Source organism: Azolla caroliniana, unplaced genomic scaffold, assembly GCF_043228905.1.
Source record: "Azolla caroliniana isolate FFs.n. ecotype wild unplaced genomic scaffold, voAzoCaro1.0.p SCAF_6, whole genome shotgun sequence".
NCBI classification, from domain to species: Eukaryota; Viridiplantae; Streptophyta; class Polypodiopsida; order Salviniales; family Salviniaceae; genus Azolla; species Azolla caroliniana.
In genome coordinates this window covers 12641691-12713779 of record NW_028230441.1, presented here as the reverse complement: position 1 = coordinate 12713779, position 72089 = coordinate 12641691, and the positions used below count along the sequence as shown (strand labels likewise).

General features: G+C 41.8%; 1 protein-coding gene across 2 annotated transcripts; it reads right to left on the bottom strand.

Moving 5' to 3' along the window:
* Window positions 1–38242: 38242 nt before the first annotated feature.
* On the bottom strand, window positions 38243–43642 carry TRE1 (trehalase 1). Of its 2 annotated transcripts, XM_087321443.1 has the most exons (13): window positions 43114–43630; window positions 42389–42686; window positions 41686–41805; window positions 41015–41130; window positions 40834–40934; window positions 40632–40738; window positions 40478–40550; window positions 39821–40000; window positions 39620–39707; window positions 39323–39422; window positions 38896–39109; window positions 38687–38789; window positions 38243–38583 (listed from the first exon to the last, which is right to left on the bottom strand). In XM_087321443.1, exons 1-13 carry the CDS (start codon window positions 43613–43615, stop codon window positions 38555–38557), a joined length of 2031 nt encoding a protein of 676 aa, XP_087177569.1. In that variant the 5' UTR covers window positions 43616–43630; the 3' UTR covers window positions 38243–38554. The 2 variants fall into 2 exon arrangements, with proteins under 2 accessions (XP_087177569.1, XP_087177570.1); XM_087321444.1 differs by lacking the exons at window positions 38243–38583; window positions 38687–38789; window positions 38896–39109 and having other exon boundaries at window positions 39336–39474; window positions 43114–43642.
* Window positions 43643–72089: the final 28447 nt, after the last annotated feature.

The window sequence follows — 72089 nt, the reverse complement described above, 5'->3', positions numbered from 1 at the left end:
AGAGGATATTGAAGGATCTGGGCATTCCCATCAAGGATCCGGTTCCGCTTTACTACGACAACGTGAGTAGAATTCATCTGGCTCGGAACCCGGTGTTCTATGCACGCACGAAACATATTGAAGTGTACTATCACTTCATTCGAGAGCACGATGTCGACCTTCTACACATCAACACGAATTTTCAGATAGCCGACATCTTCACCAAAGCCCTAGGAGTTGACAACCTTCGGCAATTCATGTCAGACCTTGGACTAACAATCCCTAACTTGCCTAGCTTGAGGGGGCGTACAAACTAGACATAGCGGGTACCAGCCGACGAACATCAACCGAAAGGAACTGACCTGAGTTGAGGTTGAGGGTGCATGTTGAGAATCACACTCAACCTAGTCTAGTGTGTGAACACACCCTTGAGAGTGTATGAACACTCAAAGGTCAAATGTCACACCACTACTCTCGACACATTAACTATGTGTCATTGAATCATATTCTATGACACATAACTAATGAGTTTCCACATTCACCATGACTGATGAGCTTCGGTAGTTAATGAAGAGAGAGGGTGTGACTATATAAAGCACCCTCCTCCTACTTTGTAATGAGCCGGTTAATCTCCATTGTAATACACATCTTCTTGAGTATTTTCTATTGTCTATTCTATCTATCTTGTCTCTCTCTCCTCTCCTTTCTCAAAAACACACACACAACACATCTCTAACATATTCCACTGCACAGAATCATACAACAATTCTTTACAAAGATGAACAACAAACAACGCAAATATGTATCGAGAAATAAAATAGAAGGTAGGCACACTTTTAGAGCTTCAACGGAAGTTCTTATTCTCTCTTCTCTGTAACTCTTACACTCCGAGATCTATTTGCAATGTTAGGGTTGAGCTTATATACTCAAGCCCTAGCTCAAGTCCGTGTTCACACTATGGATACAAGGTGGAAGGAGTCGGCCTTTTATGCCAACATAGTGAACGTAGCCGAATCGCAGGATTCGAACCTATGGCATAGCTAACTTGGTCATATTTCACAAGATGGACTTGATCGGCTAATGGCGATCGGCTACATCCTGAAACTCCAAACAAAAACTTCTATGAGCATTGTGGGCCCCATTACAAGATAGTACCACAACCCCTAGATATGGTCCACACAGATATATGTGGGCTAATGCTCGAAAGGTCACGAGGAGGCTCCCAGTACTTCATCACATTCGTAAATGACTGTACACGGAAGGGGTGAGCCTACTCGATTAGCTCGAAAGACGAAGCACTTGATGTCTTCACTCGGTGGACAACTGAAGTAGAGAACCGATCAAGATATAGAGTGAAGACACTCCGGTCCGACAACGGAGGTGAATACACCTCCAGAGCCTTTAAATAGTACCTGTCCGAAAAAGGGATTCAGCACCAAAAGACCGTGCCCTACACCCCCATGCAAAATGGCATGGCAGAATGGATCAATAGAACGATCAAAGAGAGAGAGAGAGTGACAACAACGCTCGAACAATCCGGATTAAAGTTGGAATTCTCAGCTGAAGCATTGCAAACGGTAGAATACTTGATAAATCTTTGACCGTCGAGAGTGTTAGAAGGCACTCCGACTCTTCTTTGTGCATAGCGGATCATGATGTGCTGGATCATTTAGTGCTCAAGACAGAAAAGGAAGGGAAAGGAGACTTACCTCTGTGTAGCAAACCAAAAAGCTTCTTCTATTTCATTACACGCAGAGCTCAATTCGCTCTCGTTAGTTTTCTGTTATTTTGTTTTTCTTCTCTTCTCTACTCTCACTCTTACTCACTTTTCTACTTACTTTTTACCTAAGTTATAAGTGACTTATATATGCAGCTAAATAGTTTTCAATAGCTAAATAGTTGTTTCACCTTTATGTCCACTAGTAGCTAATTGGCTAATACCTACTATAGCTTATTTCTCAATAAGCATCACATAACTTTGTTCAACTTGCTTCTCAACACTCCCCCTCAAGCTCAACTTATCCTTTCTTGGGATCATCTTCATGACAGGAACTACACGCTCAGTGCGTAACGCTCTTCCTCAACCGAGCTTAGAATCAAAACACAGAAAAATGGGAAATGAACACACGACACAAAGGAGAGAAGAGTACACATGATGTTTAACGTGGAAAACCTTGAGAGGGAAAAACCACGGGAGTCCACAGACTCCAAACTATCACTATATCACAATGATTATAACAGTGAGCTCACAGAGGCAACGACCTCGTGCTCACGATCTTCGCCACAGGCGGCGGTTACAACAGACGCAACGACCTCTTCCTCTCTCTCTCTCTCTCTCTCTCTCTCTCTCTTTGTACACAGTTACGCGCTCTCTAGTCTTGCACCAACAAGAATGACAACAACCATTACATTCTCTGTTTGCCCTAAGTCATATTTATACTAATATGACTTTTTGGCTATTTACAAATATAGCCCCGATGGACTCTCAGAAACATATTTACAAATATGTCCCTTCATCTGGTGATCACTCTTCACCGAGCCTGCATCATCCGGTGCTTGCCGGGCACTCATCGTCTGGTTCTCACCGGGTCATCCGTAGCCGGGTACTCCTCATCCGGAGGGACCAGTTTCCTAACACTTCAATCTTCTTTTCTTCATGCTTTTCAACTACCATGACTGTTATGGGCATGGCCATATAATATCCCGTGGTGAGAATTTACCGTAGTATTCTATACAAGTGGATAAGTATGAGGGTTAAACGAGAGTGTAAAGAAGGGGAGGATTACTTTTAATCCTCGGGATTGAGACAACCCATTAGGTCAAGTGTGAACTTGCCTGGGGGCCTTGGTTATCACTATAAATAAGAGGCCTAGCTACCCTCATTTGATCATCTTTTGACTACATCGAGACTCTGCTCTTGTGGTGGGTCAACCCTTGTAGCGAGTGCGCCAGCATCAGGTACGACTCGACGCCATGGCGGTGGTATGGGACGCCGATCGAGGCTCGAGTCTGTCTCGATCCCTTCGCTTGGGGGTGGTCGGGTGGATTGACACCCTTCTTTCTCTTTCTCCTTTCTATCTATCATTAGTTTATCCTTATCTTAAGCTTACTTTAGTACCTAGATCTCTAATAATGACGATGGTTATAACTCCCATCATGTCTCTAAACTATGTATGTTTTTCCATGCGCAATCCCTTCGTAAGAATATCAGCAACTTGCTGATTTGTACTTACATACAACAGATCCACTTCTCCAACAAAGTGATATATATCCTTCCAACTTTATGTCCAGATCAGCCCTGTAAAACAATCCATAATTTTGAGTAGCTTTTACATACCTTGAAATTCTTCTAATGCAGTTCAAATGTGGCTTTGTTGGCTGTTGCATAAATTGGCTGACTAATCCAACAACATAACTCAAGTCAAGTCTTGTTATAGTCAAATATATGAGTTTGCCCACCATAGACCTGTACATGTTTACATCTTCTATTTTGGCTCCCAAATTAGCCCTCAATTTGCAGTTCTTATCTAGTGGTATACCAATAGGTTTGCATCCAAGCATACCATACTTCTTCAACATAGTTGTTGCATACTGTTTTTGCAACATATATATACCACTTTCAGATTTGATCATCTCAATGCGAAGAAAGTATCTCAGCTCTCCCAAATCCTTCATATGAAATTGCATTTCAAAAAAAAAATTCAGCTTGCTTATTTCATCCATAGAATCACCTCCAATGATTAAATCATCAACATAAATCAAGATAACAACAATGCAATCATTCATCTTCTTTACATACAATGATGGATCAACTTTTGACATTTTGAAGGCAAATTTTTTCAGAGATTCTGAAAGTTCTTTATGCCATGCTTTCGGTGCTTGTTTTAGTCCATAGAGAGCCTTTTTCAGCCTACATACATATTCTTGATGCTTCTTATCTTGGCCAAGAAAAACACGAGTACTTTTAGTACTGTTAGTACTAAGTAATTATAGAAAAGCTTTTAAAAAAATCAAAAAAATTTATAATCTTTTTAGGGAGTGGGGTGGGGGTAGTACACGTTGCATTTAATGGGGGGAGACAGTTGTTGCGTATTCAGGAGTCAGGACTGATTTGGGGGCTATTTCCATCACTTTTTATTTAGCATGCCACATTAATTGAATTTGGCGCTTCTCACCATTTTGGCGCATCCTCTTCCTCCGTCCAACCGAGCCCATCTCAGATTCACTGTTTGTCGTTCTCTGCATCTCAGGTATTCACAACATGCGAATATCCCCAAGATTTGGGATCTTTCTATTCCTTATCTACGAATCAAACCTACGTGAAAATGATCAAGCGTTCTTTGTGTCACACATCTGACCATCTTCGCCTTTCGTCGGTATGTCTCTCCTTCCCTCGATATGTCGTCTCCTTCCCTCGGTATATCTTCTCCTTCCCCCGGTATGTCTTCAGAACTATTTTTTCAGAACTTGTTTTTTAAGCTTTAATATTTATTGTTTATCCTTTCAAATGGAAACTTTAAGATTTATTTATGCTGAAAAGATTATGTCTTCATCATCATCATGATTATTATTGTCATTATCATCTCCATCTACTTGTTCATTGTTACCATATTACGTTGAGCATATTGTTATTTGTACTATTTCCTGATCTTAATAGAATGCTAATCTTCTGCCAATGATGTTAGGCACATGTGGATAACACCTAAAACTTGACTTTTATATTAGCCTATTGGTATGGTTGTCTTTCTTAGTACTGTATTGTTTTGTTAAAGGAATATATGTGTGTGGTATTATCGTACATGTTTATTCAAAAACTGGTTGATGTCGTTTGCATTGACGTATTAAGTACGTTTATTCTATGATGTATTAAGCATTTATTTTGATTAATTAGGTACTGAAATAACAAGAAATTAGGTGTTGGAATACATTAGAAGGGCAATGGTAGATGTCAAGGAGAGTGAGTTGTGATGTAGCAATTCTATGTCTGAGAGGAGCTAGAGATGGGTGGTTCTTCACATAGTTCGTTATTTACTAGAAGTAATTGAGAGATTTACCAAGGAAGATCGTAGGGATATTATCGCTAGAGTGTTACACCATCAGCTTTTTAATGAGTGCATGGAGAATATTAAGTTTAGGGACCAATGTGTTTCAGAGGAGATTGTAGAGTCTATGAAGTCATCACTACACTTTGTGAAAGGGGTAGAGAGCACAGATAAGCTTGGTGCAAAGAGAGCAGTCCTTCACATGGTTGTAAATGGTACAAGAAAAAATATATATATAGTGATACTAAAGTTGCCTTAGCCCTTGGTATTCAAAGAAGAAACTTGAGGAAGCATCGGACAAATATACAATCAAATCAATTTAAGTGGTTGGGGTTAGGCCGTAGATGACGATGTGATGCCTTGTCTCATGAGATTATTCAAAAAGTGGATTCCTTTTGGACAAAAAACACTCGTGTCTCACTGAATAAAAAAGATGTATGTAGACAACGTATAAGTCGGGGTAGGTACCAGATTCACCCAAGACACTTCTTGGAGATGACTGAGGTAATTCTTTTGTTTTTATCTATTTGTTTCTAAATATATTTTTTTACTAAAGGATTCTATTAACGTTTGTTATTTATTAAGTGATGTAGGCGGAATTGTTCATGAACTTCAAAGACCAACATCCTAACATCAATCTTGGATTTCACAAGTTCCAAGGTTTGAAACCGTTTCTGGTTAGAAAGTTTAAAGAGAGGAACACATGTTGTTGTGTGTACCACATTAAAATGGACATGTTAAGGCTTGACCTGAACACTATGCGTACTGATTCTAAGGGTATACACGGGGATGGGTGTTTTGCACTTGTGAGGTATGTAGACCAAATGGGAGTGATAATATATGTAATGCACAAAACATGACTTATGCATTAGTTTCTGAGTTATGGAGGTCTTTTGTTTGTGAAAAACAACCATCATCTGAGTGGCATAATCGTACATGTCTTCTAAGAACATGTAAAGTTTGCCCACAACCACCATTTTGTAGACAAGAGCTTGATGTAGATAACTGTCATATTGTGAAATGGAAATATTTAGAGTATGTGACAGAAGGTTCTTGTTAGTAAGCGTATTAAGGAAGTATATAAGGAGACATGTGCTGCTACCCTTGTCTCAGAGTTTAAGAACCAACTCGAGGAGTTCATTCCACATAACTTTAGAAGTTATTGGAAAAATTCACAGTTCAAGGAATGTATAAATAACTTACCACCAAGTGTTATAGTATCTGTTATTGACTTTGCAGAGAACTATACGTTTAAAGTTCAAAATGAGGTTCAATCAATGCATTGGTACAATGACCAATCTACAATACTAGTACATATTTGCTATTGGAGAAAAGACGATGAGTTACATAAGAAATCAATATTCTACATTTCAGATGATAAAAAGCATGATACGCTATTTGCTCAACATTGTTTTAAGCTTCACCATGTAGATTTATTGTCCTTGGGTGTTAACTTTAATCGGCATTGGGTTTGGTCTGATGGTGCTGCCTTGCAATTTAAGGCAGCCCGGTCCTTCTACTTCATTGCAAGGGGAGGAAATAATCCATATGTTTGGTACTTATAAATGGAAGTCTATTTTGGTAATACTCCATAGTACTTATAAATGTTTGTATAAAATACTGAATTAGTAATTCTCCAGCTACCTGCACCAGTACTGTCTTGGAATGTGAATCTAAATTGATTGGTCATTTAGTTCTCTCCTCCTAGATTCACTAGTACTGATTATGGTAATAACCATGTTAAGTAAACTTAACTTATAGGTTAGTATTGTCGTCCTACGTGTACAAGTACTAATTAAGGTTGAGGCCTTGTAATGTATCCGTAATTTACAACATAGTATTGTCCCCAAAGGTTCACATGCACAAGTATTGACAATGGTTTACAACTAAGTACTCAGATCCCACATGCACAAGTACTAATTTATAACTTAGGATTGTATTCCTTCATTGGCACGAGTATTAATTTATATCTCAGCACTGCCCTCTCTTGTGCATTAGTACTAATGAATAACTTAGTACTATCCTCTTTCGTTCATTAGTACTAATTTATAACTTTGGATTGCCATCTAGCAAGCACGAGCACTAATTAATACTTACATTGCCCCCTCTCAATAATGTTTGTACTAATTCATAACTTAGCTGTATTCAACTTTGTTCGTTAGTACTAATTTATAACTTAGAATTGTTCTCTCTCATTAATACTAATTATTAACTTAGTACTATCCAACCATGTTCATTAGTGCTAATTATTAACTTAGTATTGTCCAACTTTGTTCATTAAGACCAACTTATAACTTAGAACTGTCCTCTGTCATGCATTAGTACTAACTAATAACTTAGTATTGTCGAACTTTGTTCATTAAGACCAACTTATAACTTAGGATTGTCCTCTGTCATGCCTTAGTACTAATTAATAACTTAGTACTCTCCAACTTTGTTCATTACGACCAACTTATAACTTATGGATGTTCTCTCTCATGCATTAGTACTGATTAGTAATTTACCACTCCCCTCTCTCGTCTGTTAGTACTAATTTCCAACTTAGTACTATCCTTTCTCGTGCATTAGTACTAATTAATAACTTACCACTTCCCTCTCTCGTCTATTAATACTAATCTCCAACTTAGTACTATCCTCTTTCGTGCATTAGTATTAATCAATAACTTAGTACTATCCTCTCTTGTTCATTTGTACTGATTCAAATATTAGTATTGTTCACTCATGCATAAGTAATAATTATTGTTTAAGTCATGCAATTAATTATGTTTGTTGGCTAACCGTCATGCAAAACACCCAGATATTTCTCATTGACAAACATTAGGATGCAATGGAACTACTTCGGGTCTAGACATGGAAAGGGAGAGCACGATGGCGTGGGGATTGTGATCAAGCGTGCTCTTACATCGGAGCAGTTGGATAATAAAGGTGCTAAGCTACAAAATGCACATGATGTTGTGGAGTGGTTCACATGGAAGATGTCAAATGATGGTAAGAATAGATTGTTTATTGAGGTTCGTGGTAATGAGGTGGATAGGAGTAAATCATACAGTTGTAAAACCGTGAAAGGGGCGCGCAAGACCCATTGTATTTTAGGGTTTAGTTGCAAGGACACAACACAATTGTTATTCCGCAGTTTATCGTGCTTTTGTTCCATGTGTTTAGATGAAGCTTGGGATAAATGCACCAATCTAACAATTGTGGAGCCATGGAAGCTACAGAAGCTAGAGATAGAACACAGTCTGAATATCCAAGAAAACGAACATTCAGACAATATTGTATACTACAACCAGTGTGAGAACTTGGCAATATTATTGGAAGTTGGAGATCATTTTGCAGTGCTCAAATCTCCTTAGAATGAAGAGTTTGAAGACTACTACATTGTGGTGTACAAGCAAGGAAATACAATATTGGAAGAAGTCATGAGGGATGGTTGGGGCAACATGTTCAATGTTGGTGAGTTTGTCGTGTATGGCAACTACTATGCAAAGTTGCCACAATGCAAGAAACATATGCATTGTTAAAAGATGCACCCACCGCAATTATCTATGTTGATGCCATTATCGCAATCAAGTTCAAAATGACTCAAGCAAAGCACAAGGTTAAGGGATACAACACTGTCTACAAAGTTCCCAAAGGGGTACACGAACACATATTGGGGGAGGTCTCCCTCTTTAATGCTTAGAATGGCAAGTGCTGCGTCTAATGTAACTTCATTCAAACTCTGACATACAAGTGAAAGGAAATATATCATCTTGGGTTTTCATATTTATCTTGGGTTTTCTAACAATATCCCTCTTTGGTTTAGATATGTATGTTTCTTTTACATGAAGTGTCTAGTGCTTGGTAAAAAATCTCATTGGCTAGTATTTGAGCCTACGTTAGTATCAAAGTTAGGAGTTCATATGTGTGCCTATAACTCTTTAGTAGTTCATATGTATCAAAGTTAGTAGAATGCATATCAAGTTAGTACTAAATTTGTGTTAAGAGTTTGCTAATGTAGGCATATGTAAGATAAGAGTGTTCATTCCACTCATTGCTCATCTTCTAAGTGTCACATGTGTACATACCAAATAAACCAGAACAATGTCACGATGAGGGTAATCAATAACTTAACATTCCTATGAATTATAGACACCCACCCAGATACAATAAACTTATCTAGGTACTGAGTGGCACTTCATCATCGGAGGTAGTAGACTACTGAGTGGCACGAGGTAGTAGTAAATTAGCTACAATGCATATCAAGTTAGTACTTAAACTATGTTAAGTGTTTACTAACCTAGACATATCTAAGATAGGAGTGTACATTCCACTCATGACTTTACATTCTCACCTTCACATGTGTGCATAACAAGTAAATTAAAATTGTGTCAAGATGAGGGTAATCAATGACTTAGCATTCCTATCAATAACTTTGCATCCAATTCACATCTTGGATATGTAAACCCCATTAGTGTCAAGAAGCAGATAATCAATAACTTTACATTCGGTAATCAATTACATACAACGATCAAAATACAATAAACTTTGGTTTTAGTTTTTTCTGGATCTTGTAATGTGCCTATTTTTGGTTTCATTCTTCTCAGATTTCACACCCTTCTTCATCTTAAAACCATGAGGTAGTAAACTACTTAGTGGCAATTCATCATCAAAGGGTGAAGCCAAGCTTGAGGGAACAAAGTGCTCTATTGCAACTGCCTGAGATGCACACACTTCCAAGAAGACGCAGTCGATAGTCTTACCAGAAATCTCCTGGAGGTCATTGGACGTGTCCTTCAATTTTCCCAACTTCACTACCACATTATTAGGAGTACAAACATGTTCCTCATCTTGGGTGTTTTTCTTCATTGCAAACTCCCCGTTGATCAAGTTCGACACTTGCTCCAAGTGCAAGCTACTTGTAGTATTTTGGACAGACACCTCACTTGTAGTACCACACTCTCCTTCTTCTTGGGTAGTTGCGAGGGTCTCCTTAATGATACAACCTTGCCCTAGTTTAAGGCTGCTTGTGGTGTTTTGGACACACACCTCATTCTTTGTACAACCATGATCCTCTCCTTGGGTCAATTTCACATTCTCTGCAGACTCCATTGCAAAGTTGCTTGTCACCTCATGCTTTGTCCACTCCAGCTCCTCTTTTTGGGTGATATCACATTCCTCATGTGTGGTAGTCTCTGAGCCTGAATAATCAAGATTGCTCCATAAATTGCCTGAATCATCTGATGGTATTTGTGAATCTACATGCTCTTCTACTCCAAAATAACAATAAAGTGATGGAAAAACAATATCAATTCACATATTGAAAAAGTGAAGGCACCTAGCCAAATGTTTAAGGTTAAGGGACAAATGTTTACCTATTGTTACATCATCATTGTTGCTTGGGATGGTCCCAGTTTTAAGTTGGGGCTCTTTATCATGCCAATATTTCACAACACTCTCTATGTATTAATACACTTGTACATTATTGTCACGTGAAGTAATATGGTCAAAATAACAATTATATGAGCGGCTCCCAACATGTACCTGGAAGTGAGATAAATTCTTCTTCATATTGTGGCTCTGAATCTATATCTCCATTTTCATTACTCGTTTCTTCCTGGTCTAAAAACAAAAGTATGTAGTATTAGTCTAACTCATCAAGATGACAACAGCCACAAGTTTGTGAGAATTTGTATTATCCACCACAACAATCAACTTTGCATTTCTTCCCCTTTCCATACAATTTCCTTGCAGCATTACGCTTCTTTGTAGGCTCTTTGATAGAAACATAATAAATTATTAGTATACCAACATTTCAGAAATTAGAAAGGCAAACACAATTAGCATTACCATTCACATAGTCAGGGTGTGCCAAGCTAGGAGATTTTGTTTCAAGCATCACATCTTCAACTGTTCCAATGGCCTTTCTCATACATTCATCTTCATCATAAACTTCATCAGGTACCACTAAGGAAGGACCGTGGACTTTGGAATTTGCAGCAGACTCTGTACGTAGTATCGTGGGGCCTGGTTTGTCAATTACCTTCCCTAGTGTGGTGTTGCTAGAAACTACAACATTCATATAATAAGCACACATATTATAAAATGAGTCCAAAATCACAAATATAGTACTGATCCACCTAGACATGCAATAAACAATGTTAGTACTAATACAAGTTATACAACTAAACATTTAAGACCTTTAGTACTAAATAACCTGCACTAAATCGACTGATCATCCTGGATCCAACTATAAGAACAGAACCAAAAGTAAAATTATAAAATTATAGTATAAAAATTGCATAATGCTTAATAACATACCATAGGAGTGTACTTTCAAACCCCAAGCTAGGTACCATTCGGCTCCAACTGTACTTTTACAATCCAAACATATATTTTCTTTCTCGAAATGGTACTTAGCACATAACAAATGATATGTGTGCAAGAATGGTGTAATGATAGCATCCATAGACTCAGCTTGAATCCAAGGCCACAAAATAAACACCTTCAATAAAGAGACACAACATACACTATATTAGCACCAATGATATTTTATACCATAGAAGGTCAAAAAGGAGAAATATAAACCATTACCGTGATCTAGTAATGTTTCTAATTGTACTTTCCATGCAAGTGGGGTGCTCAACTACGTCTGGACATAGAGTATCTAAAACTTTTTCATTTAGACCCTTCATCAAACATGTTAGATTCTATGAATGCAGCTTTAAGGCTGATAATTGCTCATCAATTTCATTATGAGAAGACTACCATGTCTCTAGATCTTTCTTCTATGCTTCCAAATGAGTACCCATAGTTGTGAGCTCCTTCTTCAACTCCTCTTTTAACACATCACTTTCTGAATTTTGGATTGTTGATGCAATCCATTCGTATGTACTCGTATGTTTCCATCTCACCAAATGAAACTTCTTCCAAATCGGCCAGCAGTGCTTGCATTTTTGTTTGCATGGACGCTATACAGTGCAACAATCGCTCTTCATGTTTTTCTGTTAGTGTGGCTTTCTGTTTTGCAATTTGTTAAGTCAACACAGATGTCCGAGTTGGGATTTCAATATGAGAGGTATCCGTAGACTTCATGGTAGTGTTGGTACTTGAGGACCCTCTATAATGTGATGATCGATGATGAGCAAAATCTTCCCAATCAACTTCAATGCCACCATGGAGATCACATGCAAATGCATGTGCAAAGACAAATCCTACCTCATTGTTTAGGATATGTTTCGTATCATAAACTTGTTCATATCGTGACTTTAGTTCAGTGATATAATCCGTCTTCAATTGATTGAGGTGGAAACCTCTCCATGTCTCGGGTTGTGATGAGCCCCAAGTTTTCATCATCCACATGTCTAGGTCTTCATAAGTGTTAGGTCGTGCACGAAGGAAATAACCCCATCCCAATTTTGTACCTCGGAGGATGTTTGTGTGAACCTTTTTGCCCTGAGTTGTTGAAAACTTCGACCTCCCTCTGGTGAGGGTCATCTTACTTTCTTTGATGGGGGTCCTTTTTCTTTCCTTGCATGGTGTGATGACATTTTCGGTGACCATTTTCTTCTTTGTGGGTGTCTTCCTTGTCATGTGAATCATGTGTCTCTTCTTCGCCTCACATGCACAACAATAGTAAATAATAGTAAACAATATTAAATAATATACAATTCAAGGAGATGTCGGATATGAAACATAATGTTAACTCCTGATACTTAACATATACACATGTTGACCGACTCTCAAATTCAAGCATATGCATATACAAAGCTCTCAAATGATCAAGGGAGAACAACAACAACAACAAAACCCTAAACGATAATAATAGATAGAATCAAACATACAAATAAACATGTCCCAAACATCGTTATGGTTGCAGATGTAAAAAAACAGATAGAAAATGACAAAAACAGATAGAATCAAACATACAAAACATATAGTAAAACAAGTACCAAATGTCATTGTTGAAGTCTTTGAAGAGGGGATGCATTTGAAACACACCGGGTAGAGGGAACCAGGTAGAAAGAACACTTGGAGGTAGAGGGAACACGACCAACAGAGCAAAGACCGATGCGAAGAGGACACGGTGTGCAGACCACACTTTGTCAGGGTTGTAGCCAAAGACAAGTTTAACATGAAGAAAAGAATGAGAAATAGAAAATACGATATTGAAAATGTATTAGCAATGAGAACAAGGGTTACAAGAGTACGCCGAAGACTGGCGTTGAACCGGAATGGTTCATCAATAGTCCGCTATATGTTTATATAGCATGCTTTGGATACATGCATGCTCGCCACCTCATAGGCACGCATGCTCGCCATTTGTCATTCATGCAAGCATGCCACTTGGCATTCATGCAAGCATGAAACTTGGTAATCATGCGTTAGCCTATGCGGTGGGAACATTAGATATATTTCTTCATGATCTAATATAAGAATTTACAATTTAATAAATGTAATATGATGTATCCTAGTGATTGAAGCTACACATTATCTTTGACAAGGTCATGGGTTCGAATCCTTATCACCAGTCTTGGAGTTTTGGTATATGTTCATGACATTATCCCCTTCCTTTGACGACGAGTTCCACGAATCGCAATGCATGAACTAGGAGTTGGCTTATTTGGATATCGTTGATGAAATTCAGCTACCAGTTCTTTGGTATTATTGAGATTTTCAACTGGCTCCCACGTTCGATCCGCAAGTGTATAACCCAGCCAATCAACAAAGTAATACAATTTTTTCTTCACAACTTTGGAGTCCAAAATGGATTTTACTTCATATTCAGGGCCTTCATCAAGCTCAATAGAAGGTGAAGAGGGAACATTGCGATCTGGAATAGAGTTTGAAGTATAAGGTTCCAAGAGTGAGACATGGAACAGTGGGTGAAGACGCATATGAGGAGGGAGATCGAGTTGAAAAGAAACTCCATTGATCTGTTTAGTGATTAAATATGGACCAAGGCGTTGATAATCCAGCTTGTTACAAGGCCTAGTGGTCTTCACATTACGTCGTAAGAGCCATACACGATCTCCAACTTGAAATTTGGGTTTTTCTGATGATGAGTTGAGTCGATGGCGATCTGCAAATTTCTTATGGGTGGCTTAAGCGTGATGTAAATGATGAGAAAGAGGAATATGAATTTCTCGGATATGACGTAGGCGATCCTCCACAGCGGGGTTTTTCGAGATTCTTGGGTGGTCAAGAATTGTCCAACGGGGATGAACACCCATATTGGCAAAGAAGGGAGTAATTTTGGTAGAAGAATGAACTGAATTGTTGTAAGAAAACTCCGCAAAATGTAAATAATCTACCCAATCATCTTGTTGATAATTGATGAAGCAACGAAGGTAGTGCTCCACAGTTTGATTGGTACGCTTGGTTTGACCATCAGTCTCTAGGTGATAGCTTGACGAGAGTTTACAATCAATTTGGAGGAGCCTAAACAAGTGTTTCCAAAATGTTGAGATAAATTGTGGTCCTCGATCACTAATGATGTCATTAGGAAGACCACGATGCCGAAACACTTCACGCATAACCAAATTTGTTATCTCTTGACTATTAATAGTCTTTGTGCATGGTAGAAAATGTGCCATCTTCGTGAACCGATCTACAACAGTTAGGATGGAATCAAAACCTTTGGAAGATGGAAGATCGGTAATGAAATCCATAGATATAGACTTCCAAGGACCATCAAGAACTAGTAAGGGTTGGAGTAAACCATATGGTCGATGTCGAGGACACTTGGACCGACAACATGCATCACAACTACGAATGTAGTTTTCAACATAATTACGAAGATGCGACCACCAATCATTTCTAGAAACTAATTCCAATGTTTTGTGAACTCCAAAATGTCCAGCCATTGGCATGTCGTGGAAATGTTGTAAAATAAGGAGTCGAGAGTGGCCATCAGGGACATAAAGCAAATTATTTCGAAAAAGTAAATTATCATCCCAACTGAACTGATTATAATCTTTACGAGAATTCATCGACCTTGAACAAGAAGCACAATCTAGAATAATATGATTCAAGACATCTTGGGCAAATTCATCTGCTTCAGGATCAGTACGAATCATACTTATAAGCATCGAGTCCGTAGGTGTCTTAAAAGCATTAGTGACCATCACTTGTAAACGATCAGGACCAAGGAGGATCTGCTTTTGATGATCAAAAGTAGGTTCCCCTAAACAGGGTGCCATTTACGAACGCCAAGATAGCGCATCTACCTTTTTTCTGGTGTATTGCGGGGTGATACACAATCAAGAAATCAAAGCGTGTAAGAAATTGTGCCCAACGTGCCTGTCGACGATTTAAGACTCGAGCATTTTGGAAATACGTTAGGTTCTTGTGATCATTATAGACAATGATTTGTGGGGAGAACCTTCCAAGAAGTGGCGCCAATGCTCAAAAGAGTCGACAATAGCCAAAAGCTCCTTGTCATGAATCTCATAATTAATTTCCGCAGCTTCAAATTTTCGCGAATGAAATGCAACTGGATATAATAGCCCATTTTCTTTGGGTTGTGAGAGGACACTCCCGAGTGCAAATCTGATGCATCAACTTTCAAAATAAAAGGCTTGTCTTGGTCAACATGGATCAAAATAGGAGCTGATGTGAACGCATGTTTTAGGCTTTCGAATGCCTCAGCAGCACCAGAATTCCATATGAATGGTTGGTTTTTATGTGTTAATTGTGTAAGAGGCAACACCTTCTTTGAGTAGTTCCTGATGAATTTGCGATAAAAATTCGCAAATCCCAAGAAACACTAGGCATCACGCACAGATTGTGGTGTTTCCCATTCTAGAATTTTTTGCACCTTTGTTGGATCCATAGATATTACTTCTGGTGATACTATGTATCCTAGGAATTCCACTTGGTTGCAATCAAAACTACATTTCTCGAGTTTAGCATAGAGACCATATTCTTGTAATCGTTGAAGAACTTGGCGTACATGCTCATCATGCTCTTCTTGAGTCTTGGAAAATATCAAGATATCATCCAAATAAATGATGGTGAATATATCCAAGAAGTCTCGGAAAATATCATTGGCCAAATGCTGAAAAACCGCAAGAGCATTTGTAAGACCGAATGGCATAACTGTATACTCAAAATGCCCATATCGAGTGTGAAATGCAGTTTTCCATTCATCACCTGGACGAATTTGAACTAGATTATAAGCACCTCTAAGATCGATCTTTGTAAAGTATTTGGCTCCACTCAACCGCTCCAAAAGTTTTGGTATTAAAGGCAAGGCATACCTATTTCGAATAGTGATTTTGTTTAATCCTCGATAATCTACGACCAAACGAAGCGATCCATCTTTCTTCTTGACAAAAAATATTGGTGCGCCAGCAGGAGATTTGGAATGACGAATAAATCCAGTAGCTAAATTTTCATCGATATAGTCGCGAAGAACCTTGAGCTCTGCAGGTGATAAACTATAAATGGGTCCCCACGGTAGATCTTTTCTTGGCTAAAGATCAATAGGACAATCATAAGGTCGATGTTTTGGGAGTCTATCAGCTTTGTCCTTATTGAAGACATCTTGGAATTCTTGATACTTGGTTGGAAGAAAGGTACTCGACTTTTGTTGAGTTGGTGTTGGCATTGTTATTATCGCAAATATAAACATTTCTTCTTTGTCTCCCTCTTTGCGTAAGTTTTCCAAAGATATTGTTGAGATCTGATGGCATTCTAAATTTGGGTTATAAGTAATACGGAAATCTGATATATGGTTTTTCTTGGATTCTAGGATAACTCGTTTTCTCCAGTCAATGTGGGGGTTGTGAAGCTCAAACCAAGGTAGACCAAGGACAATCGGATGCTCCGGACTATGTATGATGTTGAATGAGATGACACAAGCTAAATCACCAAGAACTACACGAATTGATTCAGACTCTTCAGCTATATTTCCAGAGGCAATGGGTCGACCATCTATTATTGTGACTGATACTGGACAATGCAATGGTTTTAATAAGATATTATGTGTCAAGGCAAAATTCCGGTCCATGAAACAAGAGTTGGCTCCGGAATCTAAGAGAGCATATGCGAAGACCTGATGACATATAGAGGTACTAAGCTCGACATGTGCGACAAAAACCCTATTAACTTGGTTTGATGAAATGGAACCATTACTATGGACTGACTCTACAAATTCTGGGTTATCCAACCAAATGGCTCCTATTTTGGCTGGATTTACTCGTTTAACACCTCATCTAGTTTGCTAAGTATTTCAAAACAATTTGAAGGTGTAGGGCTATTAGGATTGCCATATGTATTTGGAGAATCGAGATCCAATTTAGTACTAGCACTTACTTGGTAAACTTGACGCCTAGTTCGATGGGGACAACTTATCGCTATATGTCCAGGACCACCACAATATAAACATAGGCAGTTCGCCCAACATCTCTACTTTTCAGCTTCTGTTAAAGGTCCTCGACGACGTGTAGTGTTAGGAAACAGGTCCCTCCGGATGGGAAGTGAGAAGAACAATATTGATAAGCAAACTCGTCCGAGGCCGATAGGCCGAGGCCGAATCCGGATGTGGAGTACCCGGCAACAGAAGACCCGGTGAGAACCGGATGATAAGTTCCCGGCAAGCGCCGAATGATGCAGGCCCGGTGATGAGTGCTCACCGGATGAAGGGACATATTCGTAAATATGTTTCTGAGAGTCCATCGGGGCTATATTTGTAAATAGCCGAAAAGTCATTCTAGTATAAATATGACTTAGGGCAAACTTAGTCAAATAAGGTTGTTATTGTCATTGTCGCGATTGTGAGAGAGCAACCGTGTACAGAGAGAGAGAGAGAGTGAGAGGGAGCTCGAAATATAGAGAGGTCATTGCCTTTGTTGTAACCGCCGCCTGTAGCGAAGATCGTGAGCAGGAGGTCGTTGCCTCCATGAGCTCATTGTTGTAATCATTCTTATATAGTGATAGTTGGGAGTCTGTGGAATCCCGTGATTTTTCCCTCTCAGGGTTTTCCACATTAATAACCTGTGTATTCTCTTTTCTTTCTGTTTGTGCACTTACCTCCATTCTTCATTTCTTCTGTGTTTGATTATACAAAGTGATTCACTCTTCGGTAGGTGCCGGAGACTATTCCGCGTATTCCTCGACAAAGTGGTATCAAAGCGAAATGATACAGCGACACAGAAAATGGACGAATCGTTGGGAGGCATGTTCAAGCTCACCGGCTCCAACTATTCCGTGTGGAAGTCGAAGATGAGGGACATGCTCGTGGTTAAAGATCTTTGGTTGCCGGTTCAGTTCGGGGACGAGAGACCGGACAAAATCGACGCCACGATATGGGAGGTGATGCACATGAAGACAACGGCGTACATACGGTGTTTCATCGACATGAACCTTTACAAGAACTTCAATGAAGAGAGCAAGGCTCATGAGCTCTGGGAGAAGATCGGCATTATGTTTCAGAACAAAAATGTTGTTAACCAGGTTTCAGTATTCCGGAAGCTAGTAAGACTCCGGTACCAAGATGGCTCCAGCATGGCGGAGCACATGAATGCCTTCTAGGGGCTGATACACCAAGCAACATCATTGAAAGTACCTCTCGCCGATGAGGTACTAGCGCTACTCCTGCTCGGTTCCCTCCCGGATAGCTGGGAGACGTTGGTTGTCACTTTGGGCAACGCCGGGCCAGAAGGGAAACGGTTATCCCTAGCAAGAGTGAAGTCGAGCTTGCTAGATGAGGAGGCGCGTCGGAAAGATAAGGATACGAGCTTCGACTCCAAAACGCTCCTTACCGAATCGGAACGCGAAAGAAAAAGGAACCGTAGTCCCCAAAACCAGGAGAAGTCGGGGACACGGTCAAAGTCAAGGGGGAGGCCTACCTACTTCTATTGCGGCAAGCCGGGACACTTCCAGAAGAACTGTCAGCACTTCCAAAAAAACAAGGAAACCGATGGTACCGATTCGAAGTGGACACCGGACCGAAATGGTAAAGACCGGAAGGGAACGACGGCAATCGCGGCAAGTGAAGAAGAGTTGATGCTCATCACTGAGCAGAGTGAGCTAAACCTTGCCGGCGACGAGATGACCTGGGTGGTCGACTTCGGAGCGTCGTTCCACCTTACCACAAACCGGAAATACTTCTCATCCTACACAACCGGTGATCACGGTTGTGTCCGGATGGGGAATGAAGGTACATGCTGAATTGTCGGCATAGGAGACGTGTGGTTGACAACACCAACCGGATGCAAGCTGTTGCTGAAGGATGTCTGACACGTTCCGGAGGTTCGTCTGAACCTGATATCAGCCGGTCGGCTAGATGATGAAGGCTACATGGGTAGCATCCAGAACGGTGTTATGAAGTTCAGCAAAGGGAGCCTGATTGTGGCTCGGGCCCAGAAGGTAAACACGTTGTACCTAATGAATGCCCGGTTATGCCCGAAAGAAGTGAACGTAGCATCCGACACTGCCGGTGAGCTGTGGCACAAGAGACAGTGTCACATGAGCGAGAAGGGGATGAAGAGGCTTGCAGACGGCAACCTTATTCCAGTGAAGAACATGCACTTGGAGAAGTGCACTGATTGTCTGGCCGGTAAACAAAACCGGAACTCCTTCCGATCGATGCCACCGATGAGACGTAATGCACCACTGGAGTTGGTACATACTGATGTATGTCAAGTGGACACGAAGTCACATGCCGGATCTCAGTACTTCGTGACGTTCATAGATGATCACAACCGGAAGCTGTGGGCCACACCGTTGAAGACGAAGGATCAGGTGTTATCCGTCTTCAAAGAGCTCCACACGAGAGTGGAAAGAGAAACCGGCCGGAAGCTGAAGGCGGTTCGAGCAGATAACGGAGGCCAATACCGGGGGTAGTTCGAGGAGTATTGTCGCTCAAAGGGAATCCGGTTCGACTTTACCGTGCCGAAGATGCCGGAACTAAACGGGTTAGACGAGAGGATGAACCGGACCATAATGGAAAGGGTCCGGAGTATGCTGGTGCATGCAAAACTATCCAAGAAGTTTTGGGGTGAGGCACTGTCGACGGCGACATATGTGATAAACAGATCACCCTCAGTACCCTTGGACGGAGACACGCCACAGAGAGTCTAGACCGGTAAGGAAGTGTCCTACCGACATCTAAAGTTATTCGGGTGTCTTGCGTATGTGCATGTAGCTAAGGACCGAAGAGGAAAACTAGATCCGAAGACCCGGCCATGCATATTCCTCGGTTACGGCGACGATGAGTCTAGCTACCGAGTGTGGGACCTGGTCGACAAGAAGGTATTCCGGAGTCGAGATATTATCTTCATGGAGGACAAGACGCTCGACGACTCGGAGTCGGAGAAGAAGATAATGAACTCCGAGTCGACCAGTAAGGATCGATTCTACGATGAGCAAACCCAACCGACAAGAGACCGGTTAGCACTCGAGGAACCAGCCGGTTACGGTGAGGATACCGAACCGGTAGAAGAAGAAGTAGAGGAAGTTGAAACCGGAACCGGCCAAGACCCCGAATCGGCTTTGGATGAAGAGCAAATGGAGGAGCCGGTTACCGAAGCCCAAAGACGGAGATATCCTCTCAGAGAGAGAAGGGCCCCCCGGAGATTTCCGGATGCAGAGCATGTGCTGCTAACTGATGAGGGGGAGCCAGAAAGCTTCGAAGAAGCGAAGGATGACACCCACAGTCGAAAATAAGTTAAGTGCCATGCAGGATGAGATGGATTCCCTGCATGAGAACCATACATATAAATTGGTGGAGTTGCCGAAAGGAAAGCAGGCACTCCAAAACAAGTGGGTGTACAAGTTGAAAGGAGATGTCGGCAACCCCTCGAGATACAAAGCCAGGATCGTGGTGAAGGGGTTCCAGCAGAAGAAGGGCGTGGACTTCGACGAGATATTTGCCCCGGTAGTAAAGATGACCTCCATCCGGACGGTGCTGAGTATAGCGGCAAGCATGGACCTCGAGGTAGAGCAGCTGGATGTGAAGACGGCATTCCTTCACGATGACCTCGAAGAGGAGATCTACATGCAACAACCGGAAGGATTCGTGGCGAAAGGGAAGGAGCAACTGGTTTCGCGGTTGAAGAAGAGCTTGTACGGACTAAAGCAAGCTTCCAGACAATGGTATCGGAAGTTCAACTCCTTCATAATCGATCAAGGGTACCACAAGACGCAGGCCTATCACTGTGTGTTTGTGAAGAAGTTCGAAGGAGGCGACTTCCTGATACTCCTTCTATACGTGGACGACATGTTGATCGTCAAACAGGACCAAGCCAAAATACGAATGCTAAAGAAGGCTCTCAACCGGACCTTCTCAATGAAAGACTTGGGTTCGGCAAGACAGATGCTGGGGATGCATATTATCCGGAACCGGTCAATGAAGCAATTGTGGCTGTCACATGAGAAGTACGTGACAAAGGTTCTTCAACGGTTCAACATGTCAAATGCGAAACCGGTCGGATCGACACTTCCGGCAAACTGCAGGTTATCCGGTAAGCAAAGCCTGAAGAAGAAAGCAGAGAAGGCGGATATGATGAAGGTTCCATATGCCTCTGATGTCAGGAGCTTAATGTACGCAATGGTGTGTACCCGACCGGATATAGGATATGCAGTTAGAGTGGTGAGCCGGTTTATGAGCAATCCCGGCAAGGAGCACTGGAACGCAGTCAAATGGATACTCCGGTACTTCAAGGGCATTTCGAACATGTGTCTCCGATTCGGCCCAGGTAAACCTCAACTTGACGGTTTTACCGATTCGGACATGTCGACTAATGTGGATACCAGCCAGTCTACATCCGGGTATGTAATGACATATGTAGGGGGAGTTGTTTCGTGGCAGTCGAGGCTGCAGAAGACGGTTGCGTTGTCAACCACGGAGGCGGAGTACATGGCGGCTGTGGAAGCCGGCAAGGAAATATTATGGATGAAGGACTTCATCGGAGAGCTCGGTATCCAGCAAGATGAATACCGGCTCTATTGTGACAGTCAAAGTGCCATCCACCTTGCTAAGAATGCAGCCTACCATTCCCGGACGAAGCATATCCAGCGTAGGTATCACTGGATTCAGGAAAGAGTAGATGACCAGGAGTTCGCGCTAACAAAGATCCACACGGCCGAGAACAGGTCAGATATACTCATCAAAGTACTGACACCTGACAAGCTGGATGCATGTCGAAAGCGAGTCGGACTAGTAAGACATCCCATGCTGGAGTGAAGGGGGAGTTTGTTAGGAAACAGGTCCCTCCGGATGGGAAGTGAGAAGAACAGTATTGATGAGCAAACTCGTCCGAGGCCGATAGGCCGAGGCCGAATCCGGATGTGGAGTACCCGGCAACGGAAGACCCGGTGAGAATCGGATGAGGAGTACCCGGAAACGGAAGACCCGGTGAGAACCGGATGAGGAGTACCCGGAAACGGAAGACCCGGTGAGAACCGGGTGATAAGTTCCCGGCAAGCGCCGGATGATGCAAGCCCGGTGAGGAGTGCTCACCGGATGAAGGGACATATTCGTAAATATGTTTCTGAGAGTCCATCGGGGCTATATTTGTAAATAGCCGAAAAGTCATTCTAGTATAAATATGACTTAGGGCAAACTTAGTCAAATAAGGTTGTTATTGTCGTTGTCGCGATTGTGAGAGAGCAACCGTGTACAGAGAGAGAGAGAGTGAGAGGGAGCTCGAGATATAGAGAGGTCGTTGCCTCTGTTGTAACCGCCGCCTGTGGTGAAGATCGTGAGCAGGAGGTCGTTGCTTCCATGAGCTCACTGTTGTAATCATTCTGATATAGTGATATTTTGGAGTCTGTGGACTCCCGTGGTTTTTCCCTCTCAGGGTTTTCCACGTTAATATCCTGTGTATTCTCTTTTCTTTCTGTTTGTGCACTTACCTCCATTCTTCATTTCTTCTGTGTTCGACTGTACAAAGTGATTCACTCTTCGGTAGGTGCCGGAGACTATTCCGTGTATTCCTCGACATGTAGAATCAATTTCCATTAGAGTAGGACCACTTATTGGGCTAGATATAGGAACATGCATAGTTCCAGATGTAGGTAGTGATGTTACCGATGCATATGTCTGCTCTAATCGAGGTCGAGACCATTGTTGACGCTCAGAGCGTCACTCGAATAATCGATTGTCACATCATACATCTCGACTAATCGCCTAAGTAAGAGATTTTTTATCTTCATGAAAAGTGAGAAGCAAGTCTTTCACATCATTACGAAGTCCGTGACGAAATTGGTCCATCAATGCCCCTTCGTCCCAAGGAATGTCACATGCAAGAAGGCGAAAATCAGCCGCATAGGCTGAGACTAGGCGATCCCCTTGTCGCAACCTTCGAATCTTATTAATAGTTGTTCTCATGCTATCAGTATCTCCAAAACAAGCTTGGAACTCTTTAATAAACTCATCAAAATTATCCAAAATAGGGAACTTTTTCTCAAGTAACGGCACAAACCAAGCCAATGTTGTACCAGTTAATAGAGTTCCGACCAACCCTACGCGTGCCGAATCTGTTGGATATCTAGTGGGATGCATTTGAAATACTAGACGTACTTGATTTAGAAATCCTCGAAATTGTGATCGAGTACCATCAAACTTCGACGGGAGACTTATCTTGGGTTCTTTTATCGAATTCGGTGCTTGTAATGCTTGTTGTCACTTGGTAATCATGTGTTTGCCTATGCGGTGACAACGTTATTCGATATATTTCTTCATGATCTAATATAAGAATTTACAATTTAATAAATGTAATATGATGTATCTTAGTGGTTGAAGCTACACATTATCTTTGAGGAGGTCATGGGTTCGAATCCTTATCACCAGTCTTGGAGTTTTGGTATATGTTCATGACACACTTCAGAGAACGCTTGAGAGAGAGAACGCGGCCAGCAGAGGAAAGCTTGATGTAACGAGGACACAGTACAATGGTTGAGAGAGAGAATACCTAAGAAAGAGGACACGATGAGGACACAGTTGAAGACCTGATGTCGACGCAGTGAGGACACAGTACAACACCTGAGCGTATTGTTGTTGCAAAGAGGACACGACAAGCAGGGAATGGGTTTAGGGTTTGCAGGGTGAGCAGAGAACGTGGAGAAACATGTGCAGAAGTTGAAAGAGAGAGGGAGGGAGGGGGTACGAACGTAGTGAATAAACGAGTAAAACGGGGAAGGAAAGAGTGCGAGAGAGAGGAGGTAGGAACCCTTGGGAATTACCAAGTGTAAAGAGAGAGAGAGAGACTAACAATTCGAGATAAACATGTTATTTGCCAAGAGAGACAGAGTGGAAGAGAGACAGGCAGACTATCTTCATGATTGATGATTGACTGATAACTCAAGTTCTTATATAGTTAATTTGACCTCCTTACAACATTACCTAGGATTTTAACACAAGTGATGTTTATTCATATTTGAAATCTATTTTCATTGAATGTGACTTTTAGTTTTAAGACAAGTGATCAACTTTTTAAACCCAAATATTGGATTTATTTTTACATTTTTAAGTTTTTCCTCCACATGGAATTAGTACTAAAGTTTTGGCCAAAAGTTGGTACACCGTAGTGTGCTTTCACCCTACTTCTAACCTTCTTGGTCCCTTTCAAGGGATTCAACACCAGTCATTGACACATCAATCTAGTATTATCATTTCGACCCATCTTCTCTCCTTGATTTACATCTTTGTCTTTATGCTCTTGTATTGTTCCTAGCATCTTAAGTTCCTCATCTCGTTGCTCTCAACATCCCAAGTTTCTATCCCCATTACGTCAAGTTCCATGTTCATAACCTTATCATCCATAGCCTCGTCATCTGTGCTTTGTCATAGTCTAGGGTTGGTGTGTCCATGACAGAGCGGATCATCCAGATGGACTCCTAAAGATGGTTCAAGTAAATACTGATTGGACACCATAACCAATTGAAAAATCTGAACCAACAAATCGGCACCCAAGAGATCCAGACGAGTCCAAAGGCTGGCAAAGTTTTACCTACAGGGCCCCAACTACGTCCATTACACGGATGCAAGCAAACCCAGCTCATATGGGGAAGTTGTAGCCGCATTGGATGGCAACAGTGTCGAATACAGGTTTCTAATGGACATATTCACATTGTCCAAATGGGAGAAGTCGACAGTCGAATAGAGAGTTGACTATTAATTTCGACTACATTGGATGGATGCCCCAGGTAGAAGACAAGGCCGAAAAGTCAAGCGGGCTGATTAATTATTATTATTATTATTATTATTATAACATACCTCTCCTATAAATAGGAATAGCTAGGGAAAACTTATTAGTAATGATGCATATAGAGGTTTTGTAGTAGAGAGCAGAAGTGAGAGTAGTAGAGGGTAGGAAGAGACGCGAGAGTGCACGAGAGAGAGGCATAGTTTAGTGGAACTAGCCAAAACCCTAAGTGGGTATTCTCTGATTTACAGAGATTTGTAAATTTGATTTTCCTTTGTGTATCTTTGTTCATAGTGAAGATCTGTTGACTGTGGCCCCTATTTAGGGTTTTCCACATAAAACCTGTGTACTGTGTATTCTTTGAGCGGCAAGCTCAACCGAAGCCGGATCGGCTGAATAAGCCTGAGCCGGTAAGCGAGATGAATCGGTATGCCGGTGAGCAACCGAGCCGGTAAGCAGTAAGGACCGGTGAGCTGGGGAGCCAGTATGCCGAATCCAATCCGTAACCGGAAGCCTAGTATAGGTTAGACTACTAGGCAGTTATAGTCTCGTAGTTAGTGTCAGATGCTCGTGTGAGCATTGAAGTACACCGTACTTCTAACAGTCCCATGTGGACTTGTATAAATAGCCCTGATGAGCGCGTTGTAGATACAGAGCACAGAGTATTCATATAATTTTGAAAAATAGTGTGTCCTGCTCTCTCTCTCTCTCTCTCTCTCTCTCTCTCTCTCTCTCTCTCTCTCTCTCTCTCTCTCTCTCTCTCTCTCTCTCTCTCTCTCTCTCTCTCTCTCTCTCTCTCTCTCTCTCTCTCCCGTGTACTCTCTCTCTCTCTTTGTGTATTGTTCCTTCTAACGCTTCCGCAAGCAATCTTTCACAGATGGCAACAGTGCGCGTGGGTTGAGAACCTCTACTGCAGACATCTACGCTTGTGAAGGAAAACCTAACAGATCGGAAAACAAACACAAAAGGAGAAATGGATAGAGGTATGGCTACGTCGCTCCCGGTGGAGAAGCTCGACAGAACCAACTACGCATCTTGGTCATACAAGATGCACTAGTACCTGCTTGGGCATGGCTACTAGAGTTATGTTGACGGAGTGAACGACTCAGCACTGGAGACAACACACAAGGACTTCCCAGTGTGAGAACAGGCGGCAAGCAAGGTGATGTAATGCTTCGCGTCCAGTGTCGGTGACCAGCTGCTCAGCCATATCCGTGACGCCAAGACACCGAAGGATGCTTGGGGAAACTTGAAAAAGGTCTTTGCCGCAAGCACCACTGCCCGAAAGCTGCAACTCAGATAGGAGTAGAGCAATGTTCGATAGAAGAACATGTCAGTGGCAGATTACGCAGCTCGGATCAAAGGAATCTGTGACTCGCTTGCCTCTATTAACATCACCGTAGAGGAAGACGAGATGGTGCAGGTCTGTCTTGGAGGCCTGGCGTCCAAGTTCGGAGCTTTCCGGACTGCGGTTTGTACAAGGGAGAATACGCCCTCATTTTTTTCCTTACAGTCGATGCTCCTTGTAGAGGAGAACCACGCCGGTGCATCTACCAGTGCATCCCCAGACAGTCGGATGTTGTACACGGGAGCGGATCGGTCCCACTGTCGTAGTGTAATTTGTACACTACGTGAAAAATTACATTTTTGGTCTCTTCGGATAGGACATGGAGTACCCGGTGAAAACCGGAAGAAGGAACCGGTAAGGACCGAAACCAGTAAGGAGACCCGGCAAGAGCCAGATGAAGAAGGTTGGTGAGAGTCGGTGAGAAACGGATGAAGAGATCGGTAAGGAGGTCCCGGTAAGAATCGGACAAACAAAACTATCAAGCACCGGATAAAGCAGAACCGGAAAGAGCCAGATGAGGAAGGCCGGTGAGAGTCTCTCACCGGATGAAGAGACATATTTGTAAATAGAAGAAAGTATAAATATATATATATTACATGCATAGGGTAAGATTCAAACCTTGCACCTCCATGTTAATAATGTTAAGCCTTATCATTATAGTAGGGTTATTATGAATTTTAAAGTTCTAATAAACTTTATCCCATGTAAAATTTCTAGACATACATGGTACAAAAGTTATTCATGCATAGACACTCGAGTTAAAAGAAAAGATGAGATAGAAAGCTAATCATGGACATGCAGTGTGCATGAAAGCTAAAGATAGGAAAAGCATGATGCTTGCATGTGATAAACTTAGACTCTTCCAACACTATATAAGGGAGAGAGAAAGATGTATAGAGGTTGTTGATTATTTTACAAGGGTTGACTAATATAAGATAATCGTGGGATTCACGAATTTGCTAACTGGATTACTCACTAATACACTATACTCGTGGGATTCACGAGGTTTTCATATCTTTCTTTCTTACAATATATTTCATATTCTTAATTGCCTTAGAATTTTCTTTCCTCCTAGTCCAAAAACCCAGCGGTTCCCACCCAACGATCCGGAGCAGTAAGGCACGACACAAGTCCAAATGATGTCGCGAAGATTCGTGCATGCGTGTGCTACTCGAGCGACCACCGGGGTCTTGGACTGGGGAGGATGTTTGCAGAATTATCGAAGAGATGACGATCAATGTAAGATTAGATGAAATTGCTTTACTTGAGAAGAAGAAAGATTGTACACTTGAGAAGTAGAAAAATATGAAGAAGATAAAGACAAATATAATTATATTGATGATAATAGTGTTGGTGATATCACATATTGAGCCCCCCTTACACAAGCTCAAGTAGAGGCTTTTATAGGTCTTTCCATGCTTGTGACATGCACAAAACCATGGGCTAAAACCATGGTTTTGTGCACACGGTTTTGCTTATGTCATGCACAAACTATGGGTTTAGAACCATGGTTTTGTGCACATGGTTTTCTAATGGTTGTTTCATCTATAATTCATATATGAAAAGTAAATACATAAAATCTACACTATATGATAGTTGTCCTAGTGGTAAGGCAATTACCTTGCACCTTAGAGGTGCAAGGTTCAAACCTTGCTTGCACCCCTCTGTATGAACTAGGCCTTAGGAGGCTTATTTGCTAAGTGTATGTGCAATGTTGCACATCCTTGGTTTATTCATCTCACTCGGTTTCACACCGTAGCCTAAAATCGTCACGACACCGCGGTCGTGGTGGACGAGGCAAGTCGGCACGCAATGGAGGCGGCCGGCAAGAGCAGGAACAAAGGCACAGTGAGCATGCCGACAGCAGTTCCGGGACTTCCACAAGCAGAGGGAGTCAAGGTGGTGCCGGAGGCCGGCAAGACAAATCCGCTATGAAATGCTGGTACTGTGGCAAAAAGGTCCACAGGGAAAGCGAGTGGGTGAGAAAGCGTGCCGATTCGGACTATAATCTGGATCCGGCAAGACCGGTAAGAAAGGCCGGCAAAGCTTGCACTACGCAAACGGATTGGGAGGATCCAAGAACGGTAAGGGGCCAGCCTTGGTGATGAAGCACAAGGCAAACTCAATGAAGAAGATCACTTCCAAATCGGAGGAAGTGTGGTACGTTGACTCCGGCGCATCGAACCACATGACGAGCCACGAGGAGTGGTTCTCCATTTTGGAGAAGCCGGATCAACCGGGAGTTGTCGAAACCGGAGACGACACTCCCCACCCGATCGTGCACGTCGGCGAAGTCCCTTTAGCCACGTCGGACAAAGGGGGAAGCTGATGAATGTATTACATGTTCCGACGATCACGAAGAACCTGGTATCGGTCGGACAGATCGTCGACCAGGGGATGCAGGTGCGGTTTACGCACCTCGGGTGCTTCATTGAGGATGAGGGCGAAGTTATTGCGCAAGGGCGCAGAGATGGGAGGATGTTTATCCTCAACACCAATGACATCGGCACCACACTGTTTGCCAAAGGATAGAAGGTCTAGTCGGATATCGACCTGTGGCACAAGCGGATCAGCCACATCAACTATTGGAGGCTTCAAGAACTGCAAACGGAACAAGTTGTTTTCGGTTTGCCGAAGTTTAGCGGCCGGAGAGCCCAGGTTTGTGAAGCCTACCAACTTGGGAAGCAACACCGGCTTCCATTCCCCACCGAAAGAAATCGAAGCCGTAACAAGCTTGATCTTATCCATTCGGATGTGTGGGGACCGACACAAAATGTTAGCATTGGCGGGACTCGATATTTCGTCTCCTTCATCGACGACTACACGCGGCATACGTGGATCTACCTCATTGAGCGGAAGAGCGAAGTCTTCGAGTGATTCCGGAGCCTCCAGAAGATGGTGGAACAGGAATCGGAGAGGAAGATCAAATGCCTACGGTCGGATGGCGGAAAAGAGTACTTTTCCGGCCAATTCAATAGCTATCTGCAACAAAAAGGAATTTGGTGAGAATTCAGCTGCAGATACACACCGCAACAGAATGGTGTGGCCGAAAGGAAGAATCGGTCGCTGATTGACGCGGCTAGGGCAATGCTGGAGGAAAAGAGCATGCCCAAGTTCTACTGGGCGGAGGCGGTCCAAACGGTCGTTTACATCCAGAACCGGATCATCGGGGACAAGGTGTCAGCTCACGAGCTATATTTCGGGCGCAAGCCGAATTTGAGACACCTCCGGATATTCGGCAGCATAGCCTATGTACATGTGTTGGATGAGAAGCGGAGAAAGTTGGATGCAAAATCGGAAAAATACATCCTAGTCGGCTATGCTCAAGGGCAAAAGGGGTATAAGTGTTATAACCCCCGGACGAAGCAGGTCCGAGTCAGCCGAGATGTCGAGTTTGATGAATCGACATCGTGGTATTCCTTACCAACTCCGACTTCCGATCCCGACCCGATGTCGGAGGATGGGGCTAGTGACCCTGAACCGGCCCAAGTAGAGAAAGATGAAGTCGGGACTCAAGATGAGAGTCCGAAATCATTCTGGTTAAGCGGACTGAATGAGAGACTGGATCAGTCCAGCCAGCTGGATGATGAGACGGCGAGTAGTGGAGACTCTGTCGTGCTCTCCCCGCGCACGAAACCGAGGAGGCGGTTCACACGCAAAGAGAAAGGGAAGAAGAAGATGCCGGAATTCGAGACCGGTAATGATGAGTCGGATCGGTGCATATCTGACTTCGGCAAGGACATAGGCAGATCTTCGAGAACGAAGACCGAACCGGCCAAGAAGGGTCTCATACCGAGTAACGGTGAGTTACGCCGATCCACCCGCCAAAAGGATCCCGTTAAACGGTACGGGTATAACGAGTACATGGCGCATCATTATGCGTACATGACCAAGGTCGCGGAAGTGCGTGAGCCGAAGAGCTACACAGAAGCGGCAAAGGATGCAAATTGGTGTGCCGCTATGGAGGAAGAAATGCGGGCACTGGATGCCAACGGAACTTGGGACCTGGTTGACCCTCCCCGTCACTGTAAACCGATCGGATGCAAGTGGGTGTACAAGGTAAAGTACAATGCCGACGGTACAGTTAACCGGTACAAGGCCCGGTTAGTGGCGAAGGGATATGTGCAGACCCACGGAATCGACTACGACAAGACCTTCGCTCCTGTAGCGAAGATGACGACGGTTCATGTGGTACTGGCGGTTGCTGCGACAAGGGGGTGGCATCTTCATCAGATGGATGTGAAGAATGCCTTCCTTCAAGGAGATCTGGAAGAAGAAGTCTTTATGACTCAGCCCCCCGGATTTCAGTCGGAGGTGAACAAGTCGGCGGTATGATGGCTGAGGAAATCGTTGTACAGCTTGAAGCAATCCCCCCATGCTTGGAATGCTAAGATCACGCACCGGTTGCGAAAGATGGGGTTTGTTGCCTCTAAGTCGGACTCTTCCCTGTTCATTCGTCAAGGCTCAAACGGTCCGGTATGTATCGTACTCTATGTTGATGATTTAGTCATCACCGGCCTAGGTCTTCCGGAAATCAACCGCGTCAAGTCCCAGTTGTCGGATGCATTCGATATGAAGGACTTGGGGGACCTTCATTATTTTTTGGGGATCAAGGTAATCCGCACCCCCGACGGCATATTGCTTTCTCAATGCCATTATGTGTTGAATATACTGTACAAGTTCGGCATGACGGAATGCCGACCTATCTCCACACCCCTAGACCGGAATCAGAAGATCTGTCCCAACTCCGGACCAGCCTGCGATGAGAAAAGGTTTCGACAAATAGTCGGAAGCCTGATCTACTTGACCATCACCCGACCCGACATTAGCTATCCGGTCGGAGTGGTAAGCCAATTACCGTGGAGCACCTTCATTGCGCGCAATGAATACTGAGGTATATAAGCGGCACTAAGGACCGGGGGCTCTTATACCGGCAAGGTATAACCGAAGAGCTTGTCGGCTACACGGATGCCGACTGGGCTGGCGATGCAACGGATCGTCGCTCAACTTCCGGCTTTATGTTTTCTCTTGGGAGCGCGGCTGTTGCGTGGAGCAGCAAAAAGCAGCCAACAGTGGCTCTATCCAACACTGAGGCTGAATACCGGGGCGCGACCGTTGCCACCTGCGAAGCCATTTGGCTTCGGCGACTACTGCAAGACCTGCGGATCGAGGTACCGACCCCGATCCTGATCTACTGCGATAACCTCAGCAGCATGCAGCTCGCCAAAAACCCTGTGTTCCATGCTTGCACAAAGCACATAGAAGTGCATTATCACTTCGTGCGTGAGCGGGTCTTGAGCGGTGAAGTTGAACTACGGTATGTTCACACGGATCGGCAAGTTGTCGACATCTTCACCAAGCCGCTCGGGTCGGACAAGTTGCTAGCACTTTACCGAAATGCTTGGTGTTCAACATCTCGACGTGTCGCACTTGAGGGGGAGACGCAAGGGCAAAGACACTACCGAAACGGGCAAAGGCAAAAAAACTGTTGAACCGGTAGGTAAGAGAAGAACCGGTAGAGGTGGAGATAAGAAGAAAAATGAAGCCGAGTCGACGAAGGAAGTCGGCAGATCCGAATAGGTCGGAGTGAGCGGATGTGAAGAAGAAGTGTACACTCAGGAAGAGAAGTGCATGCTATACGGAGGTCATCACGATCGTAATGGCCATGATGCGGAGTCGAATGAAGAATTCGACTTCGGTGAAACGGCTGAAGAAGCCAAGGGAAGCACGGAGAAGGCCAAGACCCGGACGTGGTCCGATGTGGTGAGAGGCATGAAGCCGAAAATCGAATTCGGAGGATACCGATTTGGACAAGAGCTGGAACAAGTCAGAGACAGCCGACTCGGATCAACAGACAGATCGGGATGAGTCAGATCAACGAGAGGCCAAGGAGACACGGACGCAACGGAAGTCAATGCCATCATGGAGGAACCGACGGATCAGCAAGCGCCGAAGTCATAGCAGCGAAGAAGCTGAGATGGGCCTATTGAGCAGACATGCCAAAGGTCAAGGCGCGCAGAACCAAAGGGGTCACGGCAAACGGGACCGGATCGGACAAGGAGTGCGAGCAATCTTTGTGTATTGTTCCTTCTAACGCTTCCGCAAGCAATCTTTCACAGATGGCAACAATGTCGAATACGGGTTTCTAATGGACATATTCACATTGTCCAAATGGGAGAAGTCGACAGTCGAATAGAGAGTTGACTATTAATTTCGACTACATTGGATGGATGCCCCAGGTCGAAGACAAGGCCGACAAGTCAGGCGGGCTGATTAATTATTATTATTATTATTATAATAAAATACCTCTCCTATAAATAGGAATAGCTAGGGAAAACTTATCAGTAATGATGCATATAGAGGTTTTGTAGTAGAGAGCAGAAGTGAGAGTAGTAGAGGGTAGGAAGAGACGCGAGGGTGCACGAGAGAGAGGCATAGTTTAGTGGAACTGGCCAAAACCCTAAGTGGGTATTCTCTGATTTACAGAGATTTGTAAATTTGTTTTTCCTTTGTGTATCTTTGTTCATAGTGAAGATCTGTTGACCGTGGCCCCTATTTAGGGTTTTCCACATAAAACCTGTGTACTGTGTATTCTCTATCGACTTGTTGTTTTCTATTTTGTACATTTTCAGCCTATCTTTCTTGTCTATCTACGGTCCATTTTGTAACATTATGTAAATAGTGGAAAGGGCAGTTGCCCTAAGTCAGTTGGTATTTAAACTCACTCTTGTAACCTAGTTTTGGTTGTTGTTGTTGTTCATTTTTGTATATTGTGCCTTTGTAACTTTAAGAGCAGAATAATACGGTTACATTGGCTTTTGCCTACTTTGGTGTTTCTCTTCTCCTTGTCTTCTCGTTGATCTTGTCTCTGATTAAGTTTCTTTTACAACTGGAATCTACAATTACTATTTGTTATCTACTTGAGGTCTTCATAAGAAGAATGTTGATTCTTGTTCCGCACTTGACGGTTGGTTCCAACATCTGGTATCAGAGCTTGGTGTTCTTGTATTTTGTTGACAGTCGTCTTCCTGTCTTCATCAACATCTCATCTTTTGGCAACCCTTGAAGATCTTCCTATCAACTTCACCTTCATATAATAGATTCTAAGATTTCAACCCAGCTGAAATCTTCAGTCAAGTAACTCTCACAAGATCATATTCTCCTTATAAGAAACAACCGCAGGTCTGCACTTCATTGTGTTAAATCACCTCTAGAGTAAGCCAACCAGCTACTCTTTGTCTCTGTGATTGTAACCGCTCGAAGTGGAATTCCAAATATGACGTCCATACTTGTGCTTCATCCAGTTAGGCAACAATTGAATAGGTTATTCGATGTTGTTCACTTGCTTGTCGTAACAACTCGAAGCAAAGTCCACCCTAGGAACAACCCCCTTCTATGCTTCATTCGGCTAGACGACATTCGGAAAGACCAATCGGATTTGTTCCTCTCGTTGTTGTAGCCACCCGAAGTAGGATTGACCTAGAAAACAACACAAAGGAACCTAAATCTATAATTGACCATTGAAATCAGTAAACGGATTCAAATTGACAGTTAATTGTGCTCAATTCGATTAGGCAACATTCGGAAAGACTAGTCGGCTTTGTCCCTCCAATCGTTGTAGTCACTCCGAGCAAGTTTAGTACCCAACTGTCATCTGAAATCCAATCGGCTAATCAATCAGCATACTCATGTCCAACTCGGCTAAGTCAATGGACTGTAGCCACTTCGGACAGAACCGCCAATAGCCACTTTCGTGTTTCGGTTCGGTTCGGTTTGAGAGTGTCAAAACCGAACCGTTAAAACATTTTGAAACATAAACCAAACCAAGAAACCATTAAACCGAACTGTTACAATTTTTCCAAACATTAAAACTGCGGTTTCATGGTTCAATTTCGGTTTTCAACTTAGGTCAAAATTCAATTTTAAATTTTCAAAATTTTAAAGATTTTCCTAAAATGTGAGAGTAAGGCTTAGAAACGAAAAGATTGCTCAAATGTAATTTTAAAAATAAATGAAATCTTTAAAGAAATTTTAAAACTAAAGTAAATCTTTTTTTTTGTTAAAGTGTTTAAATCGTAGTTTCGAGTTGTTGAAACTAAACGAAACCGTTTAAAAAAACCTGAACTTAGAACCAAACCAAACGGTTTAAAACCATGAAGCCATGGTTTCGCGGTTCGGCTCGGCTCGGTTCAAACCGAACCATTGCCGAGTGTTACTCTGCTTCTACGTTAGTACAAAAAAAAAAATTGTGGCGAAAAGAATGACAACTTGATGAGGTGAGTGAGCATGAGTAGACAGCAAATGGAAATGGAGAGTGTGGAAGAGAGAACAGGTTGTGTCAGCTGCTCAGCCACAATTTGACACCCTCTTTGCCAACTTGGCCATCATTCAACAGATGGAATCAAGTCCTATATTACCAATTGGATGCAAGGTCAATAGACATCATTGCAGTAGATCCCATATGGTTACACCCACTCCATTGCCATGTTAAGCACTCACAATCAAGTAAGCAGAAAAATGTCAATGATAACAACAAAGACCCTCCTCAATGCTGGGATGCAAAAGCACATGGGTCATACCAACCAACACTAGATGATATCATCATATACTTCATGCATGCAAAATTGTCTAGACGAAAGTATCATTCGACCCCACCCCATGCATCAAGATCATTACCATGTTCTGAATGTAGAGAGTGCCACTCCACAACCAACTTGGGATACCATGTCACCGCACCATTACTAATCCCATATGCATCAGTTATAGACTAAATGTGCTAAGCCTTGTAAAATGTCTCTCTAGCATCATTTGGCAGAATGCATTAAGATCAGTATTAGGAATCTTTAGAAAACCTAGAGCTTTTATTTTTTATTCAGTATGAATAACTTGAGTTCATACAAAATTTGTAATCATGGTTTGTCTCATAGGTCGATTTCAGCCTCTAATAGACATTAATATATCTTTCTTTCTTTGACATCCGGGGCTTATTTCAGCCAGCGCTTGGAATGAGATTGAGAAACACAAAATATGTTTCTATGCTGATATCTTGCCATGGGATAAAGAGCACAATTTCATGCTCAGTTCTTCTCCTACATATTGAATGGAGACCAGGAGAATTTCGTACTCTAAAATCCATATATCTGAAAGTCACTACTATGCGTCAGGCAGCATGGGAGATAGGACAACCACAAAGCAAGTTTCTCTCTTTAATAGGTTGGATTTGTGACCTTTTGAAATGGTTTGCATGATAGATTGTAGAAAAAGTTTTTAAATGCCACATAATTTATCAGGACCAGACCAAAGAATTCTCTCAAAAGCTTGCAGGTGCTGAAGTTTCTTTCTTTAGGTTGGGTTTGTGACATTTAGATACGGTTTGCATGATGATGTGTAGAAAAGTTCTTAAATGCCCACATTGATCAGGAAGAGACCATTTAGAGTTCTTCTAAAAGCTTGAAGCTCCCCAAGTTTCTTTCTTTAGGTTGGGTTTGTGACCTTAAGAAACGTGACATGGCTTTCGAATATGGTGGTGATGTAATTCATATATATATATATATATCGATAGAAGCATGCAGCCTTCTGAGGTATCAGCCTGAAAATTGCATAAGGAGTGCTGTACCATAGATACGTTATTATATCAGCCTGAAAATTATGGGATTTGCCCAATTTATTGCTTCCTTGGAGTTCTCCCTCATCCGAATTTCTGTCATAGATCGGAAATGAAAGATCAACTAAAACACGATTGATGTATGGGGAAATTGGCAAATTGTTCAGAATCTGGAACATAGACAAAGAAATGAGTCAAAATAGAGTAACGAGTAATGAGTAATTGATGTCTATAATTGAATATAGAGTAATGAGTCAAAATTCATAATTGCTTGACATGTATTGAACTTTGTTCGATTGATCTTCATATCGATTTTCTTTCTCTTACATGTGTACACATTTTTTTAATATTAGAATATGCATTTTATAATTACATGACGTTTTAAGGATTTGCTTTTCATTGAAAGAAAAGTGCCAGGGATATTTTACGTAAAATTGAGACCAGAAATAATGAAGTATTGTATTTCAATATTTCAGCTGATTCAGAACTTTTGCTGTGGCAATTCAACGGTAACTTGCAAAACAATTGGTATGGGGTTCATTGCTGTCAGTGAGGATTATTTGATAAAGAAATAAGTTTCTTTGTAGAACTTAAAAGGTGTTCCATTGTGGGATATGTTCTTTGACGGTAGGATTGATTACCTATGTTAAAGGTAAAATTGAGAGAAAAGGGAAGCCTGACAATCATGTGCGTAAGCTTCAATATGAGGATGAAATTTAGGCTCAATGAGGATGAAGATCAGGCTTAATATGCGTAAGCTTCAGGATGCTCAGGCTTAAATCACTTCTATAATTGGTAACAGACCAAAGAGAAAAGGCGGCGTCCTAAGTTCTAACTTTTAATTTAATTTTCGATTGTGGAGTGATTTGTGATGCAAAACTCCTTTCCCTTTGCGTGGAATGTGCTGCCCTGTCCCAAGTTAACTTTAGTTGTTGCAACGTATCAATCACATGATTGCTAGATAGCTGCTCTATTTCAGTATAGTAATCTTCCGTCATCCCTACTTTCCTTCACAACGGCAATGAAAAAATGCTCCTGGTTTGGATGTTGTAGCAACAGATATGCCCCTTCAACATAGGTATTTCTCTTTCTAGCATTTGAGCTTTTCCTAAACTTCTACCCTCTTCTAGTTCCAATATGTTACATTTTAATTTTGGCGAAAGTAACTTTGCTTGATTGCTCAGGTAATGCACAGTTACTAGAAGATAATTGAACCGTTTAATTTGTCATTTGTTGTACCAAGACAGAATATAAATGAACAGAAGCCAATAAATATAGAGCAATTTTAGAAATTCCCACTTTAGTTAGCCTAACAAATTCTTGAAGAACAGACGCCAACATGGCATTTTTAGATATAAAAATGGCAATTAGTTCATGCATAATCATGCAGACCCACTTTTTTATTAGAACTTAATTCGATTAATATATAAACGATATCATGCATTATATCTAACCAAAACTGAAGAAGTGGGGCGAGCAAATCGGGTTATCCTTTGTGCCCCATAGCTTTGCTTAGGGCACAAACTGAAGAAGTGAGGGCTGCAAATTGGGGTCATCTCCATGATCTACGCCTTTTGTTTAGAGCAATAATAATATAAAAAGTACAAATAATTCATACATAACTGTGCAGATCCACCCGATTATTCAAACTTAGCACGATAAATATGCACGTGAGATATGATGCATCAGATCCAAGGTAAACAAAAGAACCTAGGCACGCAAATTGGTGTAGACTCTACGCTCCACAACTCCACTTCGCTTAGGGCACAAAAATAAGACTAACAAAAGTATGATATACGTTATTTTATATGATATATAAAATAACAGATCATTTTAAAGTTATCACTTGTATAATGTACTAACGTAAGAAAAATAAGGAAAATTTTGTCGCCTGGCTATATTGGTAGAGTTGTGCCAGACAAGTAGAGTAGTGCAGTAAGTGTGTCATGAACGGTTACCACTTAGTCCACCATCAAAAGTGTACAACCATTTCTATTTGATCCAGCTTACTGTCTTCTACATTATTCTCTTAATACATGTGATTTCACTCCACAAGAAAACATGCTATAAGTATACAGGTATGGTATGGTATCAAATTATCACATCAGAGAAATCGTGCCATAACAGGTTTTTAAGGAAAGGCAATACAAAAGTTTCTGATCAGATGACAAGGTAATGAACAAAAGGGACCTAAAAAACTGTCATTAAGTACATATTCATCATCAATTAGACCTCTTGACCTGTGTGGGATAGAGACAGGTTTATTTAATAAGCTTTAAAAATGAGCATTTACAGCAAAAATGTAGCTTTCAACACAAAATAAAAAGTACATAACTGCTTGCTCCATGTTATTCTGGATTCTATATTTTTCCTGTCTATAAGTATGTCTATAAGAGAGTAAGGTAATAAATAGTGTTCAATGTAGATATAGGTAAAATAAATCCTTCAGTTAGCCTCTGCACAAATCGCTTGAAGGACCTGCACAGCAACAATGAAACTATTATCCTTAAACAAGAGTTAGCACATTTTAAAGTTGTCATCTATGCACCATGATTCGGAGATAATTGAATAAGGAAAATACCTCGTAAAGAGCCATCTACAGCACAAACCGATGAGACCCTCAAAGAAGGCCCAAAGTCATTAAGTAGGCAGAGAACCACACCATTACTCCATCCAAATCCAGTCTATCCCCTCAAACATAGGAGCACACAGTATAAGCTTTTGATATCAAAGATCTAAAACTGCCATTTTAAAAGCTGAATCAATCATCATAAAAGGAAAAGCATTTACCTGTAGCTGGTATTCTCCCCCTCCACCTGTTCCCCCACATACAGTTGCATCATACTTCTCCAACATATGACTAGTTTCACTGTAAACCACAAAGTTGGTTTCTATCCACCTTTGCGCTATGACCTTAGCCAAGGCTTTACCTTCATTAGAGCCATACAACATTAAGCCTTCTATGATCATGTGCTGCAATGGAGGCCATGCATTCGGAAAGTCCCTGCACAATTATGTAAAATGGATTTCTAAATTTGGAACAGTGGATTTTTCATAGCTCTATCATTAGTCATTTTATATTTTTAGTTCCATGGAACATTCGTTTGGAAACAATCATAGTTATTGCATTTCAATCCCAAAACTTACAGAGAACTCCATCCCTAGATAAGGATTCTGGTTTATTTTTTAGTTGTGTGAAAGAAAAGGTAAACCTCACCATTGTTGTCCAGTCTCCCTAAGTGATGTTGCAATTCCAGCACGACAAAGAAGCCCAGAGTGAGTCAATGCATCTATTATTTTCATCATATTTGAGTCATCTGAACATTGAAAGCAAGGGAAAAGGTTTAAATTGGCATTCATCGGAATGAACTGATGCAGACAAAATATGGATAAGAAGAGGGCACTGCAACTAACAAGATGACTCCAGAATAAATCATGGATGATGATCACATGCAACATTTGTTTTCATAGTAAACATGCATGTTACATATGATCCCATATGTTTTATGTATACCTGCACTCAAAATGCCAGTCCAAAGTGGCAAGAAATTAGAGGCGCTTATAATCTTATGTTGATCCTCTTCATTCCAATTATAAACTTTCTGCAAGCAACACCATGAAAGGGTGTTATCCTTAAGAGTCTTGCATGCAAAGAGACATACGCAACAGCAATCCAAGTGAGGCATAATATAGAAAGAATTTAATTTGATCGTACTTCATTGTCACAGATCTGACACTCCTCAGGATCAAGAATATAGTCAAGCCATTGCCCCATCTTTTCATTCCAAAGAATTGATTGTATTGCCCGTTTCCGTGCTCTGGCTGCATTTGCAAACTTCTTGGCAGTGGCATGAATCCCTAGCGTTTTTGCTATGAATGCAATATTGTTTTCCATCTGCTCTTAAAGTTGAAAAGCACACAATAGTAAAAAGCAGATGATATAAGTATTGATTGGCAATTAGGAATTAATGGCATCTCATATCTAATAGAAACAATTGAAACTATTGACAGATTTGCAGTTCACCAAATGCTCCTCACCTTTCTCCAAAGCTAGCCAAGGAGAATTCCACAATCAAGGTTAACACCCCTTAGTATAGAAAGATCCATTCTAAGGGCTACTCATAAAATTCAGCATCTAAGATATCAAGCTTGAGTGGATTTGTTGTGTATCCTCCTCGGCAATGAATATCTCTGCAGAGATTTTTAATAGAGGCAGCCGTAGTTTAGGCAGTGAGCAAGTGGAGAAAGGTGCAAGCAATCATAACAATATGACAGCCAGGATCAGTAATGTGAGAAAATCATCTAGTGCATGAGTCAACCAGTTTCAAACTAGAATTTTATTAGTTTTCACTGAGAGCAATTGCTTCCCCACCTGGAATAAAAAGGAATTCAAATCTGCTGGTACGATGGAGGAAGTGAACAATGTCCTAAGGTTCTGCTGATCTCTGTTGTTCAAACAACAATACTTCAACAACGACAAATACTAGAATATATACTTTGAGATGCTGACAAAGGACAAAGCAAACCTCATCCAACGTGAACCGAAATCCCAACCACTTTCAGCAGCTGTAGCAATATCATGATAAAGATCTTCTCGTTTACTTTTTGAGACACTTTTTGCCACATCCATGTCCTGGAAGCAAGGAAAAGAAGTTCCTCAATTCTAGGAATTCTGTCAAGTGTTGTAACAAACAAATCTCTGTCTCCATCTTTCACCGAAGCACTTACTATGGTGAAAGATTCTGGGCGTGGTGCTCTCCAACCTGCAAAATACCTGCTAAGAAAATGCTTGTGCCCTTCTCCATCTACAATAGTGACCTGTTTTGGATCTGTGAAACAAGGATACCATGCTCAGATACACGAGTCTTAGAATTTCCATCCTTTGAAAGACAAAACAAAACACTCTAACCTGAAGTCCAATACTTGTGCTCCCGAATGAGTAAAGGCAAGGCTTTCTCTAATAATCGAGAATCATTGGTCGCAGAATAGACTTCCCGAACCATGGCACTAAGAAGAGGCGGCTGACTGCAAATCAAGTTAGCATTTCAGCAAAGATACCTTAGGAAGTTTACCAGAATAAATTAAATCATTAGTAATGATTGAAGCTTGTATGGAGATTTCACGCATGTCAAGCTTGAACATTTTCGTTAATTTTAAAAAAGTTTACTTGAATCACAGGAAAATGTGAAAAAGCTGGTTGTGGTGTCTGTGCTCACTCTTTTTACACACAAGATCTATTACAGAATAGTGAACGTTGAGATTCTATATAATTAATTTAGAATGAGTTCGTGACCACTTTCCAAAAGTTTAGAAGCAGAGAGCATTTTCATATTATCTCACTCTTTGGAGTTTACTTGTGCAATTTCTTAGGATCATTGTGAGAAATTGTGACCAAACTCCAACAATTAAAATACTCACATTGGTCACATTAACCTCAATTTTAAATCATAAGTAATTGTCAAACACAGAAGAACTTTGTACTAGATAATGAGGATTGTGACTCCATCGAAACCTTAGAAATTGATGCACTGCATCAGGATATCAACAAGCAAGAATTGGCAAACAAGAACAAAACATGACCTTCGATTCTCGTAGTAAGCCCTTGCTCCATTTAGTACAAATCCATATACCTTCACAAGGTGCAGGAGATTCTCTACCATGCCTTTCGCGGTATCAAACATTTTACTAACGATGAGACCTCTGCAAATTAAAGAAAATAAAATATGAAGGTTAATCTTCAGTGTCATATACGAGCATTATTTACAGGGATATGATGAATTAGAGCAGGTCCAGATTCTCAGTTTCCAGGCCCTACTACCAAAAGGGTGTTATGAGAAAACACATCAACCAATTAATGTGGATAGTGGATGTGCCTGGAAGGTTATGATCTGGGCATGAGATTCTTAAGGGTGTGCATGTATGTATATATACAGGGAACAGCTCATCTAGCAATCCTTATGCACGGCTTTCGGTAAAAACTAAGTAAATTTAGGAAGTTAGTGGATTTTAAGAGCATATCCATTAGATTCTAATAATTTGCTTATGTGAGGTTTAAAAGGCATGCGGAGTAGGTCCTCATCACTTTCTGATGCATATATGTACTCATAACAGAAATGGGAAACCAGAAAAGAAGAAGACCCAATCAGCATACATAATGCAAAGAAACTTTCTTGAAACCAACCACGTACCCATTTTTACGACAAATAGAACGTGGAGGTGTGTATATATATATATATATTATAGACAGAACCATTGGAGAGATGAAGTGGTAAAGAAAAAAGACCTGATGATCCAGTAGGTGTCCCAGTAGTAGACTTCTCTGAAACGGGATCCAGGGACAATGACTGGGTTGGGCAGCGGCAGGAGAGTGTGCTGTCCGGGTTCCTCCGCCACGCTTTCGGAGACTCTGCGAGAAAGACGGGGCCACACGGCATGCACCTCCAGGGCCCAAACCCGGAGCTGGGCGTCCTGGAGCCCCGGCAGGAAGCCTGCTGGTTCGGCCTTGTAATCTGACGGTGTGTGCTCCACCAGGTCACTGCCTGCCTTGTCAAAGTAGTCCTCGATGAACTGTTGAAATACCTCTGTGAATGTAAATTAGAGACGAAGGAAGGCAGAACCCAAAATAATAACGAAGAAAGAAGGGAAAACAAAGTGTGGGAATTAGGAGAATGTATTGAAAGGAGGAAAAAAAAGAAAGACAGAGGAGTTCGTGGAAGAGGGAGAAGAGACAAATTTCTACTGCAATGGGAATAAGGAGGCGCCGCAAAAGAAAAAAAAAAGGGTATTTGAAATACAGACAAGATCTGTGTTTGGGGAGACAAGAAGAAGAAGATGTGTATAAAGTAGATAAACAGCAGGTGAAAATAATGACAGAAACAATGCAATGATGAAATGTGTTGTGTTGGGCACAAAGGGAAGACAGGTGATTTCGTTTCGATCTTCCTCTTCAGAAACTACTAATAATAATATGTACTAGGAAGAAGAGGAAGAAGAAGAAGAAATAGTTACCAGGGGGAATTCTGCCAGAGGGGGAGCGAGGAAGGGCGTTGAAAGCCATGGAAGTTGGATTTAATGGGTAGCGGAGGGGGAGATCGACATAGGTCTTGGGATCAAAGGAGGAGGAAGGTGAGTGATAGCTGCTATTGCTGCTGCTGCTGCTGGAGGAGGAGGAGGAGGAGGAGGAGGAGGAGGAGGATGCAGCAGACACTTGAATCTGTTGGAGAAAGGAGAGGAGGCGGAGGGGAGGATCAGGAGGAGGAGGAGGGGTTATGAGGGATACAGTTTGTACAGAAGAAGCTAATTGAGGATCCATAGCCAGCAGCACAAAGAAGAAAAAGAAGGAGAAGGAGGAGGAGGAGGAGGAGGAGGAAGAAGAAGAAGAAGAAGGAAGACGGAGGAAGAAGAAGGAGGAGGAGGAGGAGGAGGAGGAGGAGGAGGAGAAGGAAGAGGAAGAGGAAGAAGAAGAAGAAGAAAAGGGTTGTTCAGAGTATGTATTTGTGCTCGTGGCCATGGCCACCAAGGAAGGAGCGAGGAGTGAGTGAGGGAGGGAGGAGGAGCGAGGAGCGAGGAGAAGGAGGAGGAAGAAAGAATAATAAAAAAGAACGTAACTAAAGAGAAAATGTGTGTGTGTGTGTGTGTGTGTGTGAGAGAGAGAGAGAGAGAGAGAGAGTTTGTGTGTGTGGAGAGAGAGTGAGAGAGAGAGTGTGTGCGTGTGTGTGTGTGTGTGTGTGTGTAGGAATGAGAACTTCTTTAGAGGAGCAGCAGGTCCATCCAATCCACCCACCTTCCTTCCTTCCTTGGCCTGACAAAGCAGAGAAGGACCGACCCACAGCCGTCCACGTGAGTTATATATATATATATATACATATGTATGTATGTACTTGAGTCTCCGTTGACTTGTCGATCTACTGATCATCATCGCCTCATGCTTTCGCTTGTTAATGAAAGCTTTTGGCTGTCATATATGTCTCGAGGATTCAGCCTTCTCTATACCAATGTGTTGTTTGTTGGATCGCCTCGATTTCTTCATCCCGTAACCTAACCATTTTGATTGCATTATGCACATGGTTGATGACTCGAGTCATTGTATCTCTCATGTACTTCTCTCCTCCATTCCATGCATTTCCATAGAACTTGATGTATTCTCGTATGGGCAAGTTGCAATTGTCATTGCCTTGTCATCCTCCGCTCCGCGTCTTCTTAAATCCCTTATCCACATCTTCTCACTTCGTTAGTAAAAAGAAAGAAAGAAAAAAGGCAGCTCCCGTACAAATAGGACAGAGGACACTTTACGTAACGTCAACTCTTTAAGTGCATTCATGTGTGTTAGAATTTGTGATCACAAATCACAATGTTCTCATTATTCAACCCAACGAGTAATTTTGCAACATGAATGTGCATGTCAATAATGATGATCTTTATCCATGTTTGTACCATGAATGCACACCGAGTCATCTTGAGATTATAATAATGTTCTCAATACAAGCCAAACTTAGATTCAAATCTTCAATTGTGCATGACTATGTATATTTTCCATGAGAGTCAAAATTCCACCTACTGCTTACCTCTAGCAACCCCCAAAACCCCATAACATTGAACATTAAAGAGAATAATAACAAAATGTAATTTTCCACTCAATTCAATTTCCAGCTAGAGGGTTGCCTTTACAAACCCACAACACATGGATGTGTCATCATTAAGGTGATGATGTTACTGTTTTCAATCCTTCAGTCTTAGTTTTCAAAAGTGATTTGTAAAGGCCGGAGCAAATTGCGTGTGTACGTGATCTCAAACTCAATACAATACCTAACATCATGCTCCATTCTCAAGATTCAAAGCCACGAACGACCTACCATTTCAACATGCCTTCTACATGTTCCAAAACACATTTCAAGGCTATCTTCTCAATGTGTTTGTTTGCATGTGTGTACATTTCATGAATGTAAGTTCAATGAAGCCAATTATGCATGCTTTCTTGCCTTGTCTTTTGATAACCTTACAGATGTATTCCCCATGAGTCTAGAATATGCAACGTAAACTCACCCACACCCTTTCTTTCTAAGCCAACAGCCAAATCAAAAACAACATGAACAATGCAATTATTTCTCAACAATTAACACTAGCAATTTCCAATCAAGAATAGGGTTCTCTTTTTTCCTTCAAGTATCCATGTAACGATTCCAATAGTTGGATTTCTTTCATCTAATTTTGGAGAATTTTCATTTTATTTATTTGAAAACATAGAATATTCCCTTTGATTTTTTTGACATTGTTATTTAGGTAGGATATACAAGTTGCCAAAATCTACCCAGAGGGAATATGTGTATTTGTAGTAAACCAATACCCATTTGTAGTAGTATGCTTAATTTCACGATGTTTTGACTTACTTTATAGGAAACATTTGCAAGTAGAGATAAAATATTCTTGAGCATATGTAGAATGTATGTTAGGTATAATTAATGCATCCACAATAGTCAAGGACATCCTTCGTATATATGTAAATACATAACATCTCTCTTTGTGTGTATTTCTCTATGTGTGTGTGCCTCTTTTCTCTCACATGTAGAGTGTGCACACCAGATTGTGACATTCAAGTTCTTGAACATCTAGAGAGTCGCTACTCACTTTCACATGTATTATGTGAAAATGTTATATTTTTGGTCACATAGGCCATATTTGACCATCGAAAATGATAATAAAAATTTTCTATCTCAAAAATAATGTGTGCATTTAAAACACCATGGTATAAAAAATCCTTGATGTCCCTATTCGAGTAGTAAAAATATTATGGCAAGGTAAACTTGCTAGAGCCTTTTAAAGATATTTCACAAAAGGTAACACCCTTGATGAAAAGGTCAAAGCTTTGTTGTGCGACATGTCAAATTAGATTTCCTTTCAACACGTGGGCTTGTTGTTGTGCTTCGTGAACCCTAGTATGGACAATAATAAAATATAACCATATTTGAAGCTAATATTGTTGGTAAGTTGTTTACATTACTAGCATTATATCTTGGGTTCGAAACCCAATTTTCTCACCTCTCTGTAAATATATCTTATTTCACTAAATGCTACTGTCGAATGTAGAGGAACTCAATAATAATTTGGAAATGAGGCATTGGTTCATTGTTCTTCATATCTACAAAAACACAATAGGCTTATTCCAATTCGAGACATCCACACTAAATTGATACACCTCCAAACCATCGGGCATGAAAGAAATCGATGCCTACTATGTTTCAATTCCACCGAACAAAAGAAGCACGTTCCTCTCTCAATGTTTCTTTTCTTTAATGCATCCCCTAATGGTAAAGCTCCAACCATAACTCTCCAAATGAATACTTTAGCTTGTAGCATCAGTCGAGAACACCGACCTACCTTGATCACATGAAACCACCAGGTAATGGGCTTATTAAAACCCCATATCTTTATAACCCTTTCTTCCATCCACTTATGTGTTGGGCTAAAAGTCTTACTCCACTCGTAGCATCAATCGAAAACACCGAACTGCCTTGATCACATGAAACCACCAGGTAATGAAAACCCCATATCATTATAACCCTTTCTTCCATCCACTTAGGTGTTGCGCTAAAGGTCTTACTCCACCCATTTGTCCCTTACTGTGAACACCCTTTCATAGTTAGGGCTTAGTTACCCTAAGTATAAATAAGAGGGAACTAAGTCTTGTAATATGTTTGGTGGGATTTTGAATAAACTACCTTTATCTTGAAGAACCACGTAATTGTCTTTCACTCTCATTCTCTGTATATCTTTCTTGTGATTGAACAATACTCCATATCTTTACTTGTCTCATGTTTTCTAGTTCCTACAATCAAGATCTATATACATATTTCGCATAAGTTGACCAACCTCACCACACAAGTCGACAAGGCACCATATAGTTGCCATCAACTAGTATTAGAGCAGGTCTTGGAACCTGAGCAACATCAATACAATAAGAAGAAGCTTGAAGGAAAGGACGAAGCCAACAAACACCTCCAAAAGAACTATGGCTTCAACATCCAACACAAGTTGTGAAATCAAAAAATTTGACGGCAAAAGTTTTGTCCTTTGGAAGGAGATAATGCAGGACGTGTTGATCAACAGATGTCAAACTGAGGTGATTCGGCACAACAACAAGTCCGTATCGATAAAAGAAAAGGAATGTCGATCACTTGATGAAATAATGAGGTCGACCATGTGAATACACTTGGCCGCAAACGTCTACTTCAGCATGGCTAAAGAGACTACAACATTCGCCCTATGGGAAAAGTTACAATCTATGTACAAGAAGAAGTTGAGCTCGTCAAAACTCATTTTGATTCGGCAATTGTTTAACATGAAGATGAGGGAGGCTGAGCTGACAACCTCCCATATCAACACCTTCAGTCGGGTGTTGACCAAACTCACCTTGCAAGGTTTGAATTTCAAAGAGGAAATCAAGGCACGTTCATTTCTCTCGAGCCTCCTGTTGACTTGGGAAGATTTTTGCACAACCATCACTAATAGCTCATCGACGCTAACGTTGGACGAAGCGATTGGACCGGTGTTGTCGAAAGAGCTTCGAAGGAAATCGATGGGCCTCACCATCGATGATAGCACCGAAGCTCACTTCTTCGAGGGAATGGTCTAGAGAACCGGCCGAAGAGGAACGACTGACAGCGGTCGAAGTTGAGAAGTGGAATGCCAATCGTCTACTGGGCACATTGTAGAAAGGCCGGCCACAACATATCCGATTGTTGGTTGTTAAACAATAAGGGGAGAAAGGCGAAAATTCGATCAGTATACTGGCTCTTCTGACTTGAATCACCCCTCAACCAAAAACCAGATACATGTTGCCGAATCCCGGTTGGGAGAAGTCCTTTCACTAGAAGGCTTGTCGACTAGAGAGATCTCGTTTAGTACACAAGATGCACAGACTTGGCTGCTCGAGTCGGGCGCCACCTTCCATGTGACCCCCACAAAGAATGGTTTTCGGACTATTCAATTGACAATGGCTTAGTCTGACTCGGCAATGGACAGGAGTGCCGAATCGCCGAAAGAGGTGAAATACCCATTCGACTACCGAATGGAAGTCTTATCACCATGCGCCAAGTCCGGGCACATACCCGATCTGAATAGGAGTCTTGTCTCCATCGGCATGCTAGCTGAAGATGGGTACAAGACGGCACTCAGTGAGTTGTTGTCATGATATGGCCCCAAAAGGAATTGAATCCGTGACTCACCTTATGTTATACAGTTCGAGGCCATACCATAGGATTACAATTGTAATACAAAAGATATTATTTTCATTTGTTATTTCATTATAGAAAATTATGTATATTCTAGATTACTCTAGAACATTCTAGAAATTTCAGGAATACTCCCGAGAATCCTATAAATAGAGGCATATGGCATTACTTTGAACCAATTCAGTTCAACACCCGTCTTAAACCTCATAGGTATCTTTGTACTCTTCTTCATATAATATATTTTCTGTTATCATACTTCCCTCTTCCACATTCTTTCTTTTCCTCTCTCTCTATCTCTCTCATGATCCTCACATAGTCTTTCCTCTGTTCTCTACATCTCTAGTACTAATTCTCTTTGCTTCGAGTACTGTTCCGGACAGTTTGAACCAAATTTCCCATCTTCTTATCCTCTCTTCCTCTAATATTAATCTTCTTATCTTTCCTTCCTCTAATACTAAATGCCAACTGTTAGCACACAAGAATACCAATCTGTCTTCTCTGAATTTCAGTGCTTGAAAGAAAAATTTGTAGCATTGGAACAAGAAAATCAACGTTTGTTGGGGGATCTTCACCAAATCTATGTAGAAAAACCGCAAACGCAACAACAACATAGAGAGTTGGCATTATGCGTGCAACAACTAGAAGCAACTATCGTGTTGTTGTAGCAACAAGGACCAAGTATTCAAGGGATCACTAAAGAACCCAAGATTGTGTTAGGAAGATGTCCCTCCTATGGGAGGAGCCGATTGGTCGAACCAAGAGCCGACAATCGAAGACAAGCCGTAGCTAACTGGTCGGACAAGCCGTAGCTGACAATCTAGGACATGGAGAGTCGATTGAGAGAGAGTCGACAACAGACGATCCAAGTCAAAGATAAGAACAACTAGTCGGGCCGACTAGACAATCGACACTGGAGTCAGCTAGTCGAATCGACTAGTACATCAGTTGGCTTATTAACTGCTATTATTATTAGTATAATAATAGGAATGAAAGTAGTAGGGACTACATTTGTAAATAGTGCATATCGTGTATAAGTATAAATACAGTTAGGGCAAACATAAAAGTTGCGAACGCAGAACAGAAGTGTAGAATAGTAGATACAGATTAGAGTTTTTGTAGCTGTGAGTTGCAGAGAGGTGAGCGTGTGAGCGTTGGAGAGAGAGCGACAATAGAGTTCAATGAACATGCTAAGAACCCTAAGGGGTTATCCTCTGAGTATCAGAGAAGAGTTGTAACCATTCTTGTGCTCTCTGTTTGTATAGCGGAATCTTTGTTCCCATGGTTTTCCTTGTTTAGGGACTCTGTGTGTCTCTATGTTCTTTGCATTTTGTCTATACGTTTCAACGTATCTTGTTTGTAAATCTACAATCCCATCTCAACAAACTAGTATCAGAGAAATGAGGTGAAAGATGGAAGGAGGTGTGAGCGGCATCCCAGGTATGATAGTTCTAAACTCTCAGAACTATGTAGACTAGAAGATAAAGATGGAAGACCTTCTCATAGTCAAAGACCTGTACGAACCCATTGACACTGCAAAAGTACCCACGGGGGTGTTAGAGTCTGAACGGAAACTCCTGAACAGGAAGGCGGTGGCCACTATCAGACAGTGCATCGACGTAAGTGTTCTTCAACATGTGGCGAATGACACAAATGCCAATGAGATGTGGCAGAAGCTGTCAGGTCTATATGAGAGGAAGAACACCCTCAACAAAACATCTTTGATGAGAAAGATTGTGAGGTTGAAATACAAGGATAGGGAAAGCATAGTCGAGCACGTAAGCACATTCATGGGGTATGTGAACCAACTTGCGGCAACCAAGTTTCCCCTTGAGGATGCAATGCAGGCCATCCTACTTCTGTGTACCTTGTTGGATAGCTGGGAGAATCTGGTGCTGACTTGCAACACCTCGTGTCAAGATGAGAACTTGTCTCTACAAGCGGTAAAGACAAGCATCTTGAACAAGGAGACAAGAAGGAAGGACAAGGGTGTCCTGTCCCAGTCGGAGTCTGACTTGACTCAACATACTGATAGAGGAAGGAACAAACAGAGAAGTCCACAAAGAAGGGAAAAGTCCCATGGCAGATCCAAGTCTAGAGGAAAGCTAACATGCTTCTATTGTGGGAAACCTGGACACTTCCAGAAGGACTGCCGACACCTCAAGAAGAACAAAGGTGTCAGTAATGATGTCGAACCCAGGAAGATTCCCAGGTGTAGGCTTCTATTGCGGGAAACCTGGACACTTCCAGAAGGACTGCCGACACCTCAAGAAGAACAAAGGTGTCAGTAATGATGTCGAACCCAGGAAGATTCCCAGGTGTAGAGGAGTGTCATGATAACACTCACATCATGCATCGAAAAAATCATGACACTCACATTATGACTCGAAAGGATTTGAACCCATGACCTCGTTGTACACATGTCAAATCCTTAACCATTGTATTAATATTCTTATATGTATAATGTTAAGAATATGAAATCTTATATCATAGGAATATTCTATATTACTCTACATTCTAGAATGACCTAGAATATTCTAGAGTGTTCTATACCACAAGAACCTTCTAGAATACTCTAGCAATCTTCTAGATTACTCTAGATTCTAGGATAACCTAGAATATTCTAGAGTGTTCTCTATTACTTATAAATAGGGATCTACCACTCATCCCAAACCTAAATTGGTTCAACGCCATTTTGTAGCCTACTCTTTGTAATCCATTTTACTCTTCAATATAATAATTCTCTTTCAATTATCTCTCTATCTCTCTTTCTCTCTCTTTGAACCAATTTTTTCCTTTCATCTCTTTGTCTTCCACAAACCCTAACAAGTTCTCTTCTTCCTTCTCCTCTCCCCTCGTAAGCTATGGAGTCTGTGAGCAAACAAGAATACATGTGTGTTCTTTCTGAGCTCGACATGCTCACAAATAAATTTGTGGCATTAGAGCATGAGAATCAAAGGCTACTTGGAGACCTACAACAAGTGAGCGCCGAAAAAGCTCAACAATATGAAGAGTTATCACAACGGGTTCATCAACTCGAGGCGACTATATTGTCATTACGAGAGCAAGTGTCGGGGGCTTAGAACTCCCGTAGAGAGCCAAAGATCAGCCTCCCTGCCAAGTTTGATGGTACGAGGTCTTTATTTCGAGGCTTTTTGAATCAAGTTTGCCTAGTTATTCAGCTACATCCTAATCGGTATCCAACTGATGCTGCTCGTGTGGGATTAGTGGGAACTTTGCTATGCGGTACGACGTTAGCATGGTTCACACCACTTCTCTAGAAGAAAGAACCATTGCTAGAGGATTTCGAGGCATTTGTTAAAGAGTTTCAAGCTAGTTTCGGAGACACCGACAACACTAGGACAACGATAAACAAAATTCGAAGGCTCTGACAAGGAGATCGTCCCACGTCGGCTTATGCAGCTGATTTCCGTCTCTTGGCATGCGATATCCCTTGGGATGAGGCGGCCTTAATGGATAAATTCCGTCAAGGTTTGCGAAATGATGTCAAAGATCTTCTTCTTACTTTCCCTAAAGATCCGCAGTCGCTTACAGAAGTCATTAGTTGAGCCATGCGATGTGATAATTACCTATTTGAGCGACGTTCTGAGTGCCAACAAATGTTACGCTGCCAACCTGTGCAGACTTATGCTTCCATAGTCGCAACGCCTCCACAAGTTTCTAGTCCATTACAAGGGATGGCCCAACTCCGATGGAAATAAAGTCAACACAATGTTGTGGGTCATTATTAGATGCTGAGAAGCAACGACGTCGAGCGCATCGCCTCTGCCTATATTGTGGCGGTCCAAGACATATAGCTGTAAATTGTCCACATAAACCTAGGCGTCAAGTATACCAAGTAAGTGCCCATGAAAACCCTTCATCGAGTTCTGTTGTTACTTCTAATAACATAAGTAAGCCTCATAGTCCATGCCATGAGAATAGATTCGATGTCTTGAGCCAATTAGAGGATGTGTTAAACGAGTAAGTCCAGCCAAAATAGGAGCCATTTGGCTGGACCATCCTAGCTATGTAGAGTTAGTTCCTAGTCGTGGTTCCATTTCATCAAATCAAGTGAGTAGAGTTTTTTCAGCACAAGTCGAGCTTACCACATCTACATGTCATCGAGTCTTAGCCTTTGCCCTCCTAGATTCTGGAGCCAACTGTTGTTTCATGGATCGTGAATTTGCCTTGTCACAAAACATCCTCTTGAATAAGCTTCCCAGCCCAGTAGCCGTAGGAGTCATTGATGGACGTCCCATAGCATCAGGAGATATAGTCGAGGAGTCTGAGCCAATTAGGATAGTTCTTGGCGATTTGGCAACCATAATCTCTTTCAACATTATTCGTAGTCCAGAACACCCAATAGTTCTAGGTCTCCCTTGGTTTGAACTTCATAACCCGAAGATTGATTGGATGAAAAGAACAATTGAGGAGACCTAGGAAAAAAGCACAAACCCCGCATCCCTCTCTCCTACATGTGATAATAGATCCCCAGAGTTATCGACCATCTCTTTACGACAATTGCAGGAGGAAGGGGGGAACGAGGTCATGTTCGTCTTCGCAATAGTAGCAACTCCATCATCCACTTCACGTGAAGCGGACATTAATCCTACCTTCTGTCTCTCTCATTTCCTACTAATCTCTTATTCCTCTTTTCTTTCATCCCATGGCCACTGTTAGCGCTGAAGAATATCAATTTGTTTTCTCGGAATTTCAATGCTTGAAAGAGAAGTTCCATGCTTTGGAACAAGAAAACAAACGGTTGCTGGGGGATCTTCAGCAAATCTCCTTAGAAAAGCAGCAAACGCAACAACAACATGGGGAACTTGCGTTACGCGTGCAACAACTCGAAGCAACCATTGTAGCGATGCAACAACAAGGGCCCAGAACACAAGGGATTCATAAAGAACCCAAGATTGGCCTTCCCACGAAGTTCGATGGAATGCGATCGCAGTTTAGAGGGTTCCTTAACCAGGTATGATTAGTTATTCAAATGCATCCTTCTCAGTATCCCACCGAAGCATCACGAGTGGGTTTAGTAAGCGCTTTGTCAAGTGGCTCAGTGTTGACATGGTTCGCTCCACTATTAGAAAAGGAATCCTCGTTACTCAACAATTTTGAAGAGTTTCTAGGTGAGTTTAAAGCATGTTTCGGAGATACTGACAGCATCAGGACCGCAATCAACAAAATTCGGCGATTACGCCAAGGTGACCGTCCAGCCTCCGCATATGCTGCAGATTTTCGCCTACTCGCCGCCGATATCCCTTGGGATGATCAAGCGTTGATGGAGAAATTCCGTTATGGTTTACGCAACGACGTCAAGGATTTACTCTTGACCTTCCCCGAAGAGCCAAAGTCCTTAACAGAAGCAATCAGTCGTGCGGTGAGATGTGACAACCGCCTCTTTGAGCGACGTTCAGAACGACAACTACAGATGCCGAGGGCAAGATCAGAGCCCACCTACGCCTCAGTGGTAGCAAGACCTTTTCTGAGGGAGTCATATAATGCGCCTCCAGCGAATACTCCGACTCCGATGGAGATTGACACTACACGTCGTTGAGGGCCATTATCCGAAGAAGAAAAGCAGTGACGCCGTACAAATCGACTATGTCTTTACTGCGGTGGACCAGGACATATTGCAATAAATTGCCCCCATAGGCCAAGAAGACAGGTAAACCAAATAGTCGCTAGTTCTAATTGTACTAAACCCGAGCCTATTTCAGTAGGGATATCTAATAGTCCTAATAGTCCTAATAGCCCAGATCTAGCAAACAGATTTGATGTCCTTAGTCAGTTAGAAGAAGAGTTAAACGACTAAGTCCAGCCAAAATAGGAGCCGTTTGGTTGGACAACCCTAGATCTGTGCAGCCCATTAGTGGTTCCATTCCCTCTAAGCAAGTTAGTGATGTGTTCGTAGCCCAAGTAATAGTTAGTACTAAAAGTACCCCTCCAGTACATGTCCTAGCACTCCTAGATTCCGGAGCTAACTCTTGCTTTATGGATGACAAATTTGCTCAAGCTCATAAGATATCCCTAAGAAAACTCCAGTGTCCAGCCTCTGTAGTAATCATTGATGGACGTCCCATTGCTTCCGGAAATATCATAGAAGAGTCAGAGCCCATTAATATTGTCCTAGATAACTTAGCATGTGTAGTATCATTTAATATTATTAGTATCCCAGAACATCCCATAGTTTTAGGATTACCGTGGTTCGAGTTACATAACCCAGACATAGATTGGAGAACAAGAGAAATCCGGTGTCAACAAACCCAAGGGTCAACTCAGAAGATGGCAACCATTTCGCTACGTCAGTTGCGTAAAGAAGGGCACAAGGAGGAAATGTTCCTCTTTGCAATATCAATAAACCCCTCCAGCACCACTAAAGAAGGATCCACCGTTCAACTTCCCGAGAAGTATCGTCATTACGCCGATGTGTTCGATAAAGTACAAGCCAACACACTTCCTCATTGTCATGAACACATGACCATTATGGCGTCACCCGAACTTGAACCTCGAACCTTGTAATCCATACTTGAAAACCTCAACCATTAAGATAGTTTATTGTTATATGAAACAATAAAAGCTACTTCTTGTATTACATTGATTATTGTAAAAACTCTAGATTATTCTAGAATGTTCTAGAATGTCCTAGAGCATTCTAGGTCTAGAACAATCTAGAACATTCTAGAAATCTCTAAGCTATTCTATAGGAACCTATAAATAAGGGCATACATGTATTCTCAAATCAATTCGAATCAACACCAGTCTTTAGCTCTCATTATATATCTTGTATCCATTCTCTTTCTTTCTCTATCTTATACATCCATTCTTCTCTTAGTATTTGGTTCCTTTCTTCTCGTGTTCTCTAATATCCTTCTTCCATCACTCTATCTTTTATCCTTGGTTCTGACAGTTTGATTCGAATTCTCTCTCTCTCTCTCTCTCTCTCTCTCTCTCTCTTATCCTCCTTTGTAACCATCCTGAAACCATGGCTGCCATTAACTCAGAAGAATATCTCACCCTTGTTGCAGAAATGGAGAACCTTAAATCAAAGTTCGCATCTCTTGAAGTAGAGAATCAACGTCTACTTGGGGATCTACAAAAGGTTACTATAGAGAAGCAACAACAACAAGAGGAGTTCACGCAACGAGTGCAACAGTTAGAGTCGACAATCGTCGTGTTACAACAACAAAGGGTTGAAGGTCAGGGACTTATCAAGGAGCCCAAAATTAGCCTCCCAGCTAAATTTGATGGGTCGAGGGCGCATTTCCGAGGTTTTTTGAATCAAGTACGGTTGGTGATTCAAATGCATCCCGCACGTTATCCAATAGATGCATCACGAGTCGGGCTAGTGGGCACTTTATTGACTGGCATAACGTTGTCGTGGTTTGCTCCATTGCTAGAGACCAATTCTCCTCTACTGAATAATTTCGAGGAATTTATCAAGGAATTTAAGGCTTGTTTCGGAGATACTAATGGGGCGAGAACAACTATCAACAAGATTCGTACACTTCGTCAAGGTGATCAACCGGCTTCAACATATGTTGCCAATTTTCGTCTCATCGCAAGCGATATTCCTTGGGATGAACAAGCCCTAATGGAGCAATTCCGTTCAGGCCTTCGCAGTGATGTCAAAGACTTACTTCTTACCTTCCCCGAGGATCCAAGGTCACTTACAGAAGCTATTAGTCAAGCAATACGGTGTGATAATCGCCTTTTTGAGCGTCGATGTGAGCGACAACAACAAATAACAAGATCAAGATTCACACCAACTTATGCATCAGTAACCGCGCAATCATCCCCAAGGCAAATGTACAGCCCTGCTCCAACTCCAAGGCAAACATGTAGTCCAGTCCCAATGGATAGTCCTACACCCATGGAGATCGATATGACTCAACGACGAGGACCGTTGTCAGACGAAGAGAAGCAACGTCGTCGAGCAAACCATCTATGCTTATATTGTGGAGGTCCAGGACATATAGCCATTCATTGCTCCCGTAGGCCGAGACGTCAGGTAAATCAAATTCACTATGACAATAAAAATGAGTCCAACATTTTAGAAGTAGTTAGTGAATCTAATATTATGAATAATCCACCCTTGTCCAATAAATTTGAAGTCCTAAGCCAATTAGAAGAGGGGTCAAACGAATAAGTCCGGCCAAAATAGGAGCCATTTGGTTGGACAACCCTAGATATGTACAACCTAGTGTGGGTTCCATTACTTCCAAGCATGTTAGTAGAGTCTTCTCAGCCCTAGTACAAGTTAGGACACCCAGTTGTCAACTTCAAGTCCAAGCCCTCTTAGATACTGGAGCCAATTCTTGTTTCATGGATAGAGATTTTGCCCAAAAACACCAAATATCCTTGCATACACTTCCTTGTCCAGTTTCTGTAGTAGTGATTGATGGACGCCCCATAGCTTCCGGGAAGATATTTGAAGAGTCTGAGCCAATACACATACTCTTGGGTGATTTAGGATGTGTAGTTTCCTTTAACATAATCCGTAGTCCTGAGCATCCAATTGTCCTTGGTTTGCCATGGTTCGAGCTACATAATCCTAGAATCGATTGGAGGAAGCGAGAAATTAGGTGCCCTTTAGTAGAAAATATCATTGTCAAGGATCGAACTCGGGATTATCCTCCCAAAGTATATAGTTCTACCGATGCACCATATCCTTCTCCTCAAATTTCAGCCATCACATTGCAACAATTGCGCCAAGTGGGAGGCAAGGAGGACCTTTTCTTATTTGCAGTATCAGTGACACCTTCTAATGTCACTCAAGGGAATTCAGACATCCAAATTCCCAAAAAATATCAAGACTATGCTGATGTTTTCGACAAAGTCAAAGCTAGTGTTCTTCCAAAGCATCGGCCGTACGACTGTCCTATTAATCTCCAACCAGGAAAAGAGCCACCGTGGGGTCTGATTTACAATTTATCACCCACTGAGCTTGAGGTTCTTCGAGAATACATCGAGGAAAATCTTGCACATGGGTTTATTTGACATTCAAAGTCTCCAGCTGGTGCTCCTATCTTTTTTGTGAAGAAAAAGGACGACTCCCTTCGTTTGGTCGTGGACTATCGAGGCTTAAATAAAGTCACCATAAGGAATAGGTATGCTTTACCTTTAATCTCCAATCTCTTAGAACGCATTGGTGGGGCAAAGAATTTTACCAAAATTGATCTAAGGGGTGCATATAATCTTGTTCGAATTCGGCCGGGAGATGAGTGAAAACAGCATTTCGTACTCGGTATGGTCATTTCGAGTATACAGTCATGCCATTCGGGCTCACAAATGCACTTGCCGTATTCCAACATATGGCAAATGACATCTTCCGGGATTTCTTGGATATTTTTCTAATCATCTACCTAGATGATCTATTGATTTACTCTAAAACACAAGGGGAGCATGATATACATGTGCGGCAAGTACTTGAACGCCTGAGGAAGTATGGTCTTTACGCCAAACTTGAGAAATGCAGTTTTGATTGCAAACAAGTCAAATTTTTAGGATACACTATTTCATCCCATGGTGTTTTCATGGACCCGGCAAAAGTCCAAACAATATTGGAATGGAAACCCCCATGCTCAGTTCGGGATGTCCAGTGTTTCCTCAGATTTGCGAACTTCTATCGCAAATTCATACATAATTATTCAAGCATTGTGTTGCCCCTTACTCAACTCACCAAGAAAAATCAAGCATTTTTTTGGAGTATCCTATCGCAACCAGGCGAGGACGGGCAGATACATCCAGTCGCGTTTCACTCGAGAAAATTTACTATTTCGGAGATAAACTATGAGGTGCATGACAAGGAGTTACTAGCTATGGTCGACTCATTCGAGCAATGGCGTCATTTTCTAGAAGGATCACCTCATCAGATTATCATTTATAGTGATCACAAAAATCTTACATATTTTCAAACAGCTCGAGTATTAAATAGACGACAAGCTCGGTGGGCCCAATTTCTAACGCGTTTCGATTTCAAGATCATTTTTCGCCCTGGAAAACAACAAGGGAAAGCAGATGCTCTGTCTCGACGTTCGTATCTAGCACTTCGACCTGGAGATCCAGCCTTTGACAATCAAAAGCAAACTCTCCTCGGGCCATCAAAGCTACAGGTAACAACAATTTATGCCACACCACTTGATTCTACCCTTCTTGACACTATTCGGCAACAGCTTCATTCGGATGATTTTGCTAAGGATGTCTTAGCCCACTGTGGTTCAAGTCATCCATCTTGCTCCACATTGCCAGGGTCATCTCAACATTATCAAGACTTCAAGTGGCAAGATGGTTTACTCTTCTACAAGAATCTCCTTTACGTCCCCGACGGATCACCCCGACTTCAAGTGTTGGAACATTGTCATGATGCCCCCATGGCTGGACATTTTGGTATTTCCAAGACCATTGAGCTGGTGAAACGTTCGTTTTGGTGGCCTCACTTGCTAAAATTTGTCGAAGATTATGTTCGCACTTGTGACACCTGTTGTCGCGCCAAAATACCCCGACATCACCCTTATGGCTTACTACAACCATTACCCCCTCCCAACAAGCCATGGCAGTCTATTTCTATGGATTTCATTACGGATCTGCCACCTTCCAAAGGCTTTGATACTATTTTAACAGTAGTGGATCGGTTCACCAAGATGGCACATTTTGTACCATGTGTAAAGACCATCAATAGTGAAGAAATTGTAGATCTCATTATGCGTGAAGTGTTTCGCCATCATGTTCTCCCGAATGATATTATTAGCGATCGAGGTCCTCAATTTATCTCACACTTTTGGAAGCACCTATGGGCAGGCCTCAAAATCTCTTGCAAACTCTCTTCGGCTTATCATCCACAAACAGACGGACAAACAGAGCGCACAAATCAAACACTCGAGCAATATCTTCGATGTTTCATTAGTTATCAACAAGATGATTGTAGTAATATTTTACATCTTGCCGAGTTTGCATACAACAACACGGTCCACTCTTCTACCAAAGTTACACCTTTCTTTGCCTACATCGGCAACCACCCTCGATGGTGTATACTGGATCTTCCCGAAGTGTCACGAAACCCTAGTGCGGCGCATCACCTCCACCGACTACAACAAATCCAGTTCGAGTTATCATCCCATCTTCAGAAAGCGCAAGCACACCATAAGACCAATGCTGATCGACATCGTCTTAAGTCTCCGTTTAAGGTTGGTGACCGTGTATGGTTGCTTCGTCGTCACATCAAGACTACCCGACCGCGTGCTAAGCTTGACTATCAACGCTTAGGTCCTTTTGTCATCACGGCGCAGATTAATGATGCAACATTTCGTCTTCACCTTCCTGCACATATGCGGCTTCACCCTGTCTTTCATAGCTCTCTTTTGGAACCTTGCCGCACCTCTTTAATTCCTAATCGTGTCGTGCCACCACCGCCTTCTGTACAACTTGTGGACAGCCCCGAATACGAGGTAGCTGCTATTCTCGATTCTAAGATTGTGCGCAATAAGCTTTATTATCTAGTTGATTGGCTTGGTTATCCACCGAGTGATCGCACTTGGGAACCCATCGATAACGTTTGTAATGCTGAAGCTCTGGTCAACAACTTCCATCGTCACTATCCAAACAAGCCCGGCCCAACAATGTTAACGCCGACTTCCACTCGGCGTTCTCGAAGGAGGGATAGTGTCATCAACACATGACCATTATGGCGTCACCCGGACTTGAACCTCAAACCTTGTAATCCATACTTGAAAACCTCAACCATTAAGATAGTTTATTGTTATATAAAACAATAAAGGCTACTTCTTGTATTACATTGATTATTGTAAAAACTCTAGATTATTCTAGAATGTTCTAGAATGTCCTAGAGCATTCTAGGTCTAGAACATTCTAGAAATCTCTAAGCTATTCTATAGGAACCTATAAATAAGGGCATACATGTATTCTCAAATCAATTCGAATCAACACCAGTCTTTAGCTCTCATTATATATCTTGTATCCATTCTCTTTCTTTCTCTATCTTATACATCCATTCTTCTCTTAGTATTTGGTTCCTTTCTTCTCGTGTTCTCTAATATCCTTCTTCCATCACTCTATCTTTTATCCTTGGTTCTAACACTCATCATCGACCGTACGATTGCCCCATCAATTTACAACCAGGAAAAGAGCCGCCATGGGGACCGATCTACAATTTGTCACCAACCGAGCTGGAAGTCCTTCGGGCCTATATAGAGGAGAATTTGGAAAATGGTTTCATCCAGCATTCGAAATCTCTAGCCGGCGTGCCCATTTTCTTCGTCAAGAAAAAGGATGGATCGCTTCGTCTTGTTGTAGATTACCGTGGCCTGAATAAGGTTACAATCAGGAATAGGTATGGTCTTCCCCTTATCTCAAGTCTTTTAGAACGGATCAATGGTGCCAGGTTCTTCACAAAGATCGATTTATGGGGAGCATATAACCTCGTACGGATCCGACCAGGAGACGAATGGAAGACCGCGTTTCGCACCAGATATGGGCACTTCGAGTATACGGTCATGCCGTTCGGCCTCACTAATGCACCGACAGTCTTCCAACACATGGCTAATGATATATTCCGAGATCTATTGGATGATTGTTTGATCATCTATTTGGATGATCTATTGGTTTATTCAAAGACCCAAGAAGAACATGATTCTCATGTACTATTAGTACTAAAACGACTTCGAGAACATGGTCTGTATGCAAAGCCGGAAAAATGTAGTTTCGGGTGCAACCAAGTGGAATTTCTCAGCTACATCATTTCGTCAGAAGGCATCTCCATGGACCCAACTAAGGTCAAAATGGTGGTAGAATGGCAGACTCCACGTTCGGTGCGGGATGTGCAATGCTTCCTAGGCTTTGCCAATTTTTACCGGAAGTTCATACAAGATTACTCAAAGATCGTTCTACCTCTCACACAACTTACCAGAAAGGGACAACCGTTCATTTGGTCTAGAGAAACGGACGTGGCTTTCGAGAGTCTTAAAAAGGCATTTACATCGGCTCCAATTCTAGCTCATGTCGATTCGGAAAAACCATTTATTATCGAAGCTGATGCATCGGATTTTGCATTGGGGAGCATTCTGTCACAACAGGGGAATGATGAGAAGCTACATCTTGTGACTTTTCACTCACGCAAGTTTGATGCCGCCGAAATCAACTACGAAATTCATGATAAGGAGCTATTGGCAATAGTGGATTCTTTTATGCAATGGAGGCATTTTCTGGAGGGATCCTCTCATCCGGTCACCGTATTTAGTGACCACAAGAACCTTGCCTACTTTCAGGATGCTCGTGTGTTGAATCGACGTCAAGCTCGGTGGGCCCACTTCCTCACGCGTTTCGACTTCAAAATTACATATCATCCAGGGAATCACCAAGGGAAGGCAGATGCATTATCACGGCGTTCGTATCTAGCACCCCGTCCCGGCGAGCCAGCTTTCGATAACCAAAAACAAGTCATCTTGGGACCGGCACGACTACAAGCAACAAAGATCTTTGACATGCCCATGGATTCCCGCGTTATCGATACCATACGCAAAGACTTGAAGACAGATGCGTTCGCCCAAGCTATACTAGCACAAATTGATCCCTCTCGAGCGTCGTGTTCACAGTCGCAACCACCAGGTACGGACTATCGGCAATTCAAATACCATGATGGATTACTCTTCTTTAAAGAACTTTTGTATGTTCCTAATGGTTCTTGCCGCCTTCAAGTAGTACAAAACTATCATGACACATATATAGTTGGGCATTTTGGTAGTACTAAAACACTACATTTAGTACAACGATCATTCTGGTGGCCCTGTATGCGACAATTTGTCGAGGATTTTGTTCGGACTTGTGATACATGCTGCAGAGCGAAAATGCCAAGGCATCATCCATATGGTTTATTAGAACCATTACCAATTCCAAGCAAGCCGTGGCAATCCATTGCTCTAGACTTCATCACAGATCTTCCAGTCTCTAAGGGGTTCAATGCGATTCTAACGGTGGTCGATCGATATACGAAGATGGCTCATTTCTTGCCATGTACTAAGGAGATCTCCAGTGAAGACATTGCCGAAATTGTCATGCGTGAAGTATGTCGGCATCATGGACTTCCCGATAGTATCATCAGTGACCGTGGACCCCAGTTCGTGTCAAAATTCTGGAAGCACCTTTTTAACATGCTCAAGGTCACTTGTAACCTCTCCTTTGGCTACCACCCACAAACCGACGGCCAAGCCGAACGAACCAATCAAACGCTGGAGCAATATCTGCAGTGCTTTCTCAGCTATCATCAGGATGACTGGGCAGATATTCTCCGCTTCGCCGAATTTGCCTATAACAACTCTATCCACGCATCCATGAAAGTTACGTCATTTTATGCTTATAAGGGATGTCACCCCCGATGGTGTGTACTTGAAACCCCAGAGGTGTCCACAAATCCTTGCGCAGAGGATCGTTTGGAGAGGTTACGCAAGATACAAGCGGATTTATCTACTCATCTCCAACAAGCTCAACAAACACACAAGGTTTATGCGGATCGTCATCGACTCCCATCTAGTTTTAACATTGGAGATCGGGTATGGCTACTCCGACGACACATCAAGACTACTCGCCCATGCGAGAAGTTGGATTATCGGCGATTAGGTCCTTTCCGTATTATCGGAAAGATTAATGATGTCACGTTTCGTCTTGATCTACCTCCACAACTTTGGATACATCCGGTGTTTCATAGTTCTCTCCTCGAACCCTATCAAGAAAGCACCATCCCAAGACGTATTACACAACCTCCACCCCCGATCGAGCTTGAAGATGGACCTGAGTACGAGGTTGCCGCCATCCTTGATTCCAAGCTTGTTCGCAACAAGCTCTACTATCTAGTCGACTGGCTAGGATATAGTCCCAGCGAGCGTACTTGGGAACCGATAGAGAATGTCACCAATGCTTGTGCTCTTCTTGAAGACTTCCATCGTCAATATCCAGACAAACTGGGTCCTCAATCCAAAACGACTCGTTACACTTGTCGTTTTAAAGGGGGGATAGTGTCATGATATGGCAAGACTCGAACCCATGACCTTATACTACATGGGTCGAGCTCTTGACCATTAGACTATACATTGTAATACATAGAATATTATTTTCATTTATATTTTATTATAGAAAATTGATGTATATTCCAGATTTCTCTGGAACATTCTAGAAACTTCAGGAGTATTCCTTAGAACACTATAAAAGGAGGCACAAGGCATTATTTCGAACCAAATCGGTTCAACGCCAGTCTTAAGCCTCCTAGCTACTATACATTTTCTTCACATAATATATATCTTTTCTTATCATCACACTCTCTCTCTCCATCTCTCTCTCCCTCCCTCTCACTCACTCTTTCCTTCTCTCGAGAGTTCTTCACCTCTCTTAGTACTAATACTTCTTTTAGTACTAATTCCTTCTCTATCTTAGTACTGTTCCTGACAGGAACTTGCATTTGAGCATAAAAAACAAATCCTTTTGGGTCCTAATCGATTACGATTAATGGTAGTTAATGCCATAACAACTCTTGAAAATTCCACTCTTCTTGATTCCATTCGAGATCATATGGCCATTGATGATTTCGCCAAGGATGTTTTGGATCATATCGTCCCGGATCATGCTTCTTGCTCACGGTCGAAAAATCCTCGTAATGACTATCGCCAATTCTATTGGCTGATGATTTCGCCAAGGATGTTTTGGATCATATCTTCCCGGATCATGCTTCTTGCTCATGGTCGAAAAATCCTCGTAATGACTATCGCCAATTCTATTGGCATGGTGGTTTTCTGTAACGACAAAATCTATTGTATGTTCTTGATGGTCCCCCACAACTACAAGTTTTACAACATTGCCATGACTCACTAATGGCTGGTCATTTTGGAGTTTGCAAGACTCTAGAATTAATTTCTCGACACTATTGGTGGCCTCACCTTCGTCATTTTGTTGAGGAGTATGTTCGGAGCTGTGATATATGTTGTCGATCAAAGAGTCCTCGTCACCGATCCTATGGCTTACTACAACCACTTCCCATTCCGGAAACTCCTTAGAGGTCTATATCCTTGAACTTCATTATTGATCTCCTAGTTTCAAAAGGTTTTGATGCAATTCTCACAGTGGTTGATCGATTTACCAAAATGGCACATTTCTTGCCATGTACAAAGTCGATTACTAGTCAAGAGGCGGCTGATCTTGTTATGTGGGAGGTATTTAAACATCATGGTCTGTCGAATGATATTATTAGTGATCGTGGTCCACAATTCATCTCAAAGTTTTCGAAGCACATGTTCAAACTTCTCCACATTTCGGTTAAGCTTTCTTTGGGCTATCATCTCAAAACAAATGGCCAAACTGAGCGTACCAACCAGACGTTGGAACAATATCTTTGTTGTTTCATCAACTATCAACAAGATGATTGGGTTGATTTTTTGCACTTGGCAGAATTCTCTTACAACAAGTCAGCCCATTCTTCTACAGGATATTCCCCATTTTTCGCAAATACGGGCTGTCATCCTCGGTGGACGATGAATGCGCATTCAGACGTTCCTACCAACCTTGATGCCGAGGATCGTCTTAGTCGCCCCCAAGAAATTCATGCTACCATTCTCCACAATTTGCACAATGCTCAAGTTACACACAAGAGGCTTGCCGATCGTCATCGTCTAGACTCCTCAAAAAAGTTCCGCGTTGGGGATCATGTATGGCTTCTCCAACACAACATCAAGACCACTCGACCTTGTAGTAAATTGGATTACCAACGTTTTGGCCCTCACATGATCACTGGTAAGATAAGTGATGTTGCATTTCGTCTTAACCTCCCTCCGCACATGCATCTTCACCCGGTGTTTCATGTATCCCTTTTCGAACCTTATACTACAAGTTCAATTCCGGGCTGTCTTACGACACCCCCCCCCCCACCTGTCGAGTTCTTGGATGGACCCGAATTTGAAGTTGCTGCCGTTCTCGATTCTAAAATCGTGTGCAACAAGCTGTATTACTTAGTCGATTGGCTAGGCTATACCCCTAATGATCGAACTTGGGAACTTGCTGCAAATCTTTCCAATGCTGCGGAACTCATCACTGCATTTCATCGCCAATATCCTTGTAAACTAGGTCCTAATACAAACTCTACGACCCATGAGACATGTCGTCGAAGAAGGGGTATAGTGTCATGATAACACTCACATCATGCATCGAAAAGATCATGACACTCACATTATAACTCAAAAGGATTTGAACCCACGACCTTGTTGTACGCATGTCAAATCCTTAACCATTGTATTAATATTCTTATATGTATAGTTTTTAGAATATGATATCTTATATCATAGGAATATTCTATATTACTCTACATTCTAGAATGACCTAGAATATTCTAGAGTGTTCTATACCACTAGAACCTTCTAGAATACTCTAGATTCTAGGATAACCTAGAATATTCTAGAGTGTTCTCTATTACTTATAAATAGGGATCTACCACTCATCCCAAACCTAAATTGGTTCAACGCCATTTTGTAGCCTCCTCTTTGTAATCCATTTTACTCTTCAATATAATAATTATCTTTCAATTATCTCTCTCTCTCTCTCTCTCTCTTGACAAGGAAATCCTATTCATTTGTGAGCAAACAAGCACAAATCTTGCAAGTGAAGAGTGCATCGGGTAATCAACTCAGGTGCATCTTTCCATATAACTCCGTCGAAAGAGTGTTTCTCAACTTACACAACCGGTGATCATGGTTATCTAAAGATGGGAGATAATGGGGAGTGCAACATAGCCGGCATAGGAAGTGTAAGCCTGATGATGTCGACAAACCCTGAGGGAAGTTTGACATGTCCCCGATATCATATTGAATTTGATATCGACTAGAAGGCTGGACGATGAAGGCTACCGTGGTAACTTCCAAAACGGCAAGTGGAAGTTCTGCCGTGGAAACCTCATAGTGGCCCAAGCTCAGAAAGAGGGCACACTATATATGATGCATGCCCGACTGTGCAAGTCGGAAGTGAATGGCATAAGAGGCTTGGCCACATGAGTGAAAAAGAAATGCACATCATGGACGACCATGTACTTCTCCTAGAAGTGAAAAGAGTACACTTGGAGAAGTGTGTCGACTGCTTAGTCTGAAAGAAGAACAAAGCAGCATTCCACTCAAGACCACTGAGAAGAAGAGAAGTGCCACTAAAATTGGTATACATGAATGTGTGCTATGTGGATGCTCCATCGCATCGAGGTGGACAACACTTTGTGAAGTTCATTGATGACTACCGTCGAAAGGTGTTGACTTTCATACTAAAGTCGAAGAACCAAGTATTGTTATTCTTCAAGAGGTTCCAAGCAAGGGTAGAAAGAGAGTCGGGTCGAAAGTTGAAGGTTGTCCAAACCGACAATGGTGGTGGATATTGTGAAACTGTTTTTAGAATTCAAGCCATTGGACACTAAAAGAATATAAGGTATGGAGGATTCACATTTGGAGGACAAGGACATGAACTAACATCTCGTGGATAAGTCCAAATAAAAGCAATAAAGATGGAGAAAAGTTAAAAAGAGAAAAAGCAGACCACCAAAACGCAGTCAGAAACAAATGCTCATAACTCTCTCGTTTGACACCCAAATATCACGTGTAAATATGGGTTAGAAAGCTTATGACGAGAGCTATCCTTAGCTTTTTAAAACTCTAAATTTGGAGCATGGATGAGGAAGATATGACGATTAGAAGATCGTTGTATCATAGCTAAGAATAGGAGATGGAAAAGCTGTAAAAAAAGCGTGGAAAAGAAAGCAAGCGAAACTTATCTACTAGAGGAGAACTTCATATAAAGCAAGAAGAGTGAGGTGGTGAGAAGAAGCTTTTTTCTTGTGGTGTTTTTCTTGCCTATTCATGTAGTGCGTTTTTCTAGTGATCAATTCATCCTTGTAGGCTTGAGTTTATGTATCTTCTTTCTCTTGTTTCTATGATCATCACTCCTTATTAATATATCTTTGTAGATTTGGGTTTCTATATCTTCTCTCTCTCTCTTTTCTATCATCATCTCTCTTTTCATTTTTGGCGCTCCAGGGAGGGCCGATCCTTTCTGTATAACGGGAGGAACGGTTGTCCACTAATTGATGGTTGGATCTACCGATTCATCATCAAACTAATGGCACGATATGGAGTTCGCGATGCGACAGATCTACGAAGAGAACTTTTCCAATTGCGTATGGTTTCACCAATGTGCTACCTCGAGTATGAGAAGACGTTTTTGGATATATGGTCCACTTGGATTGGACTTGTTGGAGGCGTTGAAGATGTATACTTCAAGATGGAAAGATTCAAAGTAGGGCTAGATCCATATTTTCAATATGAAGTGCATATGAAGTACCCAAGGTCTTTCCATGATTTGCTTCGAGTATGTCAAAGTTATGATCAACAATTGAAGAAGTTGTTATTCGGTGAAGCATATGGAGTATCGGCGTCATATACCATAAATCCAAGCTATAATAATTGTGGATCGGTCATGAGCCAACAACCAACATACTTGCAATGTTCGATTCAACAGGTTCCCTCATATCATTATTCTAATTTTTGGAGTTATGATGATGTCTATGAAGGTGATTCCAGAGACAATGAAGAAGAGGTGATGAATGTGGAGTTCCCCCATCTAGTTCATGAGGACAACCATGATATAAAGAATGATGATGTGAAAGACGAATCTAAGGAGATAGTTATGAGAAGCGATGTTATGGATGGTGATGCCAATGTACATCATGTTGAGGACATTATTGATACAACAAGTGATATGGTGGTTGATGATGAATATGTGCAAGATGAAATGGAAGATATGACAAAAGAAGTTGTTGATGGTGAAGTACCCACAACGAAGTTGCAAGATGAAGAAGGTAACCTAGAAGTGATAGCTGGAGATTGGCTTTTGGAGATCAATGCGTGTAAGGAAGCATTGGTAAGTGCCAAGATGCAGTGTATGAAGGTGTTTGTGCAAGATTTGTGTTTTGGATTTGCATTGAGTAGCAACAAAGTTATGTGGGCATCAACTCTTCAACAACAATTTGACCAAGAGCCAAGAGATTTACTTGTAATGCATGATTGGAGTATCATTAAATTATCACCATCAAAGGATCCACCACAACTAATCAAATGTATAAAGGAGAAGGAATCATCTATCGACATTGGCAAGCAAGAAGAGGAAAGCATAACAATTGATGAATATTCGTGGGATAGGGAAAACAAATCATTCCACATGGTGTCTAAGGAGGAAGAAGAAGTCATTGAAGAGAAAAGTATTATCACCCTAAAGGGGAAAAAGAAGATGATTTCAAACGATGTCCAAGGAGAAGAGGATCTAAGGTTTATTTCTCTCTTTTTTAAGTTTACAAAGTTATTCATAAATGAGTATTCACAGATAAGAGTAGAAGGCATCAAGCACCACATCAAGTTGGAGAATTTGAAGTTTGTCTCACTTATTGTGGTTGTTCCAAAGGAGAAAGACGTCAACTTCCAATCCTTGAATGATTCAACCAAACGAGATTTATTTTTGCTTCCTTTTCGAGATGAGATTCTAGATGAAATGGTCATACATAAAAAACAAGGTAATGTGGAGAATGTGGTGTGCCAAGAAGAAAGTCATGTTGATGAAGCAAAGATTGACATAATTCAAAATATGACAATTCTGACAAGTCTCGAAGCTTTGAAGGTATTTGTACAAAAGGTTCGCTCGCTCGAAAGATTTATTCATATGTTAACATGCTTACTTCTATCAAGAGTTATGTATCACATAGACCTACTTCTGTTTGGAAAGTTGATGAAGATATACTAATTGTTGTAACCTCTTTCTTTGTGTTGACAAGGAGAAAGATGGTGATGACAATTGTCAATGTGTATGTGTGTGTGTTTAGAAGTGTGAGGTTTTTCCTATCGACTAGCGGGGGTTTTACTCACATAGTTTGTTTCTTTTCTATTTATTTTCTCCTTCTTTGTCTATAGCCATGAATAAGGCGAAGGAGAACCTTTAGTTTTATTAGTAGCTTAGGGTTCACCATAAATGGTTCACCAAGAAGCAAGGGGGAGGGCTAAATGTGAAACTGTTTTTAGAATTCAAGCCATTGGACACTAAAAGAATATAAGGTATGGAGGATTCACATTTGGAGGACAAGGACATGAACTAACATCTCGTGGATAAGTCCAAATAAAAGCAATAAAGATGGAGAAAAGTTAAAAAGAGAAAAAGCAGACCACCAAAACGCAGTCAGAAACAAATGCTCATAACTCTCTCGTTTGACACCCAAATATCACGTGTAAATATGGGTTAGAAAGCTTATGACGAGAGCTATCCTTAGCTTTTTAAAACTCTAAATTTGGAGCATGGATGAGGGATATATGACGATTAGAAGATCGTTGTATCATAGCTAAGAATAGGAGATGGAAAAGCTGTAAAAAAAGCGTGGAAAAGAAAGCAAGCGAAACTTATCTACTAGAGGAGAACTTCATATAAAGCAAGAAAGAGTGAGGTGGTGAGAAGAAGCTTTTTTCTTGTGGTGTTTTTCTTGCCTATTCATGTAGTGCGTTTTTCTAGTGATCAATTCATCCTTGTAGGCTTGAGTTTATGTATCTTCTTTCTCTTGTTTCTATGATCATCACTCCTTATTAATATATCTTTGTAGATTTGGGTTTCTATATCTTCTCTCTCTCTCTTTTCTATCATCATCTCTCTTTTCAGATATAAAGAGCAGTCCAAATAATACTACAAGGCCCAAGGTATTCAAATAGAATAGTGCCGAAGACCCTTAAATTAAATGGGCTTGCAGAGAGGATGAATCGAACAATCATAGAGAGAGTAAGGAGCATGCTCTCGCATGCGAAGCTGCCGAAATCATATTGAGTTGAGACAATGTGTCATAGACATATGCCAAGAAAGAAGGTAGGGATTGAACCCAAGACCTCATGGTTTCTATTGGGCAACCCTACCACTTGAGCTACACATCCATCCTTGTATTTAATTTAACTTCATATAGTGTAGATTGAACATTGGAAGTTCCTAGCTTGCATGTATTCTCATTTTCTAGCTTGCATGCATCCTCATGCATTCTCTATTGCATGCATCCTCATGCGTACTCTATTGCATGCATCCTCATGCATACTCTATTTCTAGCTGGCTTACATAGCCCTACCTTCTTGTATAAATACTCATGTGCACCTTGATTCTAATCAAGGTGAACAACGCAAGTTACGGGTTCTATAAGTTGAGTTCTTGTTCTTTTACTCTCTCTTGTTCTCTAGTCTTATCTTTGTTCTACTCTATTATACTTGTCCGTGACAGTTTGTTCACCTTCCTTTTCTTGCTACCATGTTTGACTCCATCGACAACCTAAACCAAATCATGGAAGCCTTGCAACAACTTCAGCTAGAGAATGAAATCCTTCGGGAATCATTACGAGAGTTGCAATCCGGCACTTCAAGAAATCCACTAATCCACCGAGTCACAACCACCGTCGACACCTAGCCCGACCACGTCCTCTTCTCATCCATATGTCCTTGAACCAACCATCAGCCTACTCGAAAAATTCAACGGCACGAGGGCGTATCTTCGCGGCTTCATCAACCAAATTCGGCTTATCATCTGATTACAGCCCCAATGGTATGCTAGCGACTTTTCTCGGGTTGGGCTTGTCAACACGCTTCTCTCTGGGCCGGCGCAAGTGTGGTTTGCACCCTTGATCGAGACCTCATCCCCTCTCTTGGAGGACTTCACCGCTTTCATCGAGGAGCTCGAAGCGACATTTGACGAGACAGATCGGCGATGAATGGCACTCACAAAGCTTTATTCTGTCCAACAAGGCTCACGCCCTGCCTCGGTCTACGCCTCAGAGTTTCGCCAGATTGCCTGCGATGTTAGTTGGGATGACCAAGTGCTATGCGACCATTTCCGTCGCGGTCTCCGAAATTATGTCAAGACTCTTCTCTTAAAATTCCTGGAGCCCACATCGTTGTCTCAAGTAATCTCCCAAGTTGTCCAGTGTGACAATTGTCTTTTTGAACTTCGTCAAGAAGAACAAGGGACTCGCAGATCTCAGGCTTCTTCTCGGAACACAACAATCGCCAGGCCCTACTTGTCACCCACGCCAGCCTTACCATCAGTCAGTGAAACCCATACCACAATTGAGGTTGATTCCCATACCCCGATGGAGATCGACCATGCTCGGTGTAGAAAGTGGCGTGCGGAAGCAGGTATGAAGACCGAACAGAAGGAAGGAAACTCAGGTTCAATGGAGGGCTTGAGCTTACATGGTATACGCAGGAGAGACAGAGAGAGTGAGAGAAGACACAAAAAATATATTCAACAATAATACTCAGTCTGTACATAAGACATGCTCAATGAACACTTTTATACAAGTCCTAGAAGGACTGACCGAAGTACTGACAGTACTTCAATGCTCATCAAGAGCTCCTACACTAACTCCCAAATATATTCCTCACGGAATATCTTTCCTAACGACCTCCCGGTTTATGCACTCGGCCTAACCGATCGGTCCCAACCGATCCGGTCCTCGGCTTCTTCAGCCGATCCGGCTGATGTTGAGCTTGTCTCTCAACACTCCCCCTCAAGCTCAACTTGAGGCTCTTCGGGATCTTCACAACACCAGTTCCTCCTGGCTTCTCGTCTCGCTCGCGCTCCTCGACCTGTTCGACTCCGCTCGCTTCGACCCTTACGGTCGGCTTGTCTGCTCATGTGACCATTATCAGCTCTTCTGCT

Bases quoted from the DNA above. Each gene is read 5' to 3' on its own strand.
- TRE1 (XM_087321443.1), bottom strand. From the start codon at position 43,615: ATGGCCACGAGCACAAATACATACTCTGAACAACCCTTTTCTTCTTCT. The intron at 41,806-42,388 runs GTCTTTTTTCTT...TTTAATTTGCAG, and splicing joins GACACCTACTGGATCATCAG to AGGTCTCATCGTTAGTAAAA. The intron at 39,423-39,619 runs GTATACATAAAA...TTCAATGTTCAG, and splicing joins GACTGGCATTTTGAGTGCAG to ATGACTCAAATATGATGAAA.